The sequence below is a fragment of the Lycium barbarum genome, chromosome 10, assembly GCF_019175385.1.
Source record: "Lycium barbarum isolate Lr01 chromosome 10, ASM1917538v2, whole genome shotgun sequence".
In the NCBI taxonomy this organism is placed as follows: Eukaryota; Viridiplantae; Streptophyta; class Magnoliopsida; order Solanales; family Solanaceae; genus Lycium; species Lycium barbarum.
Genome location: NC_083346.1, coordinates 103,094,973 through 103,167,061, shown reverse-complemented (window position 1 = coordinate 103,167,061; position 72,089 = coordinate 103,094,973). Strand labels below are relative to the sequence as shown.

Below are 72,089 nucleotides of genomic sequence, written 5' to 3'. Positions count from 1 at the left end.
CAGCATACGCATCACGCATTCATTCAAGTCCCTGCTGACAACCAGAGACAACATTGGCCACACGACTTCATCTTCATTCCCGCACTCATATTTACTATCCTTTATAATTTTGCATTTTTTCAACTTTATTACTAATTTTCACATGAATTTCAGTTTTGGCAGAAAATACAACCTGCAGGGATGCAACACAACGTGGAACTTTATCTTACGCAGTGAACTGGGGGCAAATTTGCTGAAGAGGAATACCAAACTCACAAGCAAGGGTCACGAATCTACTCTCGAACTCAATTCCGCCTATGTGCACAAACACGTGATACGTAGGTCAATTTCTCTTCCATATTTCCCACTAAAACTCTATTTCAATCAACTCTTTTCACAATCTCATATTCCTTTCTACATCCCCAACGTCTTCATAGCTCAACACTGGGGCATGTTTCGAGAAATTTACATCGTGTCTAGTAGAGTCCTACTTATGGGTGTGTTGTGCACCACATTTATAATTAGGAGGCTATAAGCACGTGTTCTATTCTTGAACATTCTCGTCACCTGTCTACAACCCCCGCTAGATTATGAATCCACAAAAACCTTCGAACTACACATGGCCTGATTCTCGTGCAGCCCGAGATATGTAGGCAACTCGAAACTGAGATTCGGCCATAATTTTTCATAATTCCTTCGGTCCTCATAATATTTTCCATCAATTTTCCTAAAACCGTACTTTCATACAAATGCATATTCATTGGTCCAAACAAAAATTGGCTACTACGTCAACTTCTTCGCCCGAAGATTCTTACATCATCTCCGTTCGAAGAGGGGCATCTGTTGACACCAAATTTTGTCCCTCTTTTATTTAATTTACTCGGGTTTCTAAATTTACTGACGAGCTAAATACTTTATTTTTTTTCACAATATTTTATTGCTACTACTATTAATATCACTACTTTTATTTTCAACATTATGAGCATTACTTTATCACAAACTTTAACGGTTCGTCATCGTTTCATTTTTTGGGTTCGGATTCGTTAAATTTAATTACAAAAACAACACTTCGTAAAATCTTAACTTTTCTACATGTTAATTACTATCTGTCTTCACCTAATATATTTTTGTATTAGTTATTAAATTAGAAGCCCAATAATAATTAAATAAAGGAAGAATGGTCAACAATTTTTAGCCAATTAATGGCTTAAAATACAAATATAATATTATTTTCCTACCCGAATAAGCAACCCATATTTTTAATATCCAATCCACATTTATATCAGCCCATATTTAAATTAATAGGCCAGCCCAAAACGGACCAGCCCAATTAATCCCTACCCAACAGACCAACCCATATCCTAAACTACCGGGTCCAGCCCAACTATCAACCCGACCCGACCCACTTCAACTCCTAGACCTAACCCCTCACTTATTCTTCATTTCCCCCATTCTTTCCCCTTCCTCTTCACCCGCCGCTCACCCATCTCCCTGTCTCCCTCACGTTCTCCCTCTGCACTTCCACTTCCCCTTGTCCCCCCACGCATCACGTTCACCTCCTTCCTGACACTTCCACCACGCCTCTGCCACCTCCACACTCCCCTGCTCCCCACGTTGTCTGCCGCCGCTTCGTCTCTCTCATACGCTCCTATCTTTTCTTCAATACCAATGAAACCCTATAAATATAATCCTAGTTACTCAGTTGAAGGGGCGGGGGATTTCTTGAGTATTTTTAGAGGATCTGATTGGAGTGTTTTAAGGGAAGAGGATTCAGTGTTTTGAGGGGATTTTGGGAGCAAAAACCTAACAAAACCAAGCAAGAACAGACCGGATAATCACAAACACAAGTTTCGGTCTTTTCAAATTTCCCATAAATCCTTAGATTTTACTTGATTATCATTCCAACTTTAAGACTATCAAATATTCATTTCTGTCTTGGTGGACTTCGGCCACGACACAAATATTCGAATATATTCGAGTGAGGTTCGGTTCGTTCGTGTTCGAGCGTAGATTCGCGACTTCGACATCCCAGTTCATTGCGCGCAAAACAGGTAAATTTCGATACATTTATCACTCGTAATCTTTAATTTCTGTTTGTTTAAGATTTTAGCTTATTCTGCTATATGCTTAGTGGTTATGAAGTTCTTTGTCGTCGCGTTATTTGTTTGATGTTTGGATGCTGTTAGGATAGAATAACAATCGCTAAAATGAATTTAAAAGATGTACACTGTGGTTTGGATGCTCAGACCGAATTCACAGGACTTAGAACTTACTTAAAAGTCGAATATATATAGGATATACCGGGGATACCAAAGCAAGCAGAAGGTATACATTCAACATACACCTGATATACAAACCCTAATGTGTATATTTTGGGTATATTGTGTATACGATTGAAGCAGGTCGGCACTGCCTCTCTTTTACTCTATTTGTTCAAGTAATATACACCGATATGTATGTATCTGCTTGGGTTAGATACGATGAAATGGTTATATGTACTGAATTACTGGTATTCATATTTATGTTAACTCTTCTTCCTATTTCAGTCAGATTATCTGTTTTAGTTGCTAGTTTAGGCGTATTCATGCACGTTTTAATTCCTGTTTTACTATATCGATATGCTGGTTGTTGGTTTAGTTCATGTTTGGTGTAAGTTCAGTATGCCTCTGCCGTTTAGTGGAATATTGGTCCTCATTATGTTTTTTTGAATAATATCAGTATAAACATGAGTTTCAGGCATAAATTATTGTCCTAGTGTGTACTCCAAGTAGTTGGGATCAAAGGGATCTATTATGAATAATTAGTTAAGTTTCAGCTCTTTTCTTAGCAATTTAGAGGAAACACAATGACACATGATTATTTAAGCTCAATCTAGGTTAATAAGAATGCTACAGACTGAAATTTCCCCTTTAAATGATCCTTAGTTACTGCCTCGACATTTCAGTCAATTACATTTTGATTGCTGGTAGTGTTTGGTGTTTGGCGTTTGTGGTTATTTGCGATGTTCTTAGTTTCATAAGGCTGGTTTTGTTTAACTTCATCACATTGTAGTTGTTTAGCCTTATATGTACTGGAAGATTAGCATTGTAGATTCTAATAGGTCATTTCCATATCTTTGATTAAGTTACGAATTAGCTTAGATAAACAATCCGCTGGTTATGGAATCTGTGTTTTGGGTCCTAATTAACATCTTGAGTCATCTTGTTAAGTTTGTGATCTTCTTTGGTTTGAAATATGATTTATATGATTAACTAATTAACCATGAGTCTGTTCAGTTCAAAGTTTAATCCAATTGTGTCTGTTAAAATTATGTTCAGTCATATGTGATAAAATGCAGGGGCTAAATATATATAGTTGCACTGTATGCCCAGTTCTGGTCGTAACCATATGCGCTTAAATGTTATTGTCTTGTGTTTAGGAATCATCAAATTGTTTGGTGAACCAACATACATCCCTCTCTAAGTTCTGAATGTTGAAACTGTTCAAAAAAAGGGAAATTGCATGAATCCTGAATTGGTTTAAACACAGTCTATAGCGATTTTAAAGGAGTCTGCTGATCTGGTCTATTTGCTTGCCTAGATGACTTCTGTCGAAATATTGGACAGGACCCTCGCGAGAGGAATTTTGCTTTGTGAACCTTTACTTGCATTCATGCCTCATCTTAGTTTATAATAGCTGAACCATGCCTCCAAACTTTGAGTATTGTGATGAGCAGATCCTCCTCGTCTCTATGTTTTTATTTTAAAGAACTTTTGAGTGCTAACTCTTTCGAGTCCTTCCTGTTTATTCAGTATTTTTTTTTATTTTCCCATGAATGAGTTTGGTCCTTGTTGCGTGAACTGTCTACTCTTGGTTGGGCGAAGCTCTACGAAGAATCCAGTTTCGTTTATTATGGATGGATTAGTTTTAGTTGTTGGTATTTCTATTCGTCCTGACCTGACAGATCTAATTTGTTCATGACTACTTAAGATGGAGTTGCCTTTGTTCACAGAAAAGTTTATCTGAGATTAAGTGACAAGATATATTTTTTTTTCTTTCTTGCTCATGAATCGTAGTGTATGCTCCCTTAATCCTTTTCTGTCGAAAATGCCGATTGAAATAGTTAAGTTTAATCACTAAACTTTGAGACTAATGATTGATATACACTCTTATTTTGGGAATTTGGCTTGGTGAGAAATATATGTTTCAGCTGCTGTTTAACGGCAGCAGCCCTTTTGTTTGGTATGAATCGACTTTAAGTTGGAGCTTTAGCCTATTTATAAGCTGCTGTTTCATAGTATCGTCAAGATTAATTTCTTTCGTACGCGTTCTAGTCAAATATGTTGAGTTTATCATATGATAATTTTATGCTAATCTTTATCTTTTCTTCTTACATGTACACCTCGGAGCGCAATGGAGTCTTCATAAAGACTTATTATCCGAACAGTCTCATTTTGAGACTATACGGCATTTGAACTTTGCATGCGTCTTGCTATTCGGCTCTCATTCCCTCGACCTTCATCCGAACAAAAAAACAAAGAGAGTGGTTAGCCAAACGGCAAACCATTGAAAACTTTACTCTTCTATGGGAGCCAAATGTGGCTTTAGTCATCTTATTTTCATTCTCTAACGCTTGTTTGTGTTCGGTGTGACTAACATTTTATCTAGCTGTGTGATTGTGATAAATACTTAATTGCTCATTTCTGACCGAGCCTATTTATATTAGGGTGTCTCAATAGCAAATTTAGGTATTAAATTAAACGAAGTTTAACTGTTCCTCGTAGCCTATTTGGCATTTTTTTAGTTAGAAAGAAAGATATGCTTCCGAAGCATCATATAACTTTACACATTGACGTCAGCTTGTTTTGAGAAATAAGAAAAAACGAACTAGTTTTCGTGGATAACCATTTTACTTTAGCTCCTTTCCAATATTTGAAACACGTATTTGTTAAAACAACCTTTGCACAGTTTATATTGAACTAATTGTCTTTCTATAAAACCTTTTAAACGTTTACTAAAATTAATCTTACAAACAACTGTTTTAATTTGTTAGTCAGCGTAATTTGTTTTCTCCAAATATTTATGAAACATTGCACCATCTTGCGTTTTCTTCAGTTTATTTACAACTAAGCTCTTTTATACAAATTATTATTTTTCTACAAGTCTTATTTTAAATAACCTACTTATATGTCTATCTATAACTTTAGCAATACTTATAAAACTATTTTCTTTTTCTATAATATTTACACTTAGCCTAACTATTCGCAAGTCCGGTCGGTTAACCATTGTTAATGGGTCTTAAAGGATGCCTAATACCTTCCCTTTAGACTAATTGAACTTACCTAGAATCCTAAGTTTCGTAGACTTTTAAAATAGAATTAACTTTAAAATAACTTTGATAAACTTTAGGTGTCCTAATTCACCATAAATAATTAGGTGGCGACTCCTTAAAATAAACATAAACAGGAATCACCAATATGTTGTACTCTACTTTAACCCGGTTAAAATGGGGTATGACAAAGAGAACCAACGAGCCCACCAACAAAGCGTCGAATCCTGTCAGGCTCAGTAGGAATCAGGGGTGCTGAATAACAAGCGAAATGCAAGTAGCGAGTAACATAAGCATCCATACACAGTCCCCTCTGGTGTAAGTAGAGTAACTTATCTCTACATGCCTCTCAAGTTACGGGTCACATACTTCACAAAGAAGGCCCGATAAAACTGTGTCCAAGTCAGTGGAGGAGAACCCTCAGGTCTGCAAGCAATGAAATACCTCCACTAGGTCTTCGCGTCCCCGCGAAACTGGTAGGACGCATAATCAACCCCATGGGACTCAACAATCCCATTATTTAACAACTTATGCATGGCCACCTTATACGCATCCTCTCCAGAAGTACCCGTAAATCTCGGCGGCTCTAACTTTCTAAACCTCCCAACTAGCTCCTGATCAGTCAAGATCATAGCAGGGCCCGCCACCAGTCTACGATCATCTCTCGAGGCTGGCACTGCACCCATTCGTGGAGCCATAGCCGTAGCAGGGTGCGCTACATGAGTCAGTTTCTGCTCGAGGGTCTGTTCCCCGACTCTAGTCTGCGATCCTCCGCCGGAGAAGTAACTCCACCGGCAGCCTACTGGGGCATCCAAGGGGATTACAACACGAGCCATAGTATCCTGGATCATCTGTTCCGAAATGGCCTCGGGGTGTGGCCGTGCTGGAGCCACATCATCCTCAGTGGCCTAGTCTCGAACCTGCTGAACCTTAGGCTCTGGACACGGAGATCTCTCATGTCGCGGCCCTATCGCAGGAGCCCTGTCCCTGGCAAGGGTGGCCCCACAGCCTCTAGATCGACTGTGTCCCCTAGGTGTCGCTTGCCCCTAGTACCAGTCGTAGCTGCGGGTCCGGCACTTGGTCTCGGGCTATCGTAACTCTAGTCCTCACCATCTGTGAGAGAACAGATAAGAGTCAAATACCAATGCAATTGTCCCAGATACCAATTAGAATAAAGTAGCACGAAAGAAGAAAAGAAAATGAAGTTTCCTAAATGTCCTATAGCCTCTCGTAGATAAGTGCGGAGCTCATCGTACCGATCCGCAAGATTTTACTAGACAGGCTCTTGTATTATAAATCAGGTAACCTAGGGCTCTGAAACCAACTTGTCACAACCCAATTTCACAAAGTCGCACGGGCACCTACCTATCCCACCTCAGTAGGCGAACCTTTAACCCAACATTCACAAACATAGTATAAATAGTGGAAGAAGATAAAGTAACGTTAGTCTGACATATGAATATATAATAAGTGCGAATGTAAATCAAAAACCACCCCAGTATCTGGTCTGGTCATACAAGAGCATCTAACTAAAATCTATAAGTCTAGAAATAATAACAATACATCAATAGTCTCAAATAATGTCTCAGAATAGAAAAGTAATACATAAAAGAAGAAGAGTCTTCGGGTAGCGAAGCGTCCACATGCTCACCCCAACCGACTCGAATCAGCAGCCTCGAACTCTCATCCATGAGGGGTAGACGTCAATCCCACCTAATGTTTTGCATCTATAAAAGAATGCAACAAGTGCAGATTAGTACAAACAATATGTACTGGTAGGTATCATCGGCCGACTAAAATTAGCTAACATATACCAAGACAATAAAGTAAGATAAACAGGTAAATCAACAAGGTATAAGTCAACACAAGCCAGTAACCAAGTACAAGTCACCATCTATGTTATAGCATCTAAACCCAACTGTGCCAAGTCTCAGTACATCCAATCTGAATCCGTATATCACAACTACATCACAAGAATATCACAAGAAGCCCAAGGTACAATGCAATGTAATAATGTATGAAATATGGATGCAATGCATATGCATCGACACACATGTACTCCGATGATGGAACATTACATCTCGGCAGCACAACCCATAGGGGACCCGTGAAGTCTATGTACCAATCCTCACGATTCTGACAAAGACCTCGGCAATCACTACCAACACTCATACCTCGATTCCGGGATAAACATCGGACATCGGTGCTCACGCCACTCTCATCCAACTGAGCCCAGCTCATAACAGTGTTTCCTTGTATATCATCAATGTATTAACAATATATCATGAAGGATGAGAATGCGTGCAATGTATGAGTTCAATGTCAATAATCAAATCAATCTCAATAGTACCGCACATGGGTACACCAACAATATCAATAAAAAGGCTACACAATAATCCACAATAGGATCACAATCTTCCCCTCAAAACAGCAACAAGTAAGATGCTACAACATCATCATCAAGATATATCACTAGTCACCAATATCTACCATCTCCACATGGCAACGAACCAACAACAAATAGAATAAGCTAAGTCACACCACAACGGGGTGGCTAGCCCCAAATCATATAACACGGCCCAAACTAAGGCAATGTCCAACCCAACTTCATACCCGAAGGTTCACATGCATTCCCCAATAATATCACCTAAATATATACTTCGCTAATCGAAGTCTCACCATAGGGTAAACCGTAACCTTCTGGAAGGCCGAGCAGCAAAGTCTCCAACAATCACACCATAGTCTTTCTTTTACTTTGAGCCTCGTGATAATGGAAGTCTAATCATATCCGAAATATGCAATTAGAATAAAAAAGAAACATCAATCAAACACTACTTCTATCTAAGACCCAAATTACCAACCTATGAAATGGGGTTTATGAACTAGAAAGGTGAAATTAGGAATCTATAGGTCTCAACATGACATTAAGCTCTAGGTAATCAATTCCCATCAATTACAAGCTAGAAGAACCAACAAATTACTTAAATTCGGATTCTAGGCAAAACCCCAAAATTTGTGTATGAATCCTAACTTCTAATCCCATAAATTTAGCCACTAATTAGAAAGAAATCATGCAATAATAGATTTTGGTCATCAATTTCATACTTAATGAAGCTAACCCAATCAATAAATCAAGATTACAAATCCTATAAATAAGAACTCATTGAACCCTCTTTTAATTCTTAAACTCTTAGTGAACTAGCATGGTAATGGAATCCTAAGGTGATTATGGAAAATGGAATAGCAAAGAAGGTAGAGGCACTTACCACAAAGATTTTCCCCCATGAATCATCTTGAAAATATCCCAATAACACTAGAATTGAAATAATAAAGAATGAGGAGCTTAGGGATTTTAATACTCATTTAATAAATGTATCTGCCCGATGCCCGCTCTGCTACAACGAGACCGTTGCGGTGGTCCCGCTTCGGCGCTCCCTCAGATCGTTGCGGCGATTAGCCAATCAATGCCTTGGGCCACTTCTGCGGCATGGCCACCGCTATAACGGTGTCGCTGGTGCGGTACTAGTGTCGCTATAGCGGGGCACCAAAACCAGAAAACTCCCCAAAAATCACAATCTCAACTCAAAATCCCGACTATCACCCGAGGCCATCTGTTCACATACCCACATATGTAGACATACATAAAAACACGCTACGAATGCACTCGTGTCCTCGAAATTCCCATCGGGGGTCTCGTTGACCGAGCCAACGCCTAATACTTCAAAACTAACTTTCCAACCCAAGTCCCAAAATTCACCCGAGTACATCAGAAACCGAACCAATTATGCACACAAGTTCTAAATGACCATCCAGAGCTCTCGGAATTGACGAATTCTCAAAAAAGATCCTTTTACCCAAAAGTCAACTATGAGTCAACTCTTTTTTGCTTTAAGCTCAGATTTGCCAAAAAGTCACCCTGTTCATATCCAAACACCTCGGGGAGCGTGTCAACGGTCCCCTTGGGTCAGATGTGAGCTAAAGAAGCTCGGTGAAGGGTCAAAAGTACCGAAAAGACTATAACGACCAAACGGGTTGTTCGTTACAGGTTGGTAATTAATTACGAATCTCAACTTACCTCTTGATTACTCAGGTCTTTTAACGCTTCACACGCCTATTGTGAATTTTATGGCTCAATAAAATCAAACTCAACCAGCACTTGATGTCACGACCCAAACCGATGAGTCGTGACGAGTGTCTGGCCTCTAGTGACCAAACACCCCTATACTTGCATCTGGACAATTATGAACATCAAGGGCCCATAAGTAACTCAAACTGATCTCATACTGCCTTATGAAAGGGTGACCTCATGAACTCTGCATAATCTGAATATATAATACATGCTGAAAGAACAGTGCAAGCCAACTAGGCCGCTACATATACTGTACACAAAAGAATAGAAGCCGACAAGGCTACGTCATCTGTCAAATACATAGAACTGTCTACAGACCACTACTGGAGTAATAAGTTGTAGAAAGGATGGGACAGGGCCCCGTCATACCCATATGCATATACATCTCAAAAAAATGGCATACCAAAATAGACTGCAGCTCCGGATCAAATAGAGCGCACTGACCACTGCTGCATGTAGAGTTCCTACTGAACTGGACCACCTGTCTGTCTACCTGAACCTGCGGGTATGAATGCAACCCCCCGATCAATAGGGGAGTTAGTACGAATAATGTACTGAATATATAAGGCATAAGAATCATGAACAGAATCTGAAACTCAAAAAGCCAAACTGGCGGTCTGCATAGATTTGTATGAACAAGTATTTGTAAGTATTTGCATAAATCTGTATAACTGACAGTGCCTCTGTGGGCACACAATCTGCATGCTCTCAATGATAATCTGCTCATGTATATAAATAAATGTCATAGTGCTGAGGAACATTCAGCCCGATCCATATATCATATAATAATGTCAAGGAACGTACGGCCCAATCCATATATCATATAATAATGCTGAGGAACGTACGGCCCGATCCATATACAATAGTGCCGAGGAATATACGGCCCGATCCATATATCATCATCAAGGTGCACCAGCTGATCAGGTGGTAATGCGTATACAACGCCTATACATTTCCCCATATACATATAATATACGCGTATATAATGCCTTCTGGTCATGGGTCAATATGCATATATATATATATGAATGCAATGCATAACTGAAATGTATACATAGACTCTTGGAGTGACATAGGGTCATATTACCTCCGATGGACAACCTTTGAGTAACATCATTAACATAAATAATCTCAAGACCCATGAATAGAAGGAGCAGTCATGCGGGGTATAGGAACATCAAAGACTGAAGATACTCCTAGTGCTTCTAAGAGTAGAGTAACATGAAAGTTCGTTTAATCGCTTGTTGGCTCATAATATAGGATCATGCAAAAATGAAGAAGGAATAGCCTTAACATACCTTATCGCCTTCCTAATCACTTAACGTTCTCCTTCCAAGTTCACAATGTTACACCTCGTAGTCTTGTACGTGAAATCTATTAGGCGTTAGTTGTTTAAGCCTAGACGTGGAGCATTCCCTAGGATATGGGAGATTGTATGCATCTATCTCATGGTTACGAGGGTTTAAGTTCATATAATAAGTTATGGAAGACTCTAGGACCAAGCAAATCAAGGAAAATAAGTTTGTCGAAAATTTGAAATAGAATTTTGAGTCAACTTTGGAGGGGTATATCTCCATGTATATTAAGAGTTTTAAGGTGTTTCAAAATCCTAAAATGAAGTTCGTCGAGTCTAGTTTTTAGTGCAACAAACGTTCGTTGAGAAGAGATCCGAGTAGAGAATTATGGGAGTTACAAAGTGAGCTGACAAAGCAGTAACATGGCTGCTACAGTACCGCTACAGTACGGATATAGTACTGCCGACTTAGCCACTATAAAAAGGGGTTAAAACCCCATTTTTCTTCATCAAACTTCTCCAAAACATTCCAGAAAATTCAGCACATAAAAAGGGCTCTTATACCACATAGAAGTGAGGATTTGAGCAAATTTTAAGCTACGGAATACTAATCGAAGTCCGGACAACGTATAGTCACGATTATAATTTCATTTTATGTTGGAGTTAGCTTGGGAACAAGTGAATATTGAAGATCTTGCTACTTTAGTAAATATAAGGTATGAGTCATTGAATCATTTTCTTTATCAACATTTATTAAGGAATATTTGCAAGAATAAAAGTTATAGTTTGTTGTGTTGATGTTGTTGGCTATGGATTGAGGTTTGATGAAAATATATATATTTATCTTGTATAATATTGAGGATGTTTTTGTTGATGTTGTTGGTATTGTTTGGGAGTTGTTTTGGTATTTGGAGGAAGTCGATGATATAGGGGAGATGTTGCCCAAATTTTCGTGACCCAAATTATACTTCCATAAATTAGTGCTTATAAGTTGATGGAAATATGATGAAAGTATGATTAATGATATACTTCTCGATATATAGGCTCGAGTGAAGGGAAAGCTTCGGTGTAAGGAATTCTTTAAGTGGTGGCTTGACGGATAAGGTATGTAAAGTGTTCGTTTCCCCTTTTTCTTTGGCACGAATCCAACGAGAACATAAACATGAGCGTTCCATAACAAATCCACTCTATTCCCATGCTTTGTATTTCAAATCTTAATATCTTGTTATTTTAACGATTCTTAAAGTATGATTTTACTTATCATCATCGATTACTCCTTTGGACCCGATACGAATTCCATAAGCTATTCGGAGGCTACCGACCTTATGTCACTCCGAAAGGCCAAGATCAGATCATGGACTTCTCATCCAAAATCAGCTCCAGGATCAGGCTTTCCTTCCGCATCGCGGAAGGAAAGTGGAGTCCTGCGCAGGAGGCCTCAGGACATTGCGGATGCGGAAGGAAAGCGGAGTCCTGCGCAGCCTTCCCGGTTCGGACCAACAATGGTATATGCATATAAATAACTGTAATGCACTACTTTACTACACAGGTCAGATTATTGGCTTCTCATGCATTGTATATATATAAATGTATTGCACTATTTTACTACACCGTGCCGCGCTATAGTCGGCCGGGCATGGCGCGTAGATGCGTACACTACTGCAGTGGGCATGTTATGATATCACCCCGGACGCGGGATAATGATGATAACACCGAGCCTTAATGGTCGGGCATGATTTTACACATATAACACCGAGCCTTATGGACGGGCATGGATACTATCTATTACGTATATATATATATATATATATATATATATATATATATATATATATATATAAGCATACCAATGATTTTATCATGCATTGTATTTTGTGCTACTTCCATATGTTCGGTTTTCTTTTGCCTATATTAATGTCACATTTTATCTTAATTATGTTGTTACCCTCCTGCCTTACATACTCAGTACTTTTATCCGCACTGACGTCCCATTGCCCGGGACGCTGCATTTCGTGCTGCAGGCTCTATCAGAATCATCGAAGAGCAACCGTAGTAGGATTTTCCAGCTTCAGCGGTGTTAGCAAGTGCCACTACTCCGGGCTTGCTATCTTTTGGGTACTTTTCTGTTAGTATAATATATGTTCATATGTATACTCTTAGAGGCTCATGGACATTGTGGGATATGTAAATGCTATATATGGCCTTGTCGGCCTTGTTTTGGCTTCTTGATATTTTTCTGATAGCCTTCTCGGCTTTACGATATACTTTATGTTGTAGCGACCTTGCCAGTCCGCAGATGTACATATGTGTTGAATTATCGAATATTTCTATGTTGGCCCTTTTCCGTGAGCAGCTGTTCTTTGAGTTATGGTATGGAATGTCCAAGTAGGTTAAGTCAGGTGACTTCCGGCCTACGAGTCGGAGCCTGTTATACTCCTCGTTGGGGGTGTGACACACAAAGTCTACCTTCAAGAGGAATTACACTAAGGTTAAGTCTAGGAAACATGTTTAAGTTCAAATTAGAGCAACTAAGAGCTAACAAAAATTGGGCAGCACTTCCCAAAACAACTCCCACCAAATGACAAAACAATTCCCAAACAACAATAACAACATCCATAATATCATAATCAAGAAGTTATATTCAATTAAATCCCAAGATATCCAAAAATCCCCTTTTTAAGTTCACTCACAGTCATCTTCTTCATTACACCATCCATGGTTTCTCTACTTTAGTTCTTTTCCTCTCTAAGGAGTACTAAACCTTTACATCAACTCAACCATAAGAATAATATGTAAAACATACCTTACAATCAAAGAACTTCACCTCACTCAACTTCCTCTAAGCTCAAGTTCACCACAACTTTGAATAGAAACAAAAACCATCACCCTCCTTAGATTACCTTAAGCTCTTGATGTTGATCTTCTCTCTTGATGATATGAAAAGGTGTGAAGGGTTAGGGAACCTTCAAAAGCTCTAAAGAAGACTCTATAAAGGTAGGGAAATAAGTGAGAGAAGGCGGAAATGAGTTTGGGGTCGTTTGGGTTTTTAAAAGATGTCCAAATCACACCCCGACCAACTTTGCGAAGAGTATGCGGCTTAGTACACTTAGTGTGCGGCTGCACACTCCACCCTGGGGAGATCCTTGGGAATTAAGGCCAGCCATTTTGGAAAGTTGGTGTGCAGTGTGCGGGTCAGCACATTGAGTGTGCGACCGCACACTGCTCACTTTCTCTCGATTTCGCGAAAATGCGATCTTTCCGATTCATTTGATCTCCAATCCTTATGGAACCTTCTTATTAGTTGTATAAAACTTCATTAACTATCTAAGGAGCCTTATATATCTCCCTAAAGGTGATTCTAGGCAAAGCATAGCTCAAAGGATGCGAAATTTCCCAAAACATGGCTCAACCTTAACTTTCTCTGACGAACTTACTTATTTTGCCTCAAATGCCTTTGGAATCTTAATTAGAATCATCAAACATACTTCTTAACCTTACAAGGGCTTCATGTCCACTTTAGTTTTACATTGGCATGCTCATAATGCGAGCGACACGAAATTCCAAGAAGTAACACTTGAATTTCTTTTTTGCAAGAAGAAGGTGCTCGGGATTCATACCTGAATGACTCGCCTTTTTCGGATTGATGCTCTCATTTTTCTTGAAAGGAAATTTAATGAAGAACTCTTCATTTTTCCACAACGGGTTGGCGCATTTGGTCATGAATTCAGTGTGGGATTTTGCGCAAGACTGTTGCGCAATTTACAACCCAATTTCCCTCACATGATTCTCTTTAGTGAGCTGGAACAATCTTGGAAATGCATAATAAGCATGCATTGTTTTTTAAATTCTATCCCATTGGCTCTGATATGGAGCTTATCATGCAACATCCTGTAAATGTCAAAACCAATAATTAAGTTCTTACCTGGAACGTCCGAACCAATTAATTTGGTCCTGTGCTTCAGTCCTAGAAAGAACTCAATGGTGATCAGGTGCTTTGTGATGACAGTTATGGTCAGAATTCCATTTGAGGAATTCTTGAAGTATGGCACCCAATACTCATCGGGAGAAACTGCTGGATTAATGAGCGATGAGGCCGCTCCTATATCAAAGAAAGCTGTCACATGTGTTGGTTTGTCCCACTTGGATGCGTAGACTTTAATTTCTACCTGTGGGATCACTGTGATGCTGTTGATCTCCTCTTTCACCTGTGGTTTAGAATCTGAAATTTGGTAATAATTATCACCATATTCCTCATAAACATCAAGTGAAAAGGGAGTTTCCTCCGTAGGCTCACCTTCAATGGAGAAGACTGATTCTAGATCATCGTCTTCGCTGAAATGAACACTTGTATAATCTGCAATTTCAGAAAAAAGATTCATGGATTTTTTAGACTGAGGGCAATTACGCGCAAAATATCCTATTTTATAATAAATAAAACAGGCTCTATTTCTTCTTGCATCGCTCGGCCTTCTTCTTACATATTTTGTTCTTTTCCTGAACCTAGACCTGTCACCTGAAACTTGTGGCAACTTGAATCTTTTGAATTTCTTTCTCGATGCCTGGCATGAGCAATTTCTTCTTCCTGATCCTATGATCAAATCTGTCCTGCCACAAGCTCTAGCAAGTGCTGGATCACTTTTCATTATCTGTTTCATAGCAGATTTCTTTGCACAAATATCATCAAGAGCATAAAAAATAACTTGCCGAATGTAACCAATATGTGGAGCAGTAATTGACTAGTATTTTTCCTCTGTGTTGCTCATGGTTCTAGCAGCCAATATTTTTGGTCTGGACGAAATTAAAGCTTGTTTTAAATTACTATCCTCACCAAGCTCAAAAAATATTTGAGACCAATCAAAAGAATGATTTCTTCAATTTGTAGAGGCAATTTGTAAAGAGTGGGACCACTAGAAAACCTATTCACGTGAATTGGTTTTGCAACTTCTTGTTGCGGCCTAATATTCTTCTCTCTTCGATTATCATTTTCCTTATCTTTATTTCTTTCTTTTTCGTTTTTCCTTTTATTTTATTTTAATCTTAATTAATTATTTTGCTCCACAGTTTGCACAAGTGCATCATGCGTGCTCTAACGGAATATTCCCCAGTGAATGCCATTTTCCTGGTGCTTCTTCCTGGGGAATCATATTTTGGTTACACTTCTCGGTATCTTAGGAAACCAATCCACATGTTTGGACTAGATAAGCTACAGTTGATATTTTTTTTATCATGAAGATAAGCTAGGTTGATTAAAGGACTATTCCCTCGCTTCTGCTTTTTAATTTGAGTTCCAAAATTAACACTGGAACTTAAAGCTATGGTGATAACAAGGAAATCTGCCGGGAGAATGAATTAAAAAGGACAAATAAGTTTAACAATTGAGTGGGAGTCCTTCAAATTTTAAATATTAGATAGGAATGACAAATAAGTGGTTAGTGTTAATGAGGTCAAACCTCGTTAAAAAGACTTTTCCCAGCAGCAGCAGTCCCAAACTTTACTTGTTTATACTTTAACCCCATCAAAATTAAAAATTATCCCAAAAAAATAATTCTTCCATTGTTGAGTTGTGAAGATTTTTGGTTATAAATTTGTGATTGAAATTCGAAAATAATTGGTGAATTGTTGCATAATTAAGTAGATATTATTTATTTGTGCTTAAATAGGTTGTTAAAACACTACTTGGAAGGAGATTTGGTGTAAGAAAAATTAAAACTCCATCGTTGGGTTTGTTGAAGTTGAAAATTCAGATCTGAAAATTGGTTATTATTTTGAGTGGGTGTTCTTGAAAATCATTGTAAACACCTGAGAGAAGCTAAATATCAAGTTTGAGATTATTCAATGGTGATTTGAGTGATTTTTGAAAATAAATTTTAGAACTAATAAATAAACTTTTACAGTCGTTAACAACTACATTAGTTGTTGGACAACTAATCAAGCTGTTGCAACAAGTAATATTAAAATTCTTGAAATAACAACTATTGTTGTTCCCACAACTACGATAGTTGTTCCATCATCTGTCAAAGTTGTTCTAATACTTAATAATCATAATCTTTAAGTTTATGTTATAATAAGTGTATAATCCACTTGATTAATGTTCAGTTATAATCAAATCAATAAGTTTATGTCTAATAATATGTTGAATCACTCGATTAATCTACAATTATCATTAAATCTATTAGCTAATATTTTACTATGCATTGTATCGCTCTGTTTATATTCAATTATAATGAATTAGTCGTTATTTTTATAGTTGCCCTAACTATTACTTTAATTGCTCCTATAATTTATATAGTTGCCCAACAATTACTTCAATTGTACCAACAATTTGTTTTAATTATCCCTCTGCTTGAGTTGTTCCAACAATTTCTTTAGTTATCCCAACAATTATGTCAGTTGTTCCATCATTTTATGTAGTTATCCTAAGTTCCTAACAACCCTTAAATAATTTATAGAATCGTTAATACAATAGCTATATTAAACTTTATAAAATATCGAATCTCTTGATTGATCATCAATTGTCATTACATTACTTACTCTATGTGTATTATTTTATAAAATCACTCAATCTTCAATTGTTATTGAATCACTATGTTTTTGCCCAACATAATAATAGAATCACTTGATCGACCTTCAATTCTTACTAAACCACTATGTTTATCCAAAATTATTCATAATATGGCTCGAGACAAAATTATTTGTAAGAGTGATCATCAATTTTTATTATTACTTCGTTTATGTGTAATGCTCAATACAGTCACTCAACCTTTCATTAATTGTTATTGAATCACTAGCTTTTTCTTTAATAATTAACATTATGGCTCAATTGATCATTAATTTTCATTAAATTACTTTGTTTATGTGTAATAATTCATACAATCACTCCATCGACTTCAATTGCTATCAAATCACTACGTCTATCCTTATAGCATGAAACAATTGATCATTAATTTTCATTAAATTACTTATTTTATGTGTAATAATTCATATTATTGTTCAATCAATCTTCAATTGTTATTGGATCACTACGTTCATCTTTCATTCATAGAATGGTTCAATTGATAATCAATTGTTGTTATATCACTTTGTTTATGTGCAATAACTCATAGAATGACTCGATTGATCTTCAATTGTCTTTAAATCACTACGTTTATTCTTAATAATACATAGAATGACTCAATTAAGCATCAACTATCATTATATCACTACGCTTATCCTTAATAAGCCATAAAATGACTCAATTGATCAACAATTATCATTTAAATATTTAGTTTATGTGTAATAACACATATAATTGCTCGATCAATCTTGAATTGTCATTGAATTACCGTGTTTATCCTTAATTAATCATAAAATAGCTCAATTGATCATTAATTGTCGTTAAATCGCTTAATTTATGTGTGATAATGCATAGAAGCACTCAATCGATCTTCAATTGTTATTGACTCACTATGTTTATCCTTAATAATTTCTCGAGTGACTCCATTGATTATTAATTTTTATTAAACCACTTAGTTTGTGGGAAATAATTCATAGAATAGATTGATCGATCTTCAATTGTCATTGAATCACTACAGTTATCCTTAATAGTTCATAATTTAGCTTAATTAGTCATCAATTTTCATTAAATCACTTAACTTATGTGTAATAATTCATAGAATCACTTGATCTATCTTCAATTATCATTGGGTTACCACATTTATGCCCAACAACTACTTTAGTTGTCGCAACAACTATAGAAGTTGTTCCAACAACTGACTTTGTTGTTCCAACAATTTTAGCAGTTGTTCGACAACTTCAGTAGTTGATCGGACAACTATTCTAATTGTACGACAACTGCTAAAGTTGTTGGCTTACCCCTAATAAATTTTTTCAACTTTAGAAGTTGTCCGACAACTACAATAGTAATTCTAGGACAACTACCAAAGTTGTTGAAAAAACTCAATAATTTTAAATGTGGTGACTATTGTAATAGAATGACTCCATTAATGCAACATATTCCATACCACAAGCTCTTAAATATACATTGATCACACCCAACTCTAGTCCTAAAAAGGATAAGCGGTTGTTGCAAATATAATTCGGTCTACTAGTCCGGAGTCGAATCCCACAGAGAACTAACGTTAGCTATATGTTTGACCAAAATCCCAACTACACACCTAACCTTTGCGGGGGTCCTATTACCCCATGGACAAATTTTTTTAGTAGCAAAATGACCATTTTTTGCTGATGTGGACAAGAGCGTGAATGCACTGCCCAGTGGCGCGTGACAGTCTTTAAAAAACAGCATCTGATGTGTTTTGGAGCGCCAACTCAGCTGCCACATAGATGCCACATAGATAAATTTAAATTCCCACCATTTTTAGGCTACTTCATCATCTTCTTCACCCTATTTAATACCCATCTCCATTTTTTTTTTGTCAAAATAATACTCATTATAAATTCATAAATTTTATCTCCTTAAACTTGATTAGATTGAACATTTGCTAAAAATTTGATCATTCCCTTTAACAGTGCAAAATAGAGTGGTTCCACTACGGCTGTGTTGGTCTCAAAGAACAGCCCAAGGGAAAATGGTTTTGTGCGGATTGTGCAGGAACGCAAAAGAAGCGAAGAGGCAGATGATAGAAGTAGAAGAAAATAACCCAGTATACTGATTTAGATGTTTTCGCACTGGAATAAATTTATGTAGATACTGTTTTTGTTCTTTTGTTATGTGTAGTCTGTAGCCGTCCATTATTAACGAGTCACCCATGCAGCAGTCTTATTTTAGGATGAAATTATAATAATCACTGTTTTCCCAAATCAAATTAAAAAAAAAAATCTGAAGAAAAAAAAACGAAAAATATGGAAAAAAAAAAAAACCAAGGTTGAAAAATCTAATCTTGTTAAAGAGATTTGAGATTGGAAGTTGCTTGTTTGGAGTTGCTACTTGTTGCTTGGTTGGAGATTCTTTGAGTTGATTTGGGGAGAAAATTAAACTCCATTGTGGAGAAAGCTATGAAGAACACCAAGTGGGTTTCTTTAAATTCTTGATTGTTTGATCAAATTAACCTTGGTTTCTTTCACATTTGGGTTTCTTTGGATTATAATCACTGTTTTCCCAAATCAAATTAAAAAAAAAACTGAAGAAAAAAAAATGATAAATCTGGAAAAAAAAACTCAAGGTTGAAAAACCTAATCTTGTTAAAGAGATTTGAGATTGGAAGTTGCTTGTTTGGAGTTGCTACTTGTTGCTTGGTTGGAGATTCTTTGAGTTGATATGGTGTGATTTTTTTTTCAACTCCTAATGAAGACGATGATGACGTGGCATGTGGGCCAGGCGCGTGTGGACAACCGCCATTTAATAGTTGGGGGTTGGCTGATTGGTCTGCCACATTAGCAAAAAAGGGCCATTTTGCTACTGAAAAAATTTGTCCAGGGGGGTAATAGGACCCCCGCAAAGGTTAGGTGTGTAGTTGAGATTTTGGTCAAACGTTGGAGGGTATTTTGAGTATTTTCTCAAAATAAGTTCGAACAATATTCTGAATTATAAAGATTAAGATTTCTATTTTAAACTACTTAACTAATAAATAATAAAGCAGTAAAAATTGTCAATTAAAGAGGATAAAGTTGGAAACAAGATTGAGGAGGTCTAGGATGATGATTTCCACAATTATCGGAATCCCACTTACTACGTTAGCTACAATATCGTCGATTTATTCTCTTTACGGATCATGAGCACTCAACTTACCGCAATTCTCTCTCGAGCAATCACAATAATTTACTAGACGTATTCTCTCAAACTACTCTAGCTAGCAATTTCTCACCACTCACTATGACCACGTCAAAGTTTCATTATCTCTAATCCCTCTTTTAAGCCCACAGTATTGATCTCTCGTATACCTGGTCTTCATGAATCTTGTATCACTAGCTTTTTGTCGTACGTTTGTTCACTGAGGTTCTCGTAATTAATAAAGTTAAGTAACGTCTGTATCTTCAGGATGAAACATTGATTCTGAATTTTGTTCATGGATATGAAAGTGTCGCCAAGGCTTAAAGGTAAGTTCTACAGAGTTGTGGTTCGACCAGCACTTTTGTATGGGGCAGAGTGTTGGTCAGTCAGGAATGCCCATGTTCAGAAGATGAATGTGGCGGAGATGAGGATGATTAGATGGATGTGTGGGCATACTATGAGAGATATGATTGGGAATGAAGTTACACGGGGTAAGGTGGGAGTGTCCCCTGTGGCGGACAAGATGAGGGAAATGAGGCTGAGATGGTTCGGACATGTGAAGAGGAGGTGCGAGGATGCGCCAGTGAGGAGGTGTGAGAGGTTGGCTAGAGCAGGAGTTAGGAGAGGTAGGCCGAAGAAGAATTGGAGGGAGGTGATTAGACAAGACAAGGCAGCGCTCCAGCTGACTAAGGACATAACCTGGATAGGAAGGTGTGGAGGTCGAGGGTTAGGGTAGATGGTTAGTAGGTAATAGAGTGTTATCTTACTTTTAGTCGTATGTTTTAAGGTAGTCATGTAGTTTCTTTTCCGCTAATGTGTATTGATATCTGTCACTACATTTTTGTACATCTGCTGTTTTTGTCGTCCCTTTTTCTTTCCTACGTTTTTGCATCAGTTATATTTCTTTTGAGCCGAGGTTCTATTGAACACAACCTCTCTATCCCAAAAGGTAAAGATAAGGTCTACGTACATCTTACTTTCCCCAGACCCCACTTGTGGGATTGCACTGGTATGTTGTTGTTGATATGATACTATTAGTCAGATCATGTTTGCATTAACTTTGAACAAAATGGGAACTGGTTGTGCTTTACAAAGTTGCTGTAGAAAATTTTGGGCCACAAATACTTCTCAAGAAAAGAAAGAAAATCGGGGACTCAAAGGCTGATATTAAACTTGTATAATATATATTTTTTATAAATCCAGACAATGACCTGTTTATTCGTGCTATTACAATAGTTGGCTTCTTTCCCTAATCATACGAAATTTGAATTGTTAATAGTGCTTAGAGAAAATAGGTTAAGAGCAATTGATTACTTGCCTTTGGTGGATTACTTGCTAGAACTCCGAAGAGCGGTTGATGAGAAGTATTTGTCGACTAAAGAGATTTGGATTGAATTCCCCGGTCTTTCGGTTGATGGGAGCAGTAAAGAGTTAGCTACTACAAACTCTCTTTATCATATGTGCAGTATGCTACAAGAACTCAAGGAAGATGACCTTGTTGAGGAAATAACCAATTCATATTTTCACAAGAACTCAAGGAAGATGACCTTGTTATGAAACGCTCGTGTTCATGTTCTAGTTGGATTTGTGCCAAAGAAAGAGGAAAACGAACACCTTACATAACTTAAATCCCCAATCCGCTACTTGAAGGAACTCCTTATTCCGAAGCCCACTCGTCCCTTTTCCCTACATTGCGATATATGACCTTAGTTAAGCCTTAATTGATCATTTATAAAGTCAAAACATCAATAAAGAAGCAGATACAGCTCCAGACAAATCCAACATGTTAGAAGCGACTAACAACTCTTTCAACATTCTTCAGGAGAATGAGAATGAGGATATGGATGCAAAAGAATCTCCCAATGGTAACCTAGAGAACAAGACAATATTGTGGCTACTCATGTACCTCTAAGGAGTACAAGATGGGAGAAAGCAAAAGGAAAAAAAGGAGGGAGACAGTGTCAAAAGGCCTATGTTGCTCGAACTCTTCTCTTTTGGTGCCACACCCATGTCGACACGACATGGGTGTAGGTGTGGATGTGGGATCCGTACACGATCTGGTCGACTAATTTTGGGTATATTGACCAAAATCGATGGAGAAATTCCGGACAGATTTAATGATTTATGTAATCAAACCAAAAGCTATGGTGAAATTGAAGAAAATGGAATAACTTGTATATAACATTTCTATGTCACTCCTTTTCCTTTTATCTCCTTCCGAGATTCTCCTCTTGATCAATATTTTTCACATAATATCTCATAATTTTGGTTTTACAACTCTGTTTTTAGAATTCTGAATTATTTTTTGCCAAAATCCTGACGCCCGTATCCATACCCACGAATCTTAAAATTTTAATCATGACGAATACAACCTAGATCCGTGCCGGTATCCGACATGGCACCCGAGTCCGAGCAACATGGCAAAAGGCAAAAACCAAGCCTAATGTTAGAAAAAACAAGTGGGACAGTGTTGCTACTACCAGTTATGGTACAGAGGTTCAAGGGGGAATACAAAAGTTGGCTATCAAAGAACCAAAGGACACCACAATGGGGCAAACCAAGAGGAAGAAATTCCCCCAAAGAAGTCCATATCTTTGCTTTTTTTAACTTCCTCGCTTGAAATTAGTACCATTCACTTCATTGGATCTTCCTCTCACCCACTTAGATGATGCACCCACTTAGATGATGAGTGTGTAGAAGGCGTTTGGTCGGATTAAAGCCACAAAACTAGCAGCGACTAACTTCCATGGGAGCTCCCATAATATGATGTCATGATTTCAGACCATCACATAATCTTGGCTTTATCACAACCTAGTAGTAGATAAAATGCAAAGGACAGAGGAGACTCAACTATCTACTCTTATTAAGAGACAGCAACGTGGCGATGTCCGTGGGCTTGCCTGCCAAAGTACTGACATACACTGTCCTGCCTTAACATGCTTTTTGACGGTAATTTTCCAACCTACAGTTATCCTGCCTACATCTCTCAACTAGTGTCCACTTCTTTTACCTCCTTATTCTTTATTCTTTAATTATAATTGTTTTTTAATAAATAGTTGAGCAAGAATTATACTATCCTTTCGAAAGGCCACCGCATTGTGTGAATCACCAGATCCACCAGACCCACCAGACCCAACAAACAAATAAACTCTCCCCTGCAGAGGAATCCTCTGCCCTCACCCCAAACCAAACACATGAAAATCGACGAAACCCCTACACCGACCCTGAAAGATTCTTATGCAGGTGCTTTGGGGTACAAGATGGGAAATCGATCAAAGTTGAAAGTAAGGCTACCACCAAGACCTTGATGGCAAAACGGTGGTGGTTTTCACAAAGGAAGAAAATTAACTCTTGGCGGAGAGTTGCCGATGGACCATCGTCGGTAAGTTCATTAGAGGCATACCTGCAATTGATAAAATTAGGGGTTGATTTTACAAAAGTTATTACTAATGGGGAAGTCAAAATTGTTCCAAAGGGATAGATATCATGTTTACATTGATGTTGAAAATGAGGACTTATAGTAATATTTTCTCCAGATACTTCATTCCTTTAGCTAACGATGTTAATATGAAAAATGTTGAAAGGGAATACCAATTTTAACCTATTGTTGAAAATTCTATGGCCCCAGTATGGGCAAACCTTCATGATTTACCATGACATTACTATGAATGGGATGCACTTTGTATTTGTAGGATTATTAGTCCCATAGGTGTTCCTTTGATCATAGACAAAACCACTACCACCAAAAAAAAGACCTATACCTTTGAGCATAAAATTGAATATTAAACCATGCCTACTTATTGCTCTCACTGTAAAGTCCAAGATTATTCTACAGAAGGGTATAAGGCTGTTAAGGTTGATCAAACTAAATTCTGAGGACAATCATCTACAACTGCCACAGACAGAAGCACTACTCAGGCCAATCAGGGCAACCAATGGGTAAATGATCAAAGAAGGAACATGGAACAGGCAGTTGCAAAGAATACAATGGCACAAGAAGATGGGAATACTACATCAAACAACCAAGAGGAAGGTTGGTGGAATGTTGACATAAGAATAGGAAAAGGAAATACTATCCATAACAGAAGGAGCAAAGTCAAAACATCAACAAAGAAGCAGATACAGCTCCAGACAAATCCAACATGTTAGAAGGAACTAACTCTTTCAACATTCTTCAGGAGAATGAGGATGAGGACATGGTTGCCACAAAATCTCCCAATGGCAACCCTATAGAACAAGACAATACTATGGCTACTCATGTACCTGTAAGGAGTAAGAGATGAGAGAAAAGCAAAAGGAAAAAGACAGTGTCAAAAAGCAACAACCAAGACCTAATGTCGGCAAAACAAGTGGGGCAGCTGCTATAACTACCAGTTATGGTACAGAGATTCAAGGGAGAATACAAAAGTTGACTATCAAAGATCCAAAGTACACCAATAATGGGCAAAATAAGAGGAAGAAGTTCACCAAAGAAATTACTATTCCCGAAGAATTTACTCTACAAGGAGAGACAAGAGACTCAAATGGAAACATTAGAAAGTTAGAAACAGCACAGCGTACCACATGGAACCCTCTCAACATTAAAAATAAGGCACAAGATGAGACTATTATCTTGATAGATAATAGAAATGAAGTTATTGACCCTGGAATACAGAACGAAAGTGGACATCAAGGAGTTGGCTACAGTACTAACCACGAATCTCCTGATCAGAAGCAAGTAATAACAATTTCTAGGGAGGAGAATGATGAAATTTTCCATGATATGGAAGCTACGGAGACTGACTTGGCTCTCCAAACAGAAGTAATGAGAGGGCTAATTCAGATTATGAAGTCGCTAGAGGAAACATCAATTCTGAATATCAAGGACCTGTCAATATTGAGATCACCTCAGTTCAACAAAGCATCACCCTATACAATAACCTATCTCCTAGGAACCACCAAAATTCTGGAAGAAGTGTTGAACTGGATTACAACATGACAGGGGAAAGCAAAGATGGTCAAGATGATTCTACCCCTAGTGATAGTAACTCCAGTAGCCTTTTTTGGGTTTTTATTGAAACTCAGCAGCGATACAATCGCTCCCAGACAGGGGTATCGAAGTAAGGCCTGAACCACATTCTTCCGTCAAATTCTCTCCTTAGATGTGCTAGTCGATCGCCGGAAACACTATTCCGACATGGCCTATCTACTTTCTCTCCTCAAACTTACTCCGAACTCACACAACCCTTTTTCTCAAATTTCTTTCTCCTCAGATATGCTCGCATATCGCCAGAAACACTGCTCCGATGTGACCCATCTACTTTCTCTCCTCAAACCCACTTCTCGAATTGCTTTCTCCTCATATCTGAACATTGATTGCCAGACTCTGTTCTGACATGACCCATTTATTTCCTTTCTCTTTCTCCTCTCAGCTCTAATTCCTAGGGTTGTACATCTCTATGGGCTCAATTATCACACACTGTGATCGCTGAAAATTTTTCTTTCATCATTCTTCTTCTATTCTATTCTTCTTTCTCACTTTCCTCGACTTTCTTTGGTGGACTCTTAGAATTCAACAATTGGGGCTTTGGGGGTAGGGGGGGGGGGGGGGGGGGGGGGTTGTTGGGAATAGAATGTACTTTGCAACGGGGTTTTAAGTCTTATGATATCACTAGACTAAAATCAAGGTCGGCACTTTCTTTCATTGGGTGGAACGAAGTCGTAACTTGATGCGTAGAACCACTTTCAACAACAAGATTATGGAGTGGATATTCTTTGTCCTCAAGCTTCGCGGGACAATGGAACGCATTTGAAAAGGTGGAAAAAATAAGGGCAGCAGTCCCTATATTTCTGCTCGAGAAAAAGCAATAACCATGGCAGATTTATCATTATTGTCACAGTACAAGGAGTCAGCGTATATGTTATTATTTAACCAGAAGCTGCATTTAATGCTGGATGGAAGGATATTGCTATTAATATGGGCAGATTCATTAAGGAAGACAAGCTCATTCATTCATTACAAACATTTTTTGGAGGGCTGACCCCAAAATCCAATATGCAGATACTGTCAAAGCTAGCAAGTGGCAGTCAAATGATCAAAAGGAAGATATGATCACTAGACGCAATAATATTGTCATAGATCGTGACAACGCCTCCACTGAGAATGAATTATTGTCGAGTTGTGTTGTGGCCATTTCAAGAGAGATTTGAAAGAGACACCAACTCTCACTGGCTTGAGAAGATGGACCGTCTCGGCTTGGAAGAACACTTCAGAGTAAACATCTATGGAATGGCAGGACCTCTCTTTCTATTTGAGTTCCCAAACAAACACATGGCTGGGCATGTTATGCAAGGTGAATTGAACTGTAAAAAGGAGAAAATCTTCATGGAGTTGTGGTCGCCAAATGCTGGATGCAGTATTGAAATTCAAGATAAAGAAGGGACTTTGATCAGAGCCTTGGGGCTTCCGCTTCATCTTTGGTCAGAGATAATCTTCAAGGAATAATGGGATTTTTGCATGGATTTGAAGAGCTGTGAAATTTCAATCATCAAAACTAATCGTGCAACAATTTCTGAAGTCGAGATGATTGAGCCTCTTATCGACTCTTTCATCGCAGTTGAAGAATCACAATTGAAGAGACGGAAAATAGGAGAAAGCTCCGACACTCAACTATTAGATTGCGAGGAGCCTATCCCAATTCAATTTGATTCCAGTGGTTGCAGAAATGAAGAAGAGGATAAAGTACCATCGTGGGATCAAAATAACATCATTGAACTTGGCAAGAAATTTGGAGCTTAGTTTGAAGGAAGAAGGCTTGTTTATGAAGCTGGACTCGGGGAAAGACTTCGGTAATTGTCAAAGAGTCCAATAGGGACAGGCAGTTGGTACCAAAGGAGAATAGAAATTTAATTTTTGACAAAAAATAAAAGGATGGGGAGCCAAGAAGTAAATAGGTATCATTGTTTTATGGGACAAAAGAGTATGTAATGGGATGCTCATAGATAGTAGCAATCAGATGCTTGCTTGTAGGTTTTCTGGAGTTAACCAAGGTCTGACTTGGTACTTAGCTGCAGTATATGCTGAATGTGATAGGAGTGAAAGGGAGGATCTTTGGTGGGAATTGTCAGCAATTAGAGGGGGCCGTGGGTGTTGTGTGGTGACTTTAATGTCGCAGATTTCCTTCTGAGCGGACTGAATACAATAGAATCACTAGAGCTATAGTTGAATTCTCCGAGTGCATAAATGACCTGGAGCTGTTAGATCGTCCTTTATTTGGAGGAGAGGGCAAAATCATAGATGTGCATGAAGAATATATAAAATTCTATTCTCTGCTCAATAGGATGAAAGCTTTTCACAAATCAACACAGTGTGTTGCCACAACTGGGATCTGATCACGATCCCATTATGCTAACTTATGGGGATTGGAATTTCAAGAAGTCCTACTTCAAATTTGAAAATTAGTGGCTTAACAGGGAGGGTTTAAAAAACAAGGTGGAGAACTGGTGGTCATCTTTAATTGTGTTAAGAACACCAGATTTCCAAATGGGATAATCCTTCTAAAAGGTAAAGTTAAAGAATGGAGTAGGAACAACAGAAATAATTGGAGAGAAAGAAAGGATCAGATCTTGGCACAAGTCAATAACCAGGAATTTTGTTCTTAGATTTGACTGTATGGGCTTGGGGTTGACTTGGACCTAGATCGCGTATTAAATTATGGAATTTAGCCCAATGGCATTATTTACGCCTTTAAGTGGTCTTTTGACTGGAGTTGAACCTTTTGGAATGTTCCTGAAATAAAAAGGTTAAAGCTTTGTTTGGACCAAGTTAAGATTTTGACCTCAGTGAGGAAATTTTCCCAAATTGAACTTGTTATACATACACTACGTATATGGATGTACCCTACATGTATGCTGACAAGTATATATGCGGGACCAGGTAATATGTGGGACATATTGTTGCTCTTGTTGTGCATTACATAATTTGTGGCATGACTACAGATGCATTCTGAAGGGGTCCAAGGCGTGGAAACAGCCTCATGCAGAAATGAAGTGTAAGATGGTGTACGATATACCCTTGTGGTCCGGTCATTCCCGGAAGCGGAGGCTTAGTGCACCAGGCAATCCTTTTGTTTTTTTACTACGGATACAATCTATATATGCTAGTATAATGTTATAAGCATCAATTACGTGCTAGTTTAACATACTCCCTTTGTTTCAATTTGTTTGTCTTTCTTTCCTTTCTAGTCCCTTTTAAAAAGAATGCCTCTTCTTTATTTGGCAACACTTTAAATCCAACTTTCCACATAGCATGTTTAAAGCCGCAGGATTAAAGGATATTTTAGTACATTTTACATATTCGTGCCAAGTCAAAACCAGACAAACAAATTGAAACAGAGGAAGTAATAGATTACATGTATGTCGGGTTATATGTGTTTCACATTGATATGTGGAGTTTGGCGTGTGAGTTGGCCACGACTCGGTGATTGAGTTTAGGGCGTGTGAGTTGTCTACGACCCGATTATAGCATGTGGATCATATCCATCCCTTATGAATCACTTATTTAACAGAGCCCTTGAAAGTGGCGCGCAGGTATAAATGGTTGAAACTATATGTTTCAGTGAGAAGGTTGAATCTTTATCATCCATATTAATTCTTGTTACTTGATTACGCATTTTTCATTAAATGTTGTTCTGTCTATTTAATTATGTAGTTTATGTGCTACGTATTTATTATGTGCTTATAAGGACTGCACGGGACAAAATCTAATTACTTTCGATAAGTTCCACTACTACTCCCCTTAATCACCCCAGATTTGACCCGACCACCACTGGAGTCCGTGAGTGAGAGCTTTCTGCGGATTTGCTATTCCAGGGGTGAGCTACCATCTTGTTTGCGGTAGCTTAGAGACTTCTACTATGTTTATTTCTATTCAAACAGGCTATGTATTGGTTTTTAAGGCATCTGTACTTATTTCTACTATTAGCAGTTCATGTCTAGCAGAATATGGATTTCATTATCTATCTAAATTCCTTGTTTGGACTATTTTATCTATTAATAGCAACTGTGATTTGTCGTTTCTAACTAGTTTTGGTTCTCCTAACGAGCATGTTGGGCGCCAATAACAACAAGGGTAATTAGGGTAGTGACAGTTATTGTCCTAACGAACATTGTGAATCAACCAGTCCATCTGACCAAGATCTTCGGTTAAAGCTCTATATCATCATTTAACAACGGAAGAAGAAAGGAAAGGAAACTTAATTTATCAAAAGACAGACTCACCTGTCTGGAAATCTGGAAACTGAACCCTGCAAGCCTTTTCAGATGTGTTTGGACAGAAAGGAGACGTTGATATTCAAATGGAATATAAATCCCAACCCACTCCCTTATGTTCATTTAGTTGGTACAATTTGTCCCCCGTAAATAGCTCTAATAATTTTTTGGGGTTTGTTTGCTCCGTGCTCTCAGCAGAGCCTTCCATGTACTGGAGCTAAGACACTATCTTTTGGATGTATCTACTTGATAACATCAATGAAACTACTCACTTCATCAAAAAAGACGGATTCTCCAGTCTCACATACTGATATAGAAAAGTAGGCATGGTGGAAATTTGGTACTTTAGGGGATGAAGAATTAGAACTTCGAGGTTCTCTCTTCTGGTAATTGGTAATTTCATGTCATTCTATACTATAACTGTCAGTAGCATCTCTTCTTCACTAACTTTCCATTAAACATAGCTTATATTTAACCAAGGCATACATAATCCCATTTTGTGATGCATTTTGATTGGCCGCGGCGTTTAAGAAAGAAAGAAAGATTGATTTGTGAAATTCGTGATCCAAAACAAGTCTTAGATAAAATGGGAAGTTTAAAGTTAAATCGTTTCTAAATATAAAAAGGTGTCTTTCTTTTCTAGTCAAACTAAAAAGAAAAGTGAATCGCATAAATTGGGACCAAGGGCATAATATGTTAGTCCTATTACCTTATATAGGCAGGCAACAATAAGTGGTGCACCAGCTCTCACTCTCTCGCCCTCATCTATGTGCCCATTTACTTCTCCTTTTCAGTTCTTCTCCTCTTTTGCTTCCTCTTCCTCTTCTCCTCATTTATGATTAAGTTATATATTTTCTCTTTTCATTTTTCTTGTTGATTTTCCTCTTCTGTTCCACTTTTCATGCACCTATCACTGGTCTAGCAGCAATGACTTCCCAGGATTAAAACGGCACCGTGTTTTCGCAATTGCAATAACATGGATGATATGAAGTCCCTGCTGGATGAAGGAAGGAGAAGAATACCAAACTTGACCAGGGGGTTCAAGGAAACCAAAATCACAAAGCAAAATCCAAAGAATTGTTTGTTTACCTCGAATTTAGGTAATCAATTGAATTTGTAAGTGAGGTATAGGATATGTGGATGAGCTTTAATCTATTTGGTTGGAAGAAAATGTGTATAGATTTGCTATGAGCAAGTGAATCGAAATCGCTGATTTACACTAAATATATGTATTAAATAATATTTAAGTATTGGATGAATAAAGCTAAAGAACACACAAATCCGAACCAATATCAGTGAGAGAGGGAGAGATTTTATATATTTTGCTATTACAATGTTCTAGATCTGAAAAAGTCAACCCTTAAAAGTAGGGAAATGCCTCTTATTTATAGTTTTGCCTTATGGGCCCTCTATACAACATAAAACGCTTTTGAATAAAGAAAATCCTAAAAGGATAAGGTTGAGTCGTACGGTCTGACACCTGTACGATTAGCAGTACAATGTGGCAGAACGGTCTTGACGCGTGGCAATTATATAACTGATTACCCGGAGCAACGGCCACGATTACTCGGAGCAACGGCCACGATCAACTTGGCTATGGAGAAACCGGACCAAACGTTTTCCTTCGCTTTCTTCTGATCAACCACTTCTAGTGCGATACCCCCGATCCGGAAGAAAGTCTTCATGCTCATGCTTGCTTCTTTCTTCCTACGATTCCCGATCTCACCAGTCTAGCATAAGTCCGATTTTTACCGTGTACATTGTTATTTGACAATATCAGGAAACAGAAATACACCTCCCCGGCAACTTTTATCTGCAATATATACGCACTCAGTCATTACATCGTACTCTGATCTTATAAGTGGATTTGACTGGCAAAGCTGAGCATATGGCACTCAAGGTTTCTGATATTCAACTGCAGCAACAGAAAGGATAAGCTCATATGATTCTTATTCAAAGGAGTACAATGAAAATAAAAAGCAAATTACGCTTGCATTATTGTACAAAGGAATGTCATAATAAAAGATCTTATGACCACATCTAGCATGATCACCAAAAACAGAAGGAAAAACAACTCTTGATTCCTCCTTTTCAATTTATGTGTCCTACTTGCTTTTTTAGTCTGTTTCAAGAAAAAATGTATTTTTCTATATTTAGTAAGTTTTTAATTTCAACATTACTTTTTTACCCTTAATGACACTTCCATATAAGAATGACATGGCATGTTTTAGACCGCAACATTCAAAGGGTATTTTGTACACACATTTAGTTTAAGACTACAAGATTTAAAAGTATTCTTTACATTCTTAAATTTCAACTAAGACACATAAACTAAAACAGTGGGAGTATTATTTTAGAAGGATCTCATGCTCATGTTTTAATCAAAGTTTCTTCTTTGGGACAAGGCCAAGTTTATCCAGAAAGAGACAAAATGAGGAAAATCTGATAACATATAATCCACATTCAAATTTTACTTTAAGCCACAAGTACACAAACAACAACAGAATTTGATGCCCAATTTTAGTTTAAAGGCTTGATTCGTGATTTATTCTTATGTTTTATGGTTTCAGAGGCATTCGAGCTTAAATAGACTTAGGGCTCGTTTGGCAGTGGATAATTTTCACTTTTTTTCATGTTTGGACATAGAATGGTTACAATTTTCCGGATTCAACCTCGATTTTCGGAATTCGAAAAGCTCCGAATACTGTTTTCACATTTTTCACTACAAATCACTCTAAAAAAAATAACATTTTTCCAAGTTGTATTCATGTCCAAACACAAATCCAATTTTCAAATACCATTTTTCAACTTTATTCTAAATGCTCCTTTTTTCAAATTTCTCATTTTTTATGTCTAAATGCTTACTTAATAACATCAATTCCAACTCAAAAGTGGTTAAGCACACGCACTATCCTCGAGATTCAGAGACGTAGCCTAATGTGGGCGTTCGTGTCCTAGGTTTCCAACATACACATAAAACTTCAAATAACTTATCGATTATACTAGCAGAGAAATTCCGCTTTTCGGCGCGCACATATAAAGCTTCAGAGAAGTGATATTCAATCTCCTACAAATGTATGCAATGACAAACCATGTATGGCACACCTCATCACCGATCTACACTGTTAGGATCTTTATGAATATTCTTGAATACCGTAGATATAGCATGCATCTTAATGTGCTCCGTTGTAATTAAATTGTAATTATGTATTGATTTTCTTTGCTTTCTAGGACATGTAAACTTAGTTATACAAACGCCAATAGCTAGAGGGAATAATCGAGCAGCTTTTTCTCTTCTTTCTCGTCTTTCTCACATGGCAGAAGAGCGTTGGTGAGTAAGATCCGAGAAAGCAAACACATTGAGACAGCTGATTGACTTTCAAGGGCCGTTTTGTGTCATCGGCTTCTTTTTCAGTGTTGTCAAATAAATCCAACACCATCACCGGGTCCCTCACCCTTCAGCGAGCAAACCCCAGAATGTCTCCCCGGCAGCAGACCTTACACATGCCCTCACGCGCTGTCAGAACCAATTTCCTGGCGAGCACGCCGGCGCATGTGATGTGAGTTTTCCTGGTCAAATTTTGACAATCTTCTCTTTGTTGTGGTGTCACCGGGTCATTTTGAGGCTACACATCTAAGTATCTTATCATTCAAACCACCACCTTCCTATGACCGTCTTCAATTTCGAATAAAATCTAGGTTTACTGCGAGACTGTTTTCAATGTTTCGACTCTGGCCAATTTTTACTCTACTGTTAAAAGGGGACGGGTGCAAATGCTTGTTATCATTACAAATTCGCTAAAAATAGGGCATAATAAAAGAAAAAGATACATATAAGTGATAACTACTAGTTGAGGATAGGCTTTAAACTTGTATGGGATTTTTTTATTATTATCATTGGTATTAGTATTATTTATATACATTTTTAACAGTTTTTTCACTTTTATTTATTTACGTAAGAGGGTCAAACCCCCACCTATTATTTTGGCTCGAGAATGCCCCTCAAACTAACACCCTAAACCTGATGGCTTTTTCCAATTAAAAAGAGAAGGTCACGTAGCTTATTATGATTGGTCACATTATTATTTAATTTAAATGTTAAAACCTCCCACACTTACCTATTTTCAAACGTCTTTCCTCCTTGTCGAACTTATATTTACATCAAAACTAAGAAAACTGATCCAAAAATCTGATAAGAACCAATGATTTCAATTATGGATTTAGTAGGCGTGTGGCCATGAAAACCAAATATTTTTCACTTCATTTGGTCTTTTGGAGTTAGAGTTGTGCTTGTTATAGTTTTTGCAAAGAATATTTGGTTGTTTGAATGTATTGAAAGTGAAAACAAGTTTTTTGGTGTTTTTCAAATTTCAAATACAACTTCAAGTAGTATTTGGAATTTCCATGGCCAAACGTTGATTTACAAATAAAGTGAAAACGTTTTCCGGAAAAAAGTGAAAAGTTTTCATGGCCAAACGGGCCCTTAGTCGCTTCTAGGTAAATCTGCTTGCACCAACAATATAAAAAAATTAAAAATTTAAGGCAATACAGCTTGATCTTCTATACTTTACTACTATTGTCTTCAAAGCACCTCGAGTTTCTCTCTTTCCATCCGCCAAATGCAAGCTGCGACAATCCTTCATCAATTTCTGTCTGAGGCTCCTAGTCTTGCCTCCTTCCAACAATGGGGTAGATGAGTAATCCAATTTGGCATTACCCAAACAATGTCCCTAAGATTAGCAAAGATCCTCCAAAGTTGCATTGTAATCCTACAATGTAAAAATAGATGACTAATTGTCTCACCCTCTTCACCACACAAGTAACAACTAAAACAAAGAGAAATTCTCTTTTTTAGGTTCTCTTGAGTGAGTACTGATTCCCTTGCCAACAGCCATGTGAAATGGGCAACTTTGAATGGTACCTTCACTTTCCAGGTGTGCTTCCAAGGCCAAAGTTGCACCTTCTAGTTACTTGGGGGATAGAATTAAAAGAGACTTTTGAGTTATCTATTTGAGGATTTAGGACACAAGTTTTAAAAATTGGGTAAAAGGGATTTTAGTATAATTAGGTATTAATGGGGTTATGCTGATTTAAAAAAGAATATTTTTATACACCCCAAAGTTTTGCTATTTACAAACAGACCCAACATATAAGAGGGTTTTTTAGCCAAAAGGGCAACAAAAAATTTCCATTGTCAGCTCATTTTTTCAGCGGGAGCAGCCCTCCCCACATTCATCTTCGTCTTCTTCCATATCTTTTTTTTTTCAATCTCAACACATTCCAGCCTTCCAAACGCCTTGCTCTCTTCAAACTAGGGTTAGATTTATTTTCATTGAACCAAATGAAATCTGCATTTGCCTTCTTCTTCATCACTAAACCAAAGATTTTTTAATTTGTGTTACTTCTCTGTTCTTGATAGTAATTTGTTAATACATTGTTTGGGAATTTACTTCAAAGGGGATAAATAGTTCATCTCAGTGATTTAAGGTAATAATTTAATGTTCTTCATCATTTTCTAAATTAAACATTCTGTACTTCTATATTATTAATAAAAAACTACACGTTGTTTATAAACAACATGCAGTTTTTTATAAACAACTGCATGTTGTTTAAACAACTGGATGGTGTTTACACAAATGACCTGCATTTCACATGGTGTTTACATAAATATCATATATTTTTTAAAATCTCCATGTAGTGTTTACACTAAAAAACTGCACATCCTAATGTATTTAAATATTCATGTATAGTTTAAACAACTGCATGGTATTTATGCTAAGAGTTTGCACTGCACATGCAGGCTCCATGTAAACAACCAAACTTTGTTTAAACAACCACAAGTTGTTTGCACTGCGAACCTGCAAATAAATTATCTATGTATAAATACTGTACTGACTATAATACTGTCACAAATTCTAATATGTATCTATGTAATATCCGCAGGTATTGTGACAATTAATGGGGGACACAATACTATTAGCAATTGATCTACATGGTGAATGGATAGAGACCGATGAGCGTTATAGTTGGAAGTCGAAGGGTGGTCTTACAGTACCGATACTAGTGAGGAGGGATGTTACGTATGATGAGTTTGTTGATATCGTCATTACTAGGTGTAAGTTATGTTGTGCGTCGAAGGATCTCTCAATCACTTACATGCTCAACATTGTTGCAACGGAAAAAGCACATTTTTCTGAAATAAAGGATGATGATGATTTGCTCACTTATTTAGCTGATGTTGACAAAGATAGTCGTCGTTGGCCCATTCTAAGGGTAAATGTGGTTGAAATTGGGCCGATAGAAGTTCCAGAATCTGGAGAAGCAATTGGAGTGTTCCCTAGACTTGCTAGTAATACAGTAGGGCAAGAAGAAGCTGGAATTTTTTTTGGATTTGATTACAATACAGCGAGAGTAGAAGCTACTTCAGAGTTTCCAGATTTTGATTACAATATCGCAGGGGTAGAAAGGGCAGAAGAAGATACAGATTCTTCTATTAATCTGTCCAGTACACAAGGGGTTGAGGGCTCAACACAATGTAGCTACAGTCGTGAAGACGGCACAGGATTTTTCTCGAGTCTAACTTTCAAGAAGAAACAAGAATTGAAAATCCTATTGAACCTTGCTGCCGTGAAGAATAATTTTAGTTTTGAGCAGGTAAAGAACACAAAAAAAATCTACAATGTCAAATGTGTAGATAAGAATTGCAAGTGGCGACTGCGAGCTATGAAGTTTGAGGGTACCGACAGGTTTCGTATTACCACATACCATAATATGCACACATGTGGAGTACAACATCTTACAAGCCAGCATCGACACGCAACCGCTGAAGTCGTTGGTAAACACATTGAAAATAAGTTTATCGAGGGGAACAGTCTATCTACAAGAGAAATTAAGGAAAAAATTCATGTAGAATTGGGATGCAAGATTAGTTACTGGAAATGTCCGGCGGGTAGTTATATTGCAAAATATTTGACAAGAGGAACACCAGAACACGGATATGAAGTTATAGATAAGTACCGTCATATGATTCATATTAAAAATGAAGGAAGCAAGACAGATTTGAAGGTTCATTCTTGTGGCAGGTTCTTGTATTTTTTTGTATCCTATGGAGCTTGGATAAATGGATTTGCTTATACAAGAAAAGTCCTAGCTGTTGATGGAACACATTTGTTTGGAAAGTATGGCGGAGTGTTGTTGTCTGTTGTGGCGTTGGATACTGAAAATCACATATTTCCCTTGGCATTTTGTGTAGTAAATTCAGAGGGTGATGCCTCGTATCAGTACTTTTTTGAACAATTGCTCGAGATCGTCCCCAACACTAATGAGTTGTGCATAATTTCTGATAGACATCCATCTATAAAGAAAGCAGTTTCAAAGATTTATACTGAAGCTCATTATGGAGCTTGCATGAGGCACCTTGGTGAAAGCATCCGCAAAAACTTTCACTGTGGAGATTGGATGCACCATTTTTATGATGCAGCGAAAGCATATCGGAGGGACGAGTTTAATGATCATTTTCAACAAATCAAAGATTTGGATATGAGTGTCGCCAAATATCTTGAGGATGTTGGTTTCCACAGATGGAGTAGGGCACACTTCCCTGGCAACAGGTACGTTATAAACAGCCAGTGGTTGCTTAAACAAATTATATTTGCTTACACTAAACAACAAGAAGTTGTTCAATCACTTCTTGATTGTTTACAGTGCAGATTCTTAGTTAATATGTATGTATTTCTTGATGTTCTAGGTATGATGTAATGACCACCAACATTGATGAGTCAATTAACTCAATGTTCTTGGCGGAAAGAGAATTCCCGATTACTGCTCTATTCAATTCTATAAATAGGATGTTTGCTCAAAAGTTTCACGAGAGGCGTATGGTGTTGGCCAACACATCAACCATATGTTTCCCTTCCGTTGAAAGAAAAATAAGAGAAAATGTAACTATAGGCAATACACTATTGGCCCATCAAATAAGCTTCCACACTTTTAGCATCATTGGTCATGGTTCAGTGGCTATGGTTGATCAAAACAATAGAATATGTTCTTGTAGAGAGTTTGATTTGGAAAAAATACCTTGTCCACATGCTATTGCAGCGATAAGAACCCAGTTCGGGGATGATTATGGATTAAGATTTTATGATTTTGTTTCTCCATATTATTCAGTATGGTCATACAAACATGCATATGAAAAATCAATTCATCCAGTGTTATCTGAAGAATTTTGGGAGCTTCCTCCAGAGCTTTCGGAGAGTAAAATACCTTGTCCATATGTGGTGCGAAATCCGGGAAGAAAGAAGAGAAAACGTGCACCTTCAGTCTTGGAGCGGTGTTCAAAGAAGAAGAAAAATAAATGCTCCATATGCAAAAGAGTTGGTCACAAAAGAACTACGCGTAGTCTCAAAGCGACACAAAATGAAGGAACAAGCAGTAGTGTAGCTTTTTAAATTCGTACTTATAACCGAATCAATATATTTTGTACTTGAAACTGAATCAATGTACTATGTTGGCTGTTTTTGCTATTGGTCTTTACATGTGGATATTGTTTGTTAACAGTTTAAAGTCTTTCCCTTAAAAAGTAGGTAAACAACTAGTGGTTGCTTAAACAGACACTAGTTGTTTCAGAAAATATCTAATTATTTATACTGGAAAATTATTGCTCATAAAAATATTGGTAAGCAACAAGAAGTTGTTCAAGCAACAATAGACAATTGTTTAAACAAATAACGATATAATAAACAACAAGAAGTTGTTCAAGCAACTCCTGATTGCTTATACAATAACATCGTATCTCGTAAAAAGTAGGTAAGCAAGTAGTGATTGCTTAAACAAATAATTGTTGCTTACAAAACAACTAGAAGTTGTTCAAGAAACTCCTGATTGCTTATACAATAACTTCATATCTCGTAAAAAGTAGGTAAACAACTAGGAGTTGCTTAAACAAATATTGATTGCTTATAAGAAACAACTAACGACTGCTTAAACAAATATTGATTGCTTATAATAAACAACAAGAAGTTGTTCAAACAACTTCTTATTGCTTATACAAGAATTTCAATTGGACATTTATATGAATATTTGAACATCAACTTATTGACTTGACAACAATTCAACATCAAACGAGTCGTTCAATTAGTAATTAAACCCAACTTAGTAATTTGATCACAATTGATCATCAACTGATTGACCCTACTAATACTATAACTATAACTTATTGATCAAGTGATAATTGAATCAATGTTGTTTGATTATATGAATATTTGAACATCAACTTATTGACTTGATAACAATTCAACATCAATCGAGTCGTTCAATTAGTAATTAAACCCAACTTGGTAATTTGATCACAATTGATCATCAACTGATTGACCCTACTAATAGTATGACTATAACTTATTGATCAAGTGATAATAGAATCAATGTTGTTTGATTGTATGAATATTTGAACATCAACTTATTGACTTGATAACAATTCAACATCCAACTTCCCATTTGATGGATTTTAAAGTAAACAATCCATAGTTGTTTAAGCAGCCACTAGTTGTTTATTATAAGCAATCAATATTTGTTTAAGCAACCCCTAATTGTTTACCTACTTTTTACGGGATATGAGGTTATTGTATAAGCAATCAGGAGTTGTTTGAACAACTTCTTGTTGTTTATTGTAAGCAACAATTATTTGTTTAAGCAATCACTACTTGTTTAACAATTTTTTTATGAGCAATAATTTTCCAATATAAATAATTAGATATGTTCTGAAACAACCAATGTCTGTTTAAGCAACCACTAGTTGTTTACTTACTTTTTAAGGGAAAACTTTATACTGTAAACAAACCTACTTTTTATGAATAGCGTAAACAACTACTGTGAATGTTTAAGCAACCACTGAAGCTGTTAAACAACATCATGTTGTTTTAGTAAACAACCATCTATAAATAGCGTAAACAAATACTGTGAATGTTTAAGCAACCACTGAAGTTGTTAAACAACATCATGTTGTTTTAGTAAACAACCATCTATAAATAGCGTAAACAACTACTATGAATGTTTAAGCAACCACTGAAGCTGTTAAACAACATCATGTTGTTTTAGTAAACAACCATCTATAAATAGCGTAAACAACTACTGTGAATGTTTAAGAAACCACTGAAGTTGTTAAACAACATCATGTTGTTTTAGTAAACAACCATCTATAAATAGCGTAAACAACTACTGTGAATGTTTAAGAAACCACTGAAGCTGTTAAACAACATCATGTTGTTTTAGTAAACAACCATCTATAAACATCATAAACAACTACTGTGAATGTTTAAGCAACCACTGAAGCTGTTAAACAACATCATGTTGTTTTAGTAAACAACCATCGATAAACATCATAAACAACTACTGTGAATGTTTAAGCAACCACTGAAGCTGTTAAATAACTTCATGTTGTTTTAGTAGGCAACCATATATAAACATTATAAAAAGATCCATAGCATCTTCTACAAATTATCCATAAATAGTCATCATACTTCCACATCAAGAAATAGTCTAACAAAAATATCCACCACAAATTTATCAACAAAAATTATCCCAACAAACACATCCCTAGTTTATGGTTCCACTCTTTCCTTGCTCTTATCAATGTCAAGAGGCTTGTAAATATCAGGCAGTAGATTTGTCACACTTATCCTCTTCTTCATTTTACGTGCACCAACAGTAAATGGAGTTCTTATGTATTTGGAATTCCTTAACATCCTCCTAGGATCGAGTTTTTTATTCAAAGTAGATAATTCTTCTACAAGTTGTTTGGCAAACTTCCCCATTTCTTTGAACTCCTCCTCCATTTTAGAAATTTTCAGTTCCAATTGTCTTTGTTTCTCCGCACAAGTGAGACATTCACAGGAGCACTTCGCATTTGAAGGACAAACACCAAAAGATCCTGCACCAAATCCTCCTTCACTATACTGACCACCAAAATCAAAGTTGACTGGACTATAAATAAATCTGTCACCAGAATTCACTAAAGGGCTCCGCGGGTTCCTTTCATCACCCATCCCTCTTGGAGTGTTTCTTTCTGCACCCACACCCCTTGGTGGGCTCCTTTCCTCTGCCCCACTCCTTACTGGGATCCTGTCCTCACCACCAACCTCTCTAGCTCCTACTTCACCCGTTGTGATTGTTGTCACTCCAACCAATTCTGCTTTTAACATATCAATTTTTTCATCGGCTTCCTCACTGGAAAATGGCTCAAGGTCCTTCATGTATTTTTCCCCTTTTTCTGCATTTGTAGGAATCAGGAAAGGGTGCACTACCTGCATAGAAAGAACAAAAAATTCAATGTTATGATCTTCCTTTATAAACAACATCATGTATATTAAACAACTGAATATTGTTTAGTTCAAACAACCTCAAGTTGTTTAATCAAGTCTCAGGTTGTTTAAGAAAGTCTTAGGTTGTTTAACAAGTTTTAGAGACTTACGTTTTCATCAGTGGTACCGAATGGATCCATAGATTTTTTTAGGCCTCCATACGACATCCACCTTAGCATACGTGGCAATGTCCTCTCAGGGGGAACATTCTTAGCATTTCGTTGAAGTTTCGGAATAGCTTCAAAAGCCCAAGCCTAAATTACGTAACAATAAATGACAATCAATATAAGTATTAAAAGCAAAATAATATTAAAAAAAAAATTATTTAGTTACCAGGAATGCCCACGGGAAGCCGTAGAGGTTGTATTAAGATTTTATTAGTTTTGCAAGATACTCAACAGTCAAAAGATAGCTTTTGAGACCCCACGGATATTCGTTGAAGACAGAGGGCTTGCAAGCTAGCTTGGTCATGTCTGCATCAACACCTGATGATATATCTCTTGCACATAAGATGCAGTGATAGAATCAAACCAAGGCAAGTGAAAACTTATAATTTTTTGGTGTTTCAGGTGATTTGATCTTTTCAAGGAGGAAGTTAGCAGTAACAGTTTTTCCTTCCTTGGAAACAAATTCCCATAATGGTTCACCCTTCTTTACCCGACAAGCCAATGCCTCTTCAGAAGGAAAAGGGTGACACCGTAGTCCCGTCATCAAGGAAAATTCCCTTAATCCAAAACACACAGGCATATTTTCATATTCAAACCACAGCTCCATCTTTTTCTGACAAATGATGCGTCGGAGTAGAAGACCATGAACTATCAGCGACCCAAAATTTACCCGCTGCATTGGAATATCTATAAAATGCCCAAAACAACTTTTTTTGAACCTATCTAAAATACCTTGTTCTACCAGAAGTCCTCTAAATTCAAGAAATGTTTTTCCTCCTAGAGGTGACTTTACAAAAATCTTTCTCGGAATATCACCGTGCGCGGAATAATGTGTCTTGAAGCTATATTTTGTAAGATCAATGGACTTGATGCATTCGGGAATCTCAGTATCAGAATCATCAGCAAACTGTACATGATTATAAAATTGATTAATTAAAAGAAAGTATAAAAAAGCCACAAACATATGTTGTTTGAACTGGTGGTAGTTTAAACAACTAGTTGATGCTTAAATAACAACTGCTTGTTTACAATAAACAATTAGTAGGTGTTTAAGCATCCATCAGTTGTTTGAACTGGGGGTAATTTTCTAAAAAATAGTAAATGGATACTAAAACACCTACTCTTTGTTTTCACTAATGACAATTTAAAAAAACACTCACATTTGATCTTGAAGGGGCAACATTCTCATCATGTAATACTTTTTTTGTTTGTTCGAAAAGTACATGATTTGTTTCTTCTTCCCTTTCTTCTCCACTTTCATTTTCTTCTTGTTGATCCGTTGATTTCTCATCTTCTGCATTTTCTTCTCCACTTTCATTTTGTCCTTCCTGATGCGTTGATTCCTCATCTTCTACACTTTCTTTTCCACTTTCATTTTTATCTTCCTGATCTATTGATTCCTCATCTTCTCTAACTGAACCACGAGCTGATGAGGTCAATTCTTCTGTTTCCTGAGTTTGTGGAAGCCTATCCGCTTCTCCAGCAGAAGCAGACTCCTCTTCCGTTGACCTAGCCTTTTTTCTAGGCCTTCTTTTATAAATTTTTTGATTTTTTGTTTCCATTTTATCTACATACATAAAGCATCATAAATTGTTAACAATAGACCAAATGAATAAACTTCTCGAAGTTATAAAATAAACACAAGTTGTTTAAACAACCATCGATTGTTTACATATAGAAGAAATTCTGAAACAATAGCAGCCACAAAATACTTAGAAATTCTGAAACAATAGCAGCCACAAAATAAAATATTTCTTGCAAGCAAAGAGCTAAATATAACACCAATTTGAAAAAGAAAAGAATTTGATCAAGCATCTTAAGATGCTAGAAGTGTTTTAATCTGTTTTTTCCATCAAACATCATTATTTGGGACTCTGAAACATCTAACGCTAACAAAAGTTCAGAAAAAAAAAATCTTTCTAATCATACTTTTTCCTCCATGAATTAACAAGAAAAAACACCCAAGAAAGTCCTAGAACAAAATCACCAACAAGTTGTCTTAGCCAATTATAAGCCAAATCCTCAAGCTTCCTCTCAAAATACACTCTCCATAATCTCATTGCTACATGAAGACAATCACAACCTTTCGCGAAAAAACTCTGAAATTCCCTCTCCTTAACAAAAGACACCACAAATAACAATAACCTAATGACACATAACATCAATCCAACAAATAAATCAGATGTTTTAATCACCAATTAGTCATGTGGGATTGACCCTAACAACCTTTTGGCTGTTTCAATACCATGTTCAAGTACATAAACTTCATTCAAATAGAACATTGTTACAACTGCTATTAGTGAATGTAGAACACAAACTATAAAGAAAGCAAATGATCCCATTCACTAAAATTCACAAAACCCAAAAACCCATTTTTCAGAATTTACAACCTTTTTGAGACTCAAATTGATTTTAGACTGAAATCCCAAAAAACTCCATTTTTAGAGTTTACAAAAAGAACAAATCATATAGAGACCCAAATTGATTTCAGACTAATTTATAATAGTGAATGGTAAGATAAAGTTTACTGGATCGATCGACCAAGAAAACAAAGGAAAAACAAAAACCCCGTGTCTTAAATGAGCATAAAAACAATAGAAATTAGAATAAAAATAATGCATATCTCAAAAAACTCGAATTTGCAGAGAAAGAATGTTCTTGGAGGAGAAACCAGTAAAAAAAATGGTTAAAGAGAAAAGAGTGGAGAGGAGATAGAGAGAAGAAGGGGAAGAACTGAAGAAGAAGAAGAAGAAGAAGAAGAAGAAGAAGAAGAAGAAGAAGAAGAAGAAGAAGAAGAAGAAAAAGAAGAAGAAGAAGAGAAGAGGAGATATGAACGGGCAGCAGCTTTGTTTTGTACTGGAACATTGATTTATTTGCAAAGTTTTTAAATTTTAATTCTAACCACCAAGTATTTAAATATTTTAATTCAACCCCAATATCTTCATAATTATATGGTTATAAAAAAAGAAAAGGAAAAAGAAATAGAAATCCCTTATTGTGCATTCCACTCTCAAAGAGCCTTTTTAGCTCATTTTCCCTAGTTACTTTGGTTCAGAAATTTGTATGTTTTCTACTATCCACCATAATTTAAGACTTCAAGCTTTGCCCCGCAACTTTAAATTCCAGATATCAATCCTCCCTGCCTTTTCCCCAATAGGTTATTACTCCATTTGACTAAATGGAAAACTTTTTTATGTTGATCACTCTTCCATTTGATCTTGTCTAGTCTTTTGATCACTGCAGCAAGATTAGGAAAAAGCATATATCATATAGGATATATATTGTGATTTCCACCTAGGCAACATCTACTCGCATTTTTCAATCATAGAGTTCCAGATATTTAGAGACTTTGATTCAGCTCCTAAAGGCATACCAAAGTAAGTAGATGGCAATGCCCCTACTTCACCTAGAATATTGGATATATGTGATTCTTTCTCCTATTAATGTGTAAACCATAAATCCCTTTAAACAATACCTAAATACCTCTCAAAATCTTCATCAGCATCATAAAGATTAAGGTGTCATCTGCATACTGTAGATGAGTGATTTCCATGTTGCCATTTACATTTTCACTTGTGACAACCTCAAAACCTTTGATTCGGTCATTTGTTCTTGCCACTTTGATCATGTTATTCAAGCCCTTCATGACTAGTATAAATTTAAAAAATGAGGCAAAGGATCCCTATCTCTCAACCCTTTATGTGCTGGGAAAAGACCTTCAGGAGAGTCATTGATAAGAACTAATAATCTGACAGTTGAAATGCAATCTTATCACTTCATCTATTTTCCTCCAAAACCCATACATAAAAGCACCTTCAGCAAAAATTCTCAGTTGAAATGATCATATGCTTTCTCAATGTCCAATTTGCATAAGATTACTGGCTTGCTTTGTTTAATTCTAGAGTCTACTGCTTGGCAATTAGATTGGCATCCATGATTTGCTGTCTTTAATGAAAGCCATATGTTGTACATCCACCAGCTTGCCTGTGACTCTTTTCGGTCTTTCTATTAACACCTTGGATATCGCTCATAAAAACTGCCTATAAGGCTGATGGGTTCCATATCTTCTATGAAGTCTGAGAATTCTTCCACAACAGGGGTCATGTAAAATTGAAATCTCCACAGACAGACCAGTGCCCCTCTATTAAACCCTTGACAATCCTAATTTCCATCATAGAAAAGGGATTCTTGAGTCCACTGCTTGGCAATTAGATTGACATCCATGATTTGCTATCTTTAATGAAAGCCATATGTCGTACATCCACCAACTTGCCTATAACTCTTTTCGGTCTTTCTATTAACACCTTGGATATCGCTTATAGACACTTCCTAGAAGGCTAATGGGTTTCATATCTTCTATGAAGTCTGAGAGTTCTTCCACTGCAGGGGATCTTCTTCTGGAATTAATTGCCATAATCCTCAGCCAAACTTTCTGTTTTTGGGATGATTAAAAACGATCATGGAGGACGGACCGTAAACCACAATACGGTCCGTAAAGTGTGGTTTACGACCACTATTCATCCCGACAAATATTCATTAAAGACTAGATTTTGGATTATTAAAAAGGGACCAAAGCCTCATTTTATTTCATTTCTTATCTATACACCTCAAGAGACTTCTAGAACTCTCCAAATAATTCATCCACAAGACTCAAAGAGAATTAATGATCAACAACATTAAATCCTTGAAACCAAGTGCAAGAACACATCAGGGGATCATCTAAGTCAAGTAATTCCCAAGAAGGTGAAACTAGAGTTTTGTCCAAGTGGAGTATTGCAACTCAAGACTTGTTCAATCATCATCCAAGGTAAGTCTCATGATTAATTCATGTTGTTTGAGGCATTAGAAGGCTTAGACACTTAAAGTATACAAGGACATAGAAAATGAGTCTTGCATGGGTGAATAGTGTCATAATGGAATAGTGAATGGATGGGATTATGAATGTTGATGTGTTATGATTATGAATACGTTTTAAATGACGTATAGACCATAGAATAGGGGCGAAGTAAGCAAAACTATGATGATGAGCTAAAACCATAAAATGTGGGGATATTGGAAGAAAATGGTGGATTTTGCTTAAGGCGTGTAAACGATGATTGTTGCTCGTGATATTATGAGTGTTGTTGTAAATGTTTGGGAGTTGCAATAGAGGGGGGGAAAAGTAGTAGGAACAAAGAGAATGCCGCCTAGTTTTCCTTAGAAATAATGATGCGTTTTCGTAATCCGTTAACTAACATGAGTCAAATTTTCTCGTAAAGGTGACGACGTGATATCGAAGGAAGATAAGTGGACGACAACGTAGCTAAACGATCAAGGTATGTGAGGCTAGACCCTTTCTTCTTTGGCATGAATCCCATGACGTGATTTCCTTTCTTTCCATGATTCTCCTATACCCGGAAAGCCAAGAGCTCAAGATCATAAATAGCTATATGAGTCAAAAGATATGATATGATGTTCTTAACGTAAATGATGTTGTTCCTTGTATACACTCACCTTATACATTGATTCCTTCAAGGTGAGGCAGAATAATCATGTATGTCCATAATAGAATCGGGGGTACACAACCTTCCGTCACCTCGATGGAATACAGCTAATCTAGAGTCCTTATGCATGTATAAGAACAAGCATATTTTATAAATATATTACTATGAGTATTTTTCCATGAGCATGTCATGATTGCATTTACACCGGGCCTAGTTGGCCGGGCAGACACCGCTACGGCAGGCGGCTATACGGACACACCGGGCCTAGTTGGTCGGGCAGACACCACTAGTGGGCGGCATGAGATGGTACCCCGGACGCGGGCTCAGATTATTGATTATCACACCGTTCCGGTAAGGATGGGCAGCTTGCATGTCATACATTTATGATATTATGATAAGTATGAGTAAGATAGCATGCATTACGTCTCTTATGATTACTATTCCGGCTCAGATGTTTCTATTGATGCTCTCACTATATTGTTGTTGCTCTTCTTCATTGTTTATGCCTCTCATACTCAGTACAATATTCGTACTGACGTCCTTTTCTTTGGACGCTGTGTTCATGCCCATAGGTAGATAGGGAGGCGAGTTTGATCCAGATACTTAGGAGCTGTCAGCTGTTGAAAGCACTCCATTGTTCGGAGGTGCTTATGATTTCCCTCTTGATGTAAATATATGTATATTTTGGGCATGACGGAGTCTTGTTCCATCCATAGTATGATATGTCAGTAGAGGCTCGTAGATGCGTAGTGTGGGTAGCATGGTCTCACATCTTCGTGTATATGTGCACTCATTATTTTGATGTATTAAACCTTTCTATATACAAAAGTATTCATGTTTTCATATAAGTTATGATCTTTTCTATGTTTTAAGTATAAATGTGATAATAAGGCATTAATCGAGTAAGGTGAGTAATAGAACGAGCGGTGCTCGGCAGCTAGCTCCGGGTACCCGTCGCGGCCCCTAGCTGGGTCGTGACACATCTGCAATAAGGTTCGCCACCATTTTGTCGATGGTTCCCTTCATCTGCATGTCTTTTTTGACTAAGTCTCGAGTCTTTCCGCTCATATATTTCTGTTTTTTTATGAGTCAAAATTGCTTCAAGTGACGGAGCTTCTGATTCGGATTCGTCAGATTCTGGCGACCTAGTTCTGCTCGCCAGTGGAGAAAGTTCAAATCGAACACTGCTCCACCCATATCGGAATAAAAAATTTGACGTCATCTCTTTCTATTAGTGTCGCTAGGGCATTTCCAACCGTCGACTGAAATTTGAATTATCGCCCCCTTCATATGATTTTTAAGATCAGTCTCTACTTCAGTTGAGACCCATCCGCCATATATATTCCCAATTTCAATGAAAATCCTGTGAGACCATGGTTGAAGACGTACTTCCAGCGCTCTAATCCATGTGGTTTTTGCGATTTGGTTCGATGGTGTATATCCAGCTATCTTGATTCTTATAAATTCAATAAGAAATCAATGGCCCCAAAAAACAAAACCCTGAGATTAACACAAAATAGGCCTTTTCTAGTCAAAATACTTGCATGCGTGCCCAGCATCATCCAAGAAATAAGCACATGAAAATAGAAGGCCAAATACATAGGTGGCCCCTTAAAGTTGCCATGATTTTCATTTTTACATTTTACCTGAAGTTCGTTCCTATTGGACAGTTCAACTTCAGCAAAAGCATGCCTATTAAACAAAAAATCTCAATATATAAGAAAACATAGGCACGTGATCACAAACGCTTCCTCAATGTAAAAACAAGCAAATAAAATCTGCCTGTTACCTCAACATAATGCCCGCCTGAATTAAAACTAAAAAACGATCTATTTGGTGTGTGTGTGTGGGTGGGGGGGGGGGGGGGGGGGCACCCTTTTTTTCCTTCCATGTTCACCCTAAAAAAGAGGGAGAATATGGCAATGAAAGTGAAATTTTTTCAACGACTTATTTCTCCATCATAGATATCGCCATTTTGCTAGGGTAAAAGAATATATTTCCCTGTTTTTAATGAAGCCAAACACAAGATGATGAAGCAAATTATTTGCCACGCTTCGTTTTTTGATGCCGCACCCGTCTCGACACGGGACAGGTGCGGATGCAGGATACGTCTCGGATACGATCAACCAACTTCGGATACTTTGACCGGGGGGCCACCCTTTTTTTCCTTCCATGTTCACCCTAAAAAGGAGTGAGAATATGGCAATGAAAGTGAAATTTTTTCAACGACTTATTTCTCCGTCATAGATATCGCCATTTTGCTAGGGTAAAAGAACATATTTCCCTGTTTAATGAAGCCAAACACAAGATGATGAAGCAAATTATTTGCCACTCTTCGTTTTTTGATGTTGCACCCGTCTCGACACGGGACAGGTGCGAATGCAGGATACGTCTCGAATACGGTCAACCAACTTCGGATACTTTGACCGGAGTCCATGGACAAATTTGGGAGAAAATTGAGATTTTGATTTCTCCAAATGAAAGATAAAATAGATTTAAGACATGGGTAATGGCATACCTTCAATATTATAGCCCTTTTGTCTCATATTCGTTGCTTCATGTTTCAGGCCAAATAGAGAGAAACCAAGAATTCAATGACTCGTGTTCTTTATAGCTCTATTTTTATAATTTTGAATGTTCTTAGTCGAATCCCCCCACCTGTATCCATACCTGGATCGGCACCCCCGAATCTTAAAATTTAGATTTTACCGAATTCAACACTCCGATCCGTACCCGTATCGGATAGCCGCACCCAAGTTCGAGCAACTTAGATCATGGCTGGTGAATAAAAAATTAAGGAATTGAAGAAGTTCCCACAACTTATTGTTGGATCCAATCGGAAGACTATTACATACTGTAATGCCAAAATATATAGAGTCTTAATATGATAAATAGAATTATGCTCTCAACTTTGATATAGATGACTCGATCCATAGAAGACGATGAACTTGTGAAGTGCCAAAAAAAAAAAAAAGTGATAGCCTTAAGGGGCTACTTATGTATTTGGCCAAAATAGAATTGTTGAACAACACTGCACATTTATTTACTAAGAAATGAGCACTAACAAAACAAATGAGCTCTTATCATTGACAAATACAAGAAAGCCAATAAATTAGTATGGCCATTGAAGAACAGTCAAAACCAAGACACTGACGTGACATCAAAATCATAGTCATTGTCATACTAAACTAATACACAAGCAGAATTTTGTTGTGAATCAGTATAGCCATTGGCATAATTAATTCAACACAAAAAGAACCAGTTTATTCGTCTATTGAAATAACTTTCAAAAATCGTGTCAGATTAAACGGGTCGGCAGGTTTGGGTTTTAAAGTGGGTGAGTTTAATTTTTAAACATTGTTTTAAAAGGCAATGTCAGGACTCGCCTCGGGGCAGGGCAGTGGCAAAACGCCCTGGGGCTAACGTGCGGGGCTTAGTTCCTATGAGGCATACGCCCTAAGCACCCAACCGTACGCCCTAAACACGCCTAACGCCCAAAGCCCAGGGCTCGCCTAACAGTTCTTACACAAATTATATTTTAAATTCCTTAATTAAAATCATTCACCCTCATAATTGTTTAACAAAATAATGATACTTAATAGTTTTTCATCTATAGAAATAGAAGATTGGGTGTAACTCATATAACAAGTCATAGTATTGGATATTTACTATTTGAGAACGTCGTGAGGGTGAATATCACTTAATTTTTAAAAAAAAAAACACATAGCGGAATTGTGCATTTTCACTTGTCATTGGTCATAAGTCCTATGTATCAGAATTATCATATAATTTTATTTTTTGTTCATGAAGAAGTTATGTTTTAATTGTAATATTGATAAATTTTATTGATTATTTGCTTATAGGGAGATAAAATGAATAGTATGATAGTAATAGTGTTTTAAGAAACTATGTTTTCTTTCGTGTTTGAAAGTTAAAATGTTAGAATTGATTGGCATTTCATAATAGCTTTTATTTCATTGTATTGTTTATACATGTAAAATTATGTTATATATAATTACAAGTTATAAGCGGTGTATAATGGATTGCTTTGATCATTTTTTTGTGAGGATCGCGCGCGCACACACACACACACACACACACACACATATATATATATATATATATATATATATATATATATATATATATATATATATATATATTTCATTTATTTACAGTTTTCTTTTATTTTTTATGTAATTTTACCTATTTAAAAATATTAATTGTAATTATATTATTTTAAGAAATACTAAAAAATAAATACCCATGCCTCGAGGCTTACGCCTCGTCGAGGCGTATGTAAAACGCCCCGCCTTACGCCCCCGCCTTTTAAAACACTATTTTTAAATTGAATAATATATGTGGCCAATCATAATAAGCCACGTGGCTTTTTAAAAAAAATTGGAAAAACCATCAGTTTTAGGGCGTTAGTATGAGGGTATTCTTGAGCCAAAAGAATAGGTTGGGGGTATTTTTAGCGTGTAAATCAGGTCCATCCCTTATGAGTGACTTGTTTAGGAGAGCTATTATCTTTGTTGAATTGTGAGTATCTGGTTATGATCAGATTTGATTTTGTAGAATTAAATTTGATATGCTATTAAATATTTTATGATATTAGATCAAATAAAATCATTCCTTGATTCAGAGAATCTGCTAGAATCAAGGATCAGATTGCTAGTTTGTTTGTTCCTCTCTACTATAAATTTTTACATCTACAGATGAATAAACCAGGGCATTTTTTGGTACCAAAATTTACATGGTATCAGATCATCTTTATTCCTAGTGTTTCTCATGACTAAACAACATTTACTGGGCAACGTCACCCAATGGCATGGACGGAAGCCGAGAGTTCTGTTAACAAAGTTCCGACTGAGACAACAATGAACCAAGTGGCGATTCCTCTCATTTGTCTTTCAGCTTACTTCTCACAAGTTGACTGGCAAAATCAATTGGAGTGGGCGCAATCTGTCCGTTTGGAAATTGATGGTCGAGGAAAACTTGGGCACCTAATTGGAGAGACGAAAAAACCTGAACCAGGAGACCTAAAAATAAATGCTCAGAGATCAGAAAACTCGATGGTAATCTCTTGGCTACTAAACTCTATGGAACCTATCATAGGTAAACCAAATTTGCTTATTCCCACTGCTAGGAATGTTTGAGAGGCTGTTAGAGAGACTTATTCTGATGCAGAAAATGCTTCTAAGATTTTTTAATTAAAAATTAAATCGAGCAAAACTAAGCAGGAGGAGAGAGGTGTTAATATTTACTATAATGAGATGGTTTCCCTGTGGCAAGAATTAGATCAATGTTATAATGATGAATGGGAGTGTCCTAAGGATAACGTAAAAACAATGAAAAAGGAACAAAATGAGAGGGTATATCTATTTCCAGTAGGATTGATCCAAGAATTCGATGAACTTCATTCATGAATTCTTGAAAAAAACCACTGCCCACTTTGAGGGAAACTTTTTCAAAGATTAGGCTAGAAGAAACCGGGAGGAATGTTATGCTAAAAATAGATTTTAGTGTGGAAGCAAAAAATATAGATTCATCTTCTATAGTTGCTACAAAAAATGAAAATAACAAGAAAAAGAAGTTGTGGTGTGATTTTTACAAAATATATTGGCACGCTCGTGAGACTCGCTGAAAAATTCATGGGAAACCACCTAGAAAGAAGAAGAAAAAGGGGCAAAAAACCATGGCAGCCAAGCCTTTCAGAGTACCAGCGAAGAATCAGGGTTGCAACCTTCTCCAGAATTGTCACCATTCACCAAGAAGCAATTAAATCTACTACCCGTTCCTTCCACTCCCACTTGTTCTTTTTCCCAAACAGGTATTGTACCATCTATTTTATGAGTACAAATTCGGATGGTATAAGATCTTGGATTATAGATTTAGGGGCTAGTGATGGCATGATATGGAATTCCCATTTTTTCTCAACTTACACTCCTTCTACAGCAAATAAAAAAGTTAGGGTTGATGATTGTTCTTTCTTAGTAATTGTTGGAAAAGGGACAATCAAATTAACTCCTCTTTTGACACCTTTGGATGTCCTTCATGTTTAAAAATTGCTCTTGCAATCTTGCGCCCATCAGCAAATTGGCTCAAAACCTTAATTGTCTTGCTATCATTGACTCTACTTCATGTGTATTTCAGTACAAGGTTTTGGGGAGGACGATTGCAATACTAGAGGGTCTGCAGGTCTCTATTTTCTTCGAGCTGGTGATAATTCAGTAAAATTTAGTTCAACCTGTTTGAACTCTATTTTACTTGATAATAAAGTCATGTTATGGCTCTATAGACTTGGTCATCCTAGTTTTCATTATTTGAAATTCTTGTTACCTCAATTGTTTATGAATAAAAATCCATCTTCTTTCCAGTGTGAATTTTGTGAAATGACTATACACACACGTTCATCTTTTTCTTTCCAAAAATACCATGCCACAAAACCGTTTAAGTTAATCCATAGCGATGTTTTGGGACCTTCTAGGGTAGCAACTGCAAATGGAAAAAGGTTGTTTGCGAGTTTTATAGATGATCACACTAGAACAAGTTGGGTGTACCTATTGAAAGACAAAGGGGAAGTAAAACATATGTTATAGGCCTTTTATATTATGATTGAGACACAATTTCATGAGAAGATTCAAATATTTCGGAGTGATAATGGGAAATTGTTTTTTAATAACCAGCCAGGTAATTTATCACTTCCAAAGAAATAGTGCACCAAATTTCTTGTCCCGCTACACCCCAACAAAATAGAATAGCTGAGAGAAAAAACTGGCATCTCATGAAAGTAACTAGAGCCTTAATATTCACAAGTGGAGTCTCAAAATTTCTTTAGGAAGAAGCTCATTTTACTGCCACATATCTTATTAATAGGATACCTTTCCGTGTTTTGGGTTTTAAAACTTCTTTCAGTATGTTCAAGACATACTTTTCTACTTGTAGATTGACGGCTGATCTATCCTTGAGAGTCTTTGGGTGTAGTGTATTTGTTCATGTTCATGATCACAATAGGAGTAAATTTAATCCACGTGATAAAATATGTGTTTTTGTTGGCTATGCTACTAGTCAAAAAGGATACAAGTGTTATGACCCAAATACTAGGAAGATTATATTCACAATGGATGGCATCGTTTTTTTAATCTCAGTTGTTTTTGAAACTCATCTTTAGGAGGATAAACATGGTGGAGATTTGAGGGATAATAAAGATCCTCTTAACCTCACATGTGAGAAACAAAATTATTCAGGTTTTATGATAGACACGGGAAATGATATTTTTGGTAATAACAACCTAGATAAGGTAACAGATCAAAACTTGAAGAATGCAAATGAAAAAACTGGGACAATAAAGCCTTTTCAAGATACAATTGATGACAAGGACATGGAGCAAACAAAGAAATTATAGATTTACTCGAAGAGAAATCGAAACCAAGAAAAAGAGATAAAACACTCTTATCAAAATCAAATGTCTGTGCCGCAAGATTTCACTGATGTACAAGCTAATTCTCCAGAACCGAATTCTAATTTACCCCTTGTTACATTAGACCTTGATCTTCCGATGGCCAAACGTAAAGGGGTAAAATTTACCCACCATCCCATGTCAAATTTTGTGTCATATAGAATCTTGTCCCTTCATATATAGCTTTTCTTTCTCAATTATCTAGAATGGAGATATCAAGAAATGTACAAGATACTTTGAACGTTTCCGAGTGAAAGGAGGCAATTCTAGAGGAGATGAAGGTTTTTGAGAGATATAAAACCTGGGAAATAGTGGAACTACCACGTGGAAAGAAAACAATAGGCTGCAAATGAGTGTTCACCGTCAAATTTAAATCAAATGGGTCCCTAGAGAGGTATAAGGCGGGTTTGGTAGCAAAAAGGTTCACTCGAACCTACAAGATTGACTATCTCGAGACATTTGCTCCATTTGTCAAGTTGAACTCAATCAGGTTTCTTTTGACAAGTGTTGCCAACTTTGGTTGGCCCCTTAAACAACTAGACGTGAAGAGTGCATTCTTGAACAGAAAACTCGAAGAAGAAGTCTACATTGATCCTCCTCCGGGTTTAGAAGAAACGTATGAAACTATAGTTTGCAAGCTAAAGTTTGATAAAGACTTCTTCTGTTATTTATATTACAGGTAATGGACAACTGTTTTGAGAATATATTATATGATTTAGTTATCATATACCAGTAAAAGTAAGTATTTACCGCAACTAAATTTTATTTATATGGTTTATATTCTTCTTTTTCCTTGCGTGACATCCAATAGACTTAAGGAGACATAAGGTCACAGAGAAAGAAATGGGATTATCGTAGCAGTATCCACTTCTCGTGTCCTTATTTTATCATATTTATTTTTAACACATTATATCATTAGAATTTAGTTTATGAAAGGATGCTTTCTTGAAATAGTCAACTTTTTCCAACCAACATAATACGAGATAATAGCATAAAGGTGGTGAAGATGTTCTTTTACATATAGAATTGATTAGTGAGTAAACATAGTTTTTGATTTTTATGTTTACCATTAGGTGTTGATATGTGTTGATCAGTTTTAAAAGTTAGGGCGACATAAAAAAAAAATGTGTGAATTTGGTTTAAAATCAATATGTGGTGTTTTGGGATAATTATGTAGTTCAATGAAATATAAGATGACGTGTAAAAAAAAAAATTTTTTTACTAGAGTATCTTTATACATCCTAATTCCCAGTCCTTATCTAACAAATCATCCTTGAACTGCACATGATGTCGACCACGTTTTGGAATTCGTGACTCCTTACATTTTAAGTACGCTATCAATTTTTTATCAGATATTATCCTTCTTTTTCATATGTGAAAGATTATAAGCTAAGTTATTAAATTGAACATACTATCTACCAACTTGGATATTGTGTTTAGTTTTGATCCATAACTAGCAATTTCATTCTTCTAGAAGCAATTGTTGCCCCTTGTGAACTTGCAAACAAACTGATGAGTAAGACATTTGACATCCAAATGAAGAGGTTATGGACAAAAAATCAAGATACGCTTCTAGGGAAGTTTTTTATTTTGTCACTCATGGACAAAGAAAGAGAAATTAAACGACCCACTGTTGCCATCTACCATCATGGACAGTGCGGAAAGTAGCAAACGTAAAATTGAACAAATTGGCACAGAGGAGGGAAGACATCAAGCCATATTCAGAGGCAATAGTTCCTACCAGAAACATAGCACGGAAATGAAAATTCCCTCTCTTAGAAAAGCCGAAAGGTAGTTGAACTTTTTACTACATGATCGTTCATTTATTTTCCACCTCTTCTTCATCTTCATTTAATTTGGTTTTCTGACAAAGTATCTCCATTCAAAACTGAATAACCAGCAAAGCACACAAGTAGCTAAATGTTGAAAGTAAAATCAATAACTTGCTCTCACTGAAATGTTCCTTTATTTCCTTTTTTGTAGTTCATTTCTTTTCTTTCTGTACTTGTGATCTTAGGACTATTAACAATCTGCCTGTGATTTCCACTTTTTCTAATGTAACTTTCTACAATCCAGAGAGTAGTATTTCTGCGTACAAGTCAAGGAGAGTGTAGAGTTTTTATTTTATTTTAGAAGGAACATCTTTAAACTCTATCTGTCGTCAAATGAACCAGAAGGAAAATTTCTTGAGATATTCTTGGAGAGGGAAAGGTTAAAAATCTTTAGGATAAGTTGCAACTTCAATATGTACCCTAACTTTAGTAAATATTTTCATTTTCCAATGATATCTATGGGGTCAACTTGTACCGCGTTCACACTCAAGGATAGATTTCAGAAAGCTGTAGTTATATATGTGCTTCCAATAATATCATGAGAAAAATCATTTATAGCTGAATAGTTGAACAAAATAGCATACTTTTAGCATCCACAAACAAAATAGCATATGTTTAGCATCCACAAATTGGATCGTTAATTTTCCTTTGATGGCCACACGTACAAACATGTTTTGTTGCCACATGTGATATATTACACAGTATCTAACCGACTATTATTTCTCGGTTTCGTCGCCAGTGAAAGATCATCTACTGTTTTGGAATAGGGTTGGCGCCAATTTTGCTGCTGTTTTTTTTAATACGCTTGAAGCTACTTCTGCTACTACTTGTTGGATCTAACAGTATACCCCTTCGTTGTTGCTCTGGATGTGGTAGCGTGACTTTTGCTGCATGTCTTTGGGAAATAGTTAAAATCACTTTTGATGCGATATCAGGTTAGTTCACCTGTTCAGTTATCGCCTCTGCAGCTTCTGTTAGGTTCTTCATGCAAATATGACTGACTTTAAAATTTGTTTGCTGGTAAATATGTCATGAAGTTTATTTACCCCCGAGTCTTTCAAATCTGTTTGTGCAATCTAATACAACTGAAAACTCTATATGGTTTTTTGTGTGATTGATTTTGCTCTACTGATGGTTGGATTCGTATGTAATTGTTGATGAAATGAAATGAAGTACCTGAATCTTGTGTATTTTAACTGTCTAAAAAAAATAGTGGCATTGAGTTGTAATTGATATTCTTGGTGATGTTGAACTTTTAAAATGTCAGGAAAACATGATTCATTGTGACATTTCTCAGTGAATCTGGTGTGTTTCCATAGTAGACTCATAACTGCTGACGATGAGTTCATTAACCCAACTCTTCAGACGCCTTATCATAAAAAAACACAACTCTTCAGATGACGTGCGCTTCCTGTAGTTCTGGTTGATGATACATTCTTTTTAGGTGACAACAACTTCATATATTTGCGTACAGATTTTATTTCGTCTCTATGGGTTCGCGAGTCTCAAAGAACGGACAACATTTCACAAGATATGTGAAGTAGTTTTCTGGATTAGCTTTTTACTTTTAAGTGCTAGCTAGCCATAGAAGGGCCTTCAAATGACAAGCCGACAGTCCCCTGCATAACTATATTGATTTTTTAGAAAATTAAAGTTCTACCTAGATAGACTCAATGATGTTGTAGTTTGTTGTGACACGTGTATTTGTTGCCTATCGCTTAAAGGTTGTTGCAGCTACCTGTTGGTTTGGTAAGTTTAATACCAATGAAACATTTGATTTGTTGTTTCCCTCTGTTTTGGTTGTGATTTTGTGCTGTCTGAGTTCTCTAATTTTAATATTATGGGTTTGATCATAGTTAGCGCTTGAACTGTATGTTGTCTTTCGTCTCTTTTTCCATTGAGACATAAGCACTAACAATTGACCATTACTTTGCAACTGTACAGGTGTTTTCTGCCAAATTAGTACTGTATAGAAGCATGGTTCTCAACTCATGCTTCGTCGTCCGTTAAGCATTAAAAAAAAAAGTGTGATCCCCATATTAAACACCAACCAATATTTAAAAAAAAAGTAAAAAAAAGTGGAACCCACCATCTCCAAACTCACAGAAAAAAAAAAAAAGTGGACCCCATATTAACATTGTCCGTTAAGCATTAAAAAAAAGTGTGGTCCCCATATTAAACACCAACGAATATTAAAAAATAAAAAAATAAAAACACCAACGAATATTAAAAAAAAAAATGTAAAAAAAGTGGGACCTACCATCTCCAAACTCACAGGAAAAAAAAAGTGGACCCCATATTAACAAAATCAAGCAAAATAAAAAAAAGTGAATCCCATATTAAAAAAACAAACAATGTCAAAAAAAAAAAGTGCAGACTTTGTATTCATAGCAAACACTAATATAATAAAGTTTTAAATACAGAGCACAAACTACAATGTTATATTAATCGTGTTTTGAACATAGTATCAGATATTGACAAAATCAAGCAATATTAAAAAAAAAAAAAAAAAAAAAAAAGTGAATCCCATATTAAAAAAACAAGCAATGTCAAAAAAAAAATGCAGTCTTTGTATTCGTAGCAAACACTAATATAATAAAGTTTTAGATACGAAGCACAAACTACAATGTTATATTAATCGTGTTTTGAACATAATATATGTATATATATTATATGCATAAAAATAGTACAAACTAATAATATCCAAAAAAAAAAAAAAGTGCACCCCATAAAGAGTGGACCCCATACTAAACAACATCAAGCAATATTAAAAAAAAATGTGAAATCCACCATCTCCAAACTCACGGTAAAAAAGTGGACTCCATATTTGTATACGGTGAAAGCCGGACATGAGGCAAACCGGTGGAGCGAGGAACCGGAGGAAGGAGTAGGGACGTGCCGGATACTATTCGCCCCTGACCGGGGCAATGCTTGGGCCGGAGCTGAGCGAAGAGACCGACGGATCTGCCTTCTGCATCGTTGGAGCGGCCAAGCCCGAGCACTCGGGCTTTCATAGCCGTTGGCCCGATCGGACGGTGATCCGAGTGACCGTTATCCCGAGTGGCCGTTTGTCCGTGTGGCCGTTTGTCCGTGTGGCCGTTGCAGACAAACTACATGTCAGTAACGTCAAATCACGGTCAACTACCTACTATGCGTGTGTCAGACGGCGCCGTCAATCTAATCCCACCAAATCCGTGCAGAGCAGTCCTTGTTATTATTATTTTATTGCCTCATATTGTAAGAGAACCATGGGAGTGCCACTATAAATAGAGCACACCCCCCTCCTTGGAGGGGGTTGGCTCTTCTTACTTTCCAAGAACATTTGTAGTAGAAGAATTCATATATACAAACTCTTTCATCATTTAATTCGGCCAAGGCCACCCGTTATTGTTATTATTGCATTTCATCCATCAAATATCATACATTGTTCGCAAACCTTTATATCGCTAGCCCACTGTCGTCATTAGCCGTTCTACCAAGGAACCTTCAAACATTTTTGTTTTCCTTGTCTAGCACACATCAAGAACAAAGCACATATCCTATACCCACTTATAAATTTAATCGATTATCCGAATCCGGGGTAAACAATATTAACAAAATCAAGCAATATAAAAAAAAATAAAAAATAAAGTGAACCTCATATTAAAAAAAAATGTCAAAAAAAAGTGCAGACTTTGTATTCGTAGTAAACACTAATATAATAAAGTTTTAGATACGGAGTACAAACTACAATGTTGTATTAATCGTATTTTGAACATAGTATATATATATATATATATATATATATATATATATATATATATATATATATATATATATATATATATATATATATATGCATAAAAATAGTGCAAATTAATAATGTCCAAAAAAAAAAGTGCACCTCATATTAAAAAATCAAACAATATTCATGTAATTTCCAAAGTATCTCATTAAGTAAACAATGATGGATTCATTGCTACGTGCGTATTCGTAGCAAACACTAATATAATAAAGTTTTAAATACGGAGCACAAACTACAATGTTATATTAATCGTGTTTTGAACATAGTATCCCATAAATCAAGCAATATAAAAAAAAAAAAAAAAGTGAATCCCATATTATAAAAACAAATAATGTCAAAAACAAAAAGTGCAGACTTTGTATTCGTAGTAAACACTAATATAATAAAGTTTTAGATACGGAGTACAAACTACAATGTTGTATTAATCGTGTTTTGAACATAGTATATATATATATATATATATATTATATGCATAAAACTAGTGCAAACTAATAATGTCCAAAAGGGTGGGCCCCATACTAAATAACACTAAGCAATATAAAAAATTAAAATAAAAAAAGAAGAAACTATATAAAGCATGGGTTTAGACCCATGCTTCGTCGTCCGTTGTCCCTTTAAAAAAAAAGGTGGGCCCCATACTAAATAACACCGAGCAATAAAAAAAAGGAAGAAACAAAAGTGGAACTCACCATCTCCAAACTCATGGGAAAAAAAAAGTGGAACCCATATTATCAAAATCAAGCAATATATAAAAAAAAAAAAAAAAAAAAAAAAGTGAACCCCATATTAAAAAAAATATAATGTTAAAAAAAAAGTGCTGACTTTGTATTCGTAGCAAACACTAATATAATAAAGTTTTAGATACGGAGCACAAACTACAATGTTATATTAATCGTGTTTTGAACATAGTATATGTATATATATTATATGCATAAAAATAGTACAAACTAATAATGTCCAAAAAAAAGTGCAAAGGGTGGACCCCATACTAAACAACATCAAGCAATATTTAAAAAAAAAAAGGTGGAATCCACCATCTCCAAATTCACGGTAAAAAAAAGTGGACCCCATATTAACAAAATCAAGCAATATATATATAATAAAAAATAAAAAAAAAGCGAACCCCATATTAAAGAAATAAATTAAAAAAAAAATTTAGACTTTGTATTCGTAGTAAACACTAATATAATAAAGTTTTAGATACGGAGTACAAACTACAATGTTATATTAATCGTGTTTTGAACATAGTATATATATATATATATATATATATATATATATATATATATATATATATATATATATATAGTGCAAATTAATAATGTCAAAAAAAAAAGTGCACCCCATATTAAAAAATTAAAAAATATTCATATAATTTCCAAAGTATCTTATTAAGTCAATAATGATGGATTTATTGCCATGTGCATATCAATTCATTAGTGAGAGCAAATGAAATTGCTTTTCTTCAAAAGGTTAAGTAGTCAAACCATACAATTTTGTTTCTTTTTTTATATTAGCCTGAGATCTAATCTAGATATTAAACTGTTGTATTTGCTATTCCGCCATGTCATTTATTTGTTATGTTTACTAAAATAAATATACTTAAAATATTTATATTTCAAAATAAGATATAATTTAATTACTTTTTTATTTTTATTCCTACTCTAATAAATGTGAAAAGAGATTAATGTCGTAAAAAAAATATCAAATGGAGATAAAATAATGAATAAGGTAAATTAGTCAAATTATAAATCTAATCGACGTTTTCTTAAAAAATCATGCAAAAGACAACATGACAAGTAAAATGAGCTAAACCGAGAATATTTACCAAAAATTAAAAAATAGTATTTCTTCGTTTAAATAGAAAATCAATTTCTACTTTGTTTCGTTTTAAACATGTAAAATTAATTAAATAATTTGAATTAGAATTATCCAAATCAAAATTTGATAAAAAATAATAAGTATTTTACACCTTTAAATTAATCGAATTAAAATTGAAAGTATCAATTGATGTTTAAATATTGCTATTATTTTATCTCAAAGAGAGAAAAATAGTTTCCTTTTAAACAAGTCTTTTCTTTTAAAAAATATTAATAAATTTGCCGATTTTGTACTCGTAGCAAACATTAATATAATAAAATTTTATATACGAAGCACAAATTACAATGTTATATTAATCGTGTTTTGAACATAATATATATATATAATCACTATTCAAATACAACTACATACACATAGATGCACTATAATCTAAAGTATTGGGTCTGTGCTGCCGACTAGTTCTGCTAAGAAGAATGCTACAAAGAAGGCAAGATGTGGGACAGAAACATACCACTGTTTTCAATATGTAAATAGTATAAGCCTGAATAGCTTTTTAAATGTGATGCAAATAATCCAGCCATGGATGTAAACAATATTACATCTTCCAATTATACAAATATTCACGATTGGATAACTTTTTTGTAGTTGTGTATGAATAAAATTTGTCAATTAGCTAACAGACACCTCCCACCATTGCCTAGTTAATAATTTATTTATTTTGAAGTTAGTATATATGGTCATTAGGGTTATTTTGATTTTTCAATGTTTTAGTTTGGGGTTTCCCACTTAATTATATACGTAATAGGGTAGTTTAGATTTAGATTAGTATAGATAACATGATTTTTTCCATGGATAAAATAATTCATTTATGATTTAATAGTACGTCTGCTAGTATATTTTGGCAGATAAGGTAATCCAATAGCTTGATGAGTAACGGTTTCTTCAATTATAAATGCTATATTCATTAGACTTTTAAAGGTTACAATTCAATTTGAGTGCAGAAGAATAAACGCTCAAGCTGATAATTGCCAAGGGGTCCTGCATTTAAATTTTTCTAATTTATTTTCTTATTTTTAGTAGAGTGCATATTTACATTTTTATACATAAATGTTACTGGGATAGTGTTTGATTACAAGGGCAAAACTGTCACTCAACTTTTAATGGGCAAATCCATAAATCAACTTTGGACGTAAAATGTTCCCACTTTTAGTATAACTAGTTTCTCGTCGCGTGCGTTGCACGTGTATGCTGAGTCATATAGTACATGTTTTTACAAAAAAATATCAATATTATTAAATTAAAGTTATGAATTTATAAATAATTATATTAAAAAGAGTAAAATGCATGTTTCTGTAATTGATCAATGGATTGGCAGATAGTGACTTATGTGTCGAGATCAAGATGATTATATATTGTTATCTAAACCTACGAATGAACACTCACAGTTTAGTTAGATACATGTGAAATTTTTACTTATTTTGAAATTATAAGGTGCGAACATGTAATAAAGCATATCTGACCTACGAAGATGAACAATCAAAGTTTAGTTAGATAATATTCTTAGTGTATGTTCCTTTAATCCGTTACAATTGAAGTTTGCGCGTACACTATTATCTTAACTTCTTAAGTGTTACTTATCATTAGTCATAGAGACCGATAATGTATATTGGTTCGGTTCAATCCATTGTGTATTAATTTGGTTAGATATACTAAATATTTTATTTATAAATAGCCAAATCGATCAACTAACTGAAATTAGTTTATTTTAAATTTTTGTCTCAATTCATTTTTATTTAAAAATCAGAAGGAAATTAAAAAGGTAAAATGGCCAATTAATTTTTGATAAAAAACAACATGGCTATCTATTTAATTTGTTGTTGAAAAGAGTCTCAATTTCGATATATTTTTTTATAATGAATTTTACTTGTATAATATCTTCATTTTGTTGGGGCTTAATCGATTTTATATATTTCATGACAAAAATTTTAAGAAAGTTTATTACAAATATCCAGAGAAAAATTAGCAAGCCCTCACAACTGTGGAGTCATAATCAGAAAAAATATATACAGTGACTCTTTAAATCAACTAAGAACTATGAACAATTCAAGTCAATTCGTCCAATCTTATTCTAAACACTATAATGGATGGACTGTTGAGCAGCGTAAATGAATAGAATGAGAAAATTAATGAACAAATAAAAACAAAGGTTAAGGTTGGGAAAGGAATGAGAGAAGTCTTAAAATAGTAGAAGGAAAAATGCATAGAAAAGAACAATGGAACTTGAAAACTTAAGCAAAAGACTTGTCTTCGACAAAAATCAAACGCTTGATACTTAGTAGAAAGCACTTGTTCAAGTAGGAACACGCAACATCAGGCTGTAGTATATATAAGCATTTTAAATAGACATGACTTTTCTTTTAAGCCAACGATTGTGTCCAATTCATGAAGAAAAATTGGTTAAATGGATACAAATCTTATGGAAAAAAGCACATAGTTATTAAATATTATTATTGATATATAATATATTGGGCATGTTGTTATTGACAATTTTCAAGTTAACCACCGCTAACCTCTTTCCGCTTGTCTTTGGACTGCATATATTTGCCTGTGGCTTTTTCTCCCACAATCTTCCCAATGCCCATTAAAATAGATGAATCTTCATTCTATATATGACTAATAACCAAATGTTGTAGTTAACTTGAATATGTATCTCGTATGAATTGTTTGCTTAGGTTATAGTATGAGAAAAGTTGGCAGAAAGATGTTGCTAGTAGATGAGACTTTTCTTAAAGCCAACGGTTGAAATCAAATTTAAGGAGTCAATTCAAAAGGACACAACCTTTTAGAAAAGACACAATAAATTAAATTGGATTGATCATTTAGATATTATTTTAAGAGTATTTTAGTAATTTAACTTTTAAGTTAGGGAGTTCGTGTTTTTAATATAATATAGATAGATAGATAGATAGATATGATTATATCTGAACATAATCTTGCGAAAATCATCTAGTCTCAACTGCAGTATCATGGAGCATTGACCACTTAAAAGAAACGTATACAACTTTTAAAATAGACATTTTAGGGCAGATAGATTTAAGTAAGAATCATATTGTCATCATGTGCACTTAATACACAACATTTAAAGAACAACATTAGTAAAACAAAATGAACAACATGTGCTAAGACCAGAAGATTGTAACTCCAGGGGATTCTCATATTTGCCAAAGCTGCCCTACTCCACTATAGTTCGACAGCATGGACACAGGGGTGGCTCAAGAATAATGCTAATAAAGCCTATGCTGTAGGCCTTCAAAATTTTGATAGTGGATTTATGATCTTTGTTGAACTGTGAGTATCTAGTTATGATCAGATTTGATTTTGTAGAATCAAATCTGATATGCTATTAAATATTTTATGAAATTAGATCAAATAAAATCATTCCTTGATTCAGAGAATCTGCTAGAATCAAGGGATCAGATTGCTAGTTTGTTTGTTCCTCTCTACTATAAATTTTTACATCTACAGATGAATAAAGCAGGGCATTTTTTGGTACCAAAATTTACATGGTATCAGATCATCTTTATTCCTAGTGTTTCTCATGACTAAACAACATTTACCGGGCAACGTCACCCAATGGCATGGACGGAAGCCGAGAGTTCTGTTAACAAAGTTCCGACTGAGACAACAATGAACCAAGTGGCGATTCCTCTCATTTGTCTTTCAGCTTACTTCTCACAAGTTGACTGGCAAAATCAATTGGAATGGGCGCAATCTGTCCCTTTGGAAATTGATGGTCGAGGAAAACTTGGGCACCTCACTGGAGAGAAGAAAAAACCTGAACGAGGAGACCTAAAAAAAATAATGCTCAGAGATCAGAAAACTCAATGGTAATCTCTTGGCTACTAAACTCTGTGGAACCTATCATAGGTAAACCAAATTTGCTTATTCCCACTGCTAGGGATGTTTGAGAGGCTGTTAGAGAGACTTATTCTGATGCAGAAAATGCTTCTAAAATTTTTTAATTAAAAATTAAACCGAGAAAAACTAGGCAGGAGGAGAGAGGTGTTACTATTTACTATAATGAGATGGTTTCCCTATTGCAAGAATTAGATCAATGTTATGATGATGAATGGGAGTGTTCTAAGGATAACGTAAAAACAATGAAAAAGGAACAAAATGAGAGGGTATATCTATTTCCAGTAGGATTGATCCAAAAAATCGATGAACTTGATTCGTGAATTCTTGAAAAAAAACCACTGCCCACTTTGAGGGAAACTTTTTCAAAGATTAGGCGAGAAGAAACTAGGAGGAATGTTAGGCTAAAAATAGATTTTAGTGTGGAAGCAGAAATATAGATTCCTCTTCTATAGTTGCTGCAAAAAATGAAAATAACAAGAAAAAGAAGTTGTGGTGTGATTTTTACAAAAAATATTGGCACGCTCGTGAGACTTGCTGAAAAATTCATGGGAAACTACCTAGATAGAAGAAAAAGGGGCAGAAAACCATGGTAGCCAAGCCTTTCAGTGTACCAGCGAAGAATCAGGGTTGCAACCTTCTCCAGAATTGTCACCATTCACCAAGGAGCAATTAGACCTACTACCCGATCCTTCCACTCCCACTTGTTCTTTTTCCCAAACAGGTATTGTACCATCTATTTTATGAGTACAAATTCAGCTGGTATAAGTTCTTGGATTATAGATTTAGGGGCTAGTGATGACATGACATGAAATTCTCAATTTTTCTCAACTTACACTCCTTCTACAACAAATGAAAAAGTCAGGGTTGATGATTGTTCTTTCTTAGTAATTGTTGGAAAAGGGACAATCAAATTAACCCCTCTTTTGACACTTTTTGATATCCTTCATGTTTCAAAATTACTCTTGCAATCTTGCGCCCATCAGCAAATTGGCTCAAAACCTTAATTGTCTTGCTATCATTGACTCTACTTTATGTGTATTTCAGTACAAGGTTTTGGGGAGAACGATTGCAATACTAGAGGGTCTGCAGGTCTCTATTTTCTTTAGGCTGGTGATAATTCAGTAAAATTTAGTTCAACCTGTTTGAACTCTATTCTACTTGATAATAAAGTCATGTTATGGCACTATAGACTTGGTCATCCTAGTTTTCATTATTTGAAATTCTTGTTACCTCAATTGTTTATGAATAAAAATCCATCTTCTTTCCCATGTGAACTTTGTGAAATGACTAAACACAGACGTTCATCTTTTTCTTTCCAAAAATACCATGCCACAAAACCTTTTAAGTTAATCCATAGCGATGTTTGGAGACCTTCCAGGGTAGCAACTGTAAATGGGGTTGTTTGCGAGTTTTATAGATGATCACACTAGAATAAGTTGGTTGTACCTATTGAAAGACAAAGGGGAAGAAAAATACATGTTATAGGCCTTTTATATTATGATTGAGACACAATTTCATGAGAAGATTCAAATACTTCGGAGAGATAATGGGAGAGAGTTTTTTATTAACCAGCCAGGTAATTTATCACTTCCAAAGAAATAGTGCACCAAATTTCTTGTCCCAATACACCCTAACAAAATAGAATAGCTGAGAGAAACAATTGGCATCTTATGAAAGTAACTAGAGCCTTAATATTCACAAGTGGAGTCTCAAAATTTCTGTAGGGAGAAGCTCATTTTACTGCCACATATCTTATTAATAGGATACCTTCCCGCGTTTTGGGTTTTAAAACTTCTTTCGGTATGTTCAAGACATACTTTTCTACTTATAGATTGACGACTGATCTATCCTTGAGAGTCTTTGGGTGTAGTGTATTTGTTCATGTTCATGATCACAATAGGAGTAAATTTAATCCACGTGATAAAATATGTGTTTTTGTTGGCTATGCTACTAGTCAAAAGGGATACAAGTATTATGATCCAAATACTAGGAAGATTATATTCACAATGGATGGCATCGTTTTTTTAATCTCAGTTGTTTTTGGAACTCATCTTCAGGAGGATAAACATGGTGGAGATTTGAGGGATAATAAAGATCCTCTTAACCTCACATGTGAGAAACAAAATTATTCAGGTTTTATGATAGACACAGGAAATGATATTTTTGGTAATAACAACCTAGATAAGGTAACGGATCAAAACTTGAATAATGAAAATGAAAAAACTGAGACAGTAGAGCCTTTTCAAGATACAATTGATGACAAGGACATGGAGCAAACAAAGAAATTATAGATTTACTCGAAGAGAAATCGAAACCAAGAAAAAAAGATAAAACACTCTTATCAAAATCAAATGTCCGCGCCGCAAGATTTCACTGATGTACAAGCTAATTCTCCAGAACCGAATTCTAATTTACCCCTTGTTACATTAGACCTTGATCTTCCGATGACCAAACGTAAAGGGGTAAAAGTTACCCACCATCCCATGTCAAATTTTGTGTCATATAGAATCTTGTCCCCTTCATATATAGCTTTTCTTTCTCAATTATCTAGAATGGAGATATCAAGAAATGTACAAGATACTTTGAACGTTCTCGAGTGAAAGGAGGCAATTCTAGAGGAGATGAAGGTTATTAAGAGATATAAAACCTGGGAAATAGTGGAACTAACACGTGGAAAGAAAACAATAGGCTGCAAATGAGTGTTCACCGTCAAATTTAAATCAGATGGGTCCCTAGAGAGGTATAAGGCGGGTTTGGTAGCAAAAAGGTTCACTCGAACCTACGAGATTGACTATCTCGAGACATTTGCCAACCTTGATTGGCCCCTTAAACAACTAGACGTGAAGAGTGCATTCTTGAACAGAAAACTCAAAAAAGAAAACTACATTGATCCTCCTCCGGGTTTAGAACAAAGGTATTAAACTATAGTTTGCAAGCTAAAGAAATCTCTTTACGGGCTCAAACAATCTCAAAGAGCTTGATTTGAGAGGTTTACTCAGTTTGTGAAAAAAAACAAGGGTACACTCAAGGGCAAGCAGATCATATCATGTTCATTCAACATTCACTTGAGAGAAAGACAACTATCTAGATAGTGTACGTTAATGATTTTATATTTACAAGAGATGACTTGTCAAAAATTAAGAATTTAAAAAATCAGTTATCCTCAGAGTTCGAGGTCAAAGATTTAGGCCATTTGAAATAGTTTTTGGCATAAAACTTAGCTAGATTAAAAAAAAGAAAAGAAAAGGCATTATGGTGTCACAAAGGAAGTACGTGCTAGATCTTCTAAAAGAGAGGGGGATGAGTGGTTGTCTTCCAATTGATACACCTATTGATCCGACTATAAAATTCGGAAACAAAGAAAGAAATTCAATTGACCAAAGTCAATATCAGTTACTAGTAGGGAAGTTGATCTACTTGTTATACACTCGGCGTGATATGACTTTTATTGTAAGCTTAGTCAGTCAGTTTATGCACTCTCCGAAGGAAGAGGACCAAGAAGCGGTCTACAAGATTCTAAGATATTAGAAAAGTTCACCAGGGAAAGGGTTATTTTTCAGAAAAAATCAACATAGGGCCATTGAAAGCTTTACAGATGCAGAGTGGGCAGGTTTTACTACTGACAGGAGGTCTATGTCTGGATATTGTACATTCATCTAGGAAAATTTGGAGAGTTGGAGGAGTAAAAAGCAGAATGTCATAGTCCGTAGCATTGCCGAAGCTGAATACCGATCTATGGCTCATGGGATCTGTGAGATGATTTGACTCAAGAAGATGATGGAAGAACTAAAAAACCCATTTGCTCTACCAATGAAGTTGTATTGTGACAACAAAGCCACCATTAGTATTGTTCACAATCTAGTTCAACATGATAGAACAAAGCATGTTGAAGTGGATAGGCAGTTCATAAAAAAGAAGATTATAGAAGGAAGTGTGTGCATACCTTTTGTCCCAACAAATCAACAAGTTGCATCTATTTTCACAAAAGGCTTGTTTAAATCAAAATTTGAAGTTTTTGCAAGCAAGTTAAGCTTGACAGATATTTACATGCCAACTTGTGGGGTTGGGAGGGGGGGGGGGGGGGGGGAAGGGTGTTGATTTGTAAATATTTGATTTTATAGGATCTACTGATCTGATAAAATCAGATTAGGTATTCTATTAAATATTTTAGGAGATTGGATCAAATAAAATCATCCCTTGATTAAAAAAAAAACTACTATAATCAAGGGATTAGATTGATAATTTGTTTGTTTCTCTCTAATATAAATTTGTACATCTACATATGAATAAAGCAGCGCATGTTTTGGTACCAAAATATACAATCTTATTTTTGCTTAGGAAACATTGAAGTGTAGAAAAACAAATTCATAAAAAATAAAAATAAAAATAAAAAGGATGCCCACTTTTTAACAGTTGAAATAGTTTAGAATTTTGAATTTTACTAATTCAAATCTTCATATTAATAACTAAAGTTTTATACAACAAAATCTAAGGTAATGTATTGCAAATACATGGCAAAAAATTTGTTAAATTGAATCTACTCTTGCCATTATGAATACCAATGTGAATATTGTTTGCCATGTATCTGCCATATATATTTAAGACCTCATATAAAAATTTGGCTTTAAGCTATTAATTTTATTTAGACGTCATTGCACAGACACGTCAGATTGTAAAAGCTACTTGAGGATGCAAATTTCATGATAGACGTGTGTACAACTACTTATGCCGGAAACAACAGGTGCCACATAAAAATCTTCCGGACATATGAGACACGCATCCAACTATAGCTCATCGAACTTTATTTTCTTCATTCCTGCTTCCAGAATTTTTATTCCAACGATAAAGGCGTCCAACTCCTCTTGAGTTGTCCTCCAAACTTCTAAGTTATGGTACTCTCCCGTATATATGTCTATAAGCTCATCTTCGGGGAGATATCAGAAGTTAGTTATCTCCATCTCATTTTGCATTTCTCGGACCGGGAGAAACCCTTGGCCACATCCAATATCTTCGAAACTAGGGAATATTACTTAAGCCGTCTCGACACCCCATGCCCTATACCTTTCCATTGAATCTCCCAAACTAACGAGAATGGGAGATTCATAAAGAACAAAAAAAAATTTATGTTGGCGGTAACGTCATCAAACGCCGCCTAAATTTTATTTTATTTTTTCGACTTGAGTAGAACGATAGAATAAGATATATGCTATAGAACCAGTCACAACTATAGTAAGCAATTCTTCGAATGTACCTATATGCTTACTGCTGGACTCTATGGCGGTAATGCAAGTCAACGAGCCATAATTTCCTAGTATCTTGAAAGTTGTAACCTTCACTTTCAGTTTGAACACAAGTTAACAAAGTAGGAACTGCTTCTGAATCAGAAAGAAACTTCAATGGCAATGGAACTGGTTCTTGGAGAGGCGAGTAGTTCTTGGAGACGTTAGTAGTTTTTTAGAAAAATATTTAAATCAACTAATGAAGAAAGTTATTCACTATTCCGGCTTAATTATACTTGGAAAATATTACCGCCAACTTTCTATCAATTAACTGCAACATTTCTTCAAAAAAACTCCACTAACTATATTTTTAATACCTTCATCATATCAGTCTGTTTTTTCATCTATCTCATCTTTACTTCTTTCCAAGTTCAATTTAAAATTTCATCTTCTCTTTTTTTTTTATTTCATATTCTCTTTTGTTATTTCATGAATATGATTTGTATTTAAGTTGTCTAATTGTTATCAATTTTTCTAAAAAAATATTAATTAAGATCAATTAATATTAAGGAGCTCAATATTAATCTATATCTATATATCTATAACTATTTATTTTTTCATATTATTCGCCCTTTTTAACTTTTAAAAGAAAAATCTTCATTGGAAAAAATTAAAATTTAATTATCTTTTAAATAATTTGACTTTGAAATTAAAAAAAAAATTGGTACATCTTTCTTTTTTATTTGAACGATATTGAAAGTCCTAATAGTTATGACTTGAAAAACCGATCACTAAAAAAACAATGAAAATCAACTCAAAATAGCGACCTCATAAGGTCAGTTTTCAGCAAAAATCGACTTAAAACTGACCTCAAGCAGAGGTCGCAAAAGGCTTGGTCGGTATTTGAAAGCAACCTCATGAGGTCGCAAAAACCGACCTCATGAGGTCGGTACGCTTTTTCACCAAAATCCAAATATTTGTGGAAAATTTAATTTTTTTTTATGTATTTTTACTGAAAAGTGACCTCATGGGATCACAAGTTTCTTATTTTTTTGTTTCTACAAAACACTGACCTCATGAGGTCGGTTTTATGTAATTAAGTTGAAACGACCTCATGAGATCGATTTTGTGCAATATCTGTAAAATGAAATGAAAATAATTTTCTACAGAAAAACTAGCAAAATCATGCTGCTTTTGCAGCTACCCACCTGTCAATTCAAAACAATTCAATATACAATTCTATATTCAGCAAATCCAACAATCCATCAAACTACAACAAACATCATATTCTAACATCCTATAAACCACACCCACACTATATCAAATTCAACCCGAAACTTCTTCAAAGCTGAATGAAAAAGGCATACAAACATTCACAAAC

General features: G+C 35.7%; 3 protein-coding genes across 7 annotated transcripts; 1 reads left to right on the top strand and 2 right to left on the bottom strand.

Annotated features, from left to right (window-relative positions):
* Positions 1-9,632: 9,632 nt before the first annotated feature.
* LOC132616122 (uncharacterized) lies at positions 9,633-16,165 on the bottom strand. 3 transcript variants are annotated; one of them, XR_009573000.1, is made up of 4 exons: positions 15,189-16,165; positions 15,005-15,064; positions 14,633-14,929; positions 9,633-9,915 (listed from the first exon to the last, which is right to left on the bottom strand). XR_009573000.1 is itself a non-coding variant. In XM_060330717.1 (3 exons), the coding sequence occupies exons 1-3, from the start codon at positions 15,363-15,365 to the stop codon at positions 9,881-9,883; spliced, it is 693 nt and encodes a 230-aa protein (XP_060186700.1). In that variant the 5' UTR covers positions 15,366-16,165; the 3' UTR covers positions 9,633-9,880. The 3 variants fall into 3 exon arrangements, 2 of the variants coding, with proteins under 2 accessions (XP_060186700.1, XP_060186699.1); XM_060330717.1 differs by having other exon boundaries at positions 15,005-16,165; XM_060330716.1 differs by lacking the exon at positions 9,633-9,915 and having other exon boundaries at positions 12,536-14,929; positions 15,005-16,165.
* A 19,461-nt stretch (positions 16,166-35,626) lies between these two features.
* Positions 35,627-38,115, top strand: LOC132613220 (uncharacterized). The gene is made up of 2 exons (XM_060327261.1): positions 35,627-37,278; positions 37,416-38,115. The coding sequence occupies exons 1-2, from the start codon at positions 35,627-35,629 to the stop codon at positions 38,113-38,115; spliced, it is 2,352 nt and encodes a 783-aa protein (XP_060183244.1).
* A 2,035-nt stretch (positions 38,116-40,150) lies between these two features.
* On the bottom strand, positions 40,151-43,585 carry LOC132614359 (uncharacterized). 3 transcript variants are annotated; one of them, XM_060328786.1, is made up of 4 exons: positions 42,350-43,585; positions 41,356-42,096; positions 41,133-41,276; positions 40,151-40,965 (listed from the first exon to the last, which is right to left on the bottom strand). In XM_060328786.1, exons 3-4 carry the CDS (start codon positions 41,199-41,201, stop codon positions 40,264-40,266), a joined length of 771 nt encoding a protein of 256 aa, XP_060184769.1. In that variant the 5' UTR covers positions 41,202-41,276; positions 41,356-42,096; positions 42,350-43,585; the 3' UTR covers positions 40,151-40,263. The 3 variants fall into 2 exon arrangements, 2 of the variants coding, with proteins under 2 accessions (XP_060184769.1, XP_060184770.1); XM_060328787.1 differs by having other exon boundaries at positions 41,356-43,585.
* Positions 43,586-72,089: the final 28,504 nt, after the last annotated feature.

What these genes read in the sequence shown, in the direction of transcription:
- LOC132616122 (XM_060330716.1), bottom strand. Translation starts at nt 15,365, where the DNA reads ATGAAACAGATAATGAAAAGTGATCCAGCACTTGCTAGAGCTTGTGGC. An exon ending in ATCAGTCTTCTCCATTGAAG is followed by an intron (nt 14,930 to 15,004) that starts GTGAGCCTACGG and finishes ACCAAATTTCAG; the next exon opens with ATTCTAAACCACAGGTGAAA.
- LOC132613220 (XM_060327261.1), top strand. Translation starts at nt 35,627, where the DNA reads ATGGGGGACACAATACTATTAGCAATTGATCTACATGGTGAATGGATA. An exon ending in GCACACTTCCCTGGCAACAG is followed by an intron (nt 37,279 to 37,415) that starts GTACGTTATAAA and finishes TTGATGTTCTAG; the next exon opens with GTATGATGTAATGACCACCA.
- LOC132614359 (XM_060328787.1), bottom strand. Translation starts at nt 41,201, where the DNA reads ATGCTAAGGTGGATGTCGTATGGAGGCCTAAAAAAATCTATGGATCCA. An exon ending in TCGGTACCACTGATGAAAAC is followed by an intron (nt 40,966 to 41,132) that starts GTAAGTCTCTAA and finishes CTTTCTATGCAG; the next exon opens with GTAGTGCACCCTTTCCTGAT.